Source organism: Pseudopodoces humilis, chromosome 5, assembly GCF_049639895.1.
Source record: "Pseudopodoces humilis isolate 2021_Gansu_Grassland_sample_001 chromosome 5, ASM4963989v1, whole genome shotgun sequence".
NCBI classification, from domain to species: domain Eukaryota; kingdom Metazoa; phylum Chordata; class Aves; order Passeriformes; family Paridae; genus Pseudopodoces; species Pseudopodoces humilis.
In genome coordinates this window covers 33,224,169-33,296,257 of record NC_142204.1, presented here as the reverse complement: position 1 = coordinate 33,296,257, position 72,089 = coordinate 33,224,169, and positions in this window count along the sequence as shown.

Below are 72,089 nucleotides of genomic sequence, written 5' to 3'. Positions count from 1 at the left end.
TGTTTTATAGCTAAAAGTGAATTAAAGAGCTAATTAAATGTCCTGGGATTAAGGAACACAAATATTTCCTTTTCAAGGAAATATTACTAGCATAAAGTAGCTCACGCCACCAAAGTCTCAGCAGTGGGACAGTTTAGGAGAGTGAATTTCTTTTAAAGATATAAGGTACCAGTTATTATATCAAATGCTTATTTTCACAAAAATTAAGAGAAAAAGCTGAGACATTTGAGATAAAGAAGTAAATCTATGCTGAGTCTGCACTAAAACATGTCCAATAATCATGTAAATTAGGGGAACTAGACTAATACAATAACGTTACTCAAAAAAAAGAGGATATTAATGTCCACGTGTTGTGAAATCCCACCTGCAGTACTGTGTATAGTTCTGGTGTCCCTAACTTCAGAAGGACATGGAACTGTGGGAACAAGTCTAGAGGAGGCCCACAGAGTTGAAAAGAGGGCTGATGAACCTTCTTTATGAAGACAGGCTGAGGAAGTTGGGGCTGTTCAGCCTAGATGAGAGAAGGTTTAATGGATACCTCATAGCAACATTCCAGAATCTGAAGGGAGCCTACAGGGATACCAGAGAGGGATTCTTTGTCAGGAAATAAAGGACAAGGAGTAATGGGTACAAATAGAAAGAGGGGAAATTTGGGTTAAATATTAGGAAAAAATTCTTTACTGCTTGGGTGGTGAGATGCTGGAACAGGTTGTCCAGGAAGGCTGTGGATACCCCAGTCCTGTCAGCATTCAAAGCCAGTTTGGATAAGGCCTGGTCTAGTGGGAGGTGTCACTGACCATGGCAGGGGTTTGGAACTACATGATCTTTAAGGTCCCTTCCAACCCCTAGCATTCTAGGATTCTATGACCCCACAGATCTGTGCTCAATTCTGTATGAAGGAAACACTATTGATAATTGTTTCAAACAATTGATAATTATTTTAAACACTAGTGGAAAATGACTGACACTCATTGTAAAGTCCCTTGAAGCTTTTAATCTTTCCTGTTTTGTCTGGTATGGACACTTGTTTGTTTGTTTTTAAACGAGACGCAGTCCTTCCCTATTAGAGCACTTTCCTCATATCTGTCTTTTTCTTGAAGTTTTTATTATCCACATAAACTAAAAAAAGGTAAAAGAATCAAAATCAAACCCCCTCCCAGACTCCATTTCTCCTCTGATCTCTAAGTAGGAAAGTAAGAATTTTTTTTTTTTAATCTCATTTACATGATGTGTGGTGTAAGTTTGCATCTTTACATAGATGATAAGACCCTTTTGGCATTTTTCTGCTAGTGACACTGATTAGGGTGAAATATCCAACTCTTTTTAATATCTCCTTAAGGATCCTAATCCATTTTGTATTAATAGGTTTTCAAACTTTATGGCTGATACTGGTTTTTTTTTTATATTTCCTAAGGAATTTTCAGGTAAATCCTACTAGCAGCGGATTGTTGCATAAACTGTAGACAAGCACTTTAAAAACACTGTACTCATAAACCATAGGTAGTGTTTAGGTCTTATGTCAACATACACTCCTTGGTCTGTTACATTTTAAGCTGAAACTCTGTAAGTAAAGCCCATTTTCAAAAAAATCCATTTCTGTCACCTACTTTGTTAACAGAGGTAGAGTAGGAAAATTTGCACTTTTACTACAATAAAAATATGGAAGATGAATGCTCTGACCCATTTAAAATTGCACAAATATTGTGAGGTCAACAAACTTGATTTTTACCATAACCATGAGGGAGAGTCTTCAATCATCTTGTTAGACACCAATGACAATTTAAGGGAGAACAGCCATTTTGCAGCTGTTAAAGACTAATTGTACTATTTTGACCCATGTGTCACTCTCAGTAATTAAATTCTTCCAGGCTGTGTCTCAAAGAGAATCAAATGTGTCCTGGATACCTTTGCAGTACCTCTACATTATGTAGCTTTACAGGAGAAGGAAGTGATCTGCAGAAAGATTGATTTGATCAGGATTTAGAAGAAATGGAGATGTAACTTTTAATTGCTAGACTTAATCATGTTTTCTGTGCCTTCTGTAATCAAAGAGTTTTTTCCACTTACTGTATAATACAGAACAAATCTCTTGTACAATCATCTCAGCTTTGATTTTCCACTGATTACTCTGTACTTCCATCTGTTGAAAGGATGTAAATATTACAATCCTATATTAGATTAAAAACTTATTTATATTCTTCCATAACCCACTGTAAGTTTAAAAAACTTTTTCTATTGGTTTAAAACCTGTATTTCTCCCAGTCCTTCATATACTCATATCTCTGGAGGTATGAATCAAATTAAGAGTGGAACAAGTTCTCTGCATGTTGTACATTTTCAGTATTTAGGACATTGACTGTAATGACATGTTTATGATTGGTTTGATTTGCTTCCTATTTAGTCACTTTCTGTTTAGATTTTTAAATACATGCTATTGAATTTGGGAAACTGAGATGAAATTGGGTCAGCTTTAACAATTTTACAATCTTTAAGAGAAGCTTGTCTCAAACACTTCTCTTTATCTGGGCTTTTAGGATATTCATAAAAGAGCTAGGGAAGGGAAAGAGGATAGGAGAGGGCCATGAAGACACAAGTCTGAAATACCATAAAGGTAAAAGTATGTGAATGAATAAAGTATTCCTGAATTCTCCTGTCTGCCATAAATTGCCTACTTCCCATTTGCTGATGTGCAATAGTTCACAAGTTTAAAAGTTCCCAATATTTGAAAGAGTAAGGTTAAGAGGCTATTTGTAATTCTTCGGAAGGATATGGTATTAAATAACTGTAAGTCCAAGTGGCACAATTCATGGGCAAATCTGATTGCCTGGCTTACGTTCTTTTTTATGATTTTCAACTGATTTACTTAATGATCAGTATTAAATTTAAAAAATCCATTATTTGAAGCATGAGTTTGGTGATTTTGAAATTGTAATCTGTTTTCTATTAAAGATAATTTAAAAAATAAAATCTTTAATCTGTTATCTTGGATTTCCTTTAGAACATAAAACACTGAATAGGTGTTTGGAGTTATTCCTAAAAAAAAATTGGAAAATCCCCTCACAAAGCAATAGCATGCTCATTAAAACACATTGATGACAGTGGTCAAGCATGTAGTATATAAACAATAATGTCTACTGAGCTGTTAATATGGAAACTGTTAAGTAGTGTCTGTCTCAAACTTTGCCTACAAAAAATACCATTGTACACAACTGTATAGACAATGACAGCCTCTGTGAAAGTAACAGATATTCTTCAAAAATAAGTAAACTCTGAAATAACTATTTCATAGTTATGAAATTATTGTCTTCACTTGGGCTGCACTGTAATAAAAGATTGTTTAAAAGGCCATTAGTAAGGAGAGGATGTTTATGCATAATCCTGTGTCCAGTATTTAGACTATTTTGGGTACTTGCCTGTATTGATGGAGGCAATTCCTCTGATTCTGATATCTGTCAGATTAATACTCAGCATTTTTTACATTTAATATTACATAAAACTTTTGAGTTCAATGAAACTGAGAACACCATTGCATATGCTCATGGGTTTATGAAACAGATGCCTTCCTATATGGAACCTCATGTACCTTCCTATGTACCTTGATTGTACATGATTTAAAGATAAGAACAGATCATATTGTTTGCTATGTTTGTGCTCAGTCATGCTGGGGTGAGGGACAAGAGACTTGACTGGTACAGACTTTTGCAAAATAGTATTTGCTAATGTTATACTCAGTTTGGCCAGTTTACAATGAACTGCTGCCTATGTATGGTGCATAGTTATACAGGGAGATTATTGATGGTGAAAAGGGTTTGTCAGCATATCTGTGCATAAAGCATGTGATCAGAATTTAAAATAACAATTCAGTTCTATTTCACTTAACAAATGAAAATTTCATTTCACCCTAATTCTGAGGTAATGTGTGATTAAAAAGTAAAATGAAAGCACAGCTTTAAAGGTAGACTACTATAAAGTACAGTTTCCAAACATGATAAATGCCATTGGTAATTAACAATTGTAAATCCAGTCCTGAATTTTCATTCTATCTGCCCTAAAATGGACAAACACAGGTCAAATGGGTGTGGACTGAGTAGGTTCAGATTAGCATTTTAAATAAATACTAAATACATATGTTACATATATTAAATAAATACATCAAACAACAAGTTTTGTGGGATGCCTTATTCAATTTTCTGCTTGGGAAGGGAAGGGTAGGAAAGCTGTGTTAAAATGGTACTGATCATTGTCTAAGCAGGGTTTCTTAATGCAGTCTTTGACTCTGCAAAATCTGCATAAAATCCCAGTGGGTCCTCTAAAGCAAGGCACATTCAGCCAGAGAAATTTATGCCAGAGAGTTCCTGAAAGAGGGGAGAAATTAATGTTCCCAGTGGTACGTGTAGTTACCTTTTGATATCTAGAGGGTTGGTTTCTATCCCTACAATTACGTCATTCTTATGAGAATGAAATTTTGCCTCCATTCTTGGATTTCCAGCATTACAGTCTAAAATAACTGTTGTAATTTCAGTTTATCTTTGTTTCACATGGAATATCACAAAGGAATCATCTGGCAGTCAGTGGAATATGGCTTGTCTTTTTGTTTGCTGAATTAAAAAAAAGCATTATTGTGTGCCTCAAATTCATCACCTTTTACTGATATAACATTTCCTGTACTCAGATAAGAACACTTTTCTTGCACAGAAGAAGAATTGACAAACTCATCATTCCCATTTCTGTTCTGCTGCTGGCATACAACAATTGGGGATAAATGATGAAAAAAATAAAAGGAACACCCAAGCAGATCTCAGCTGCTAAGGAGTTCTAAGGAGTTCATTCAGTTTTAATAGCAGCTTTGTAGAAGTGAGTGATGCACAGGTTAGCTGTGGTGTTCATGTTGATACAATTATGAGAGTCTGACATTGATTCCCCACTCCATAAAGAGCAGTGTCACAGTGTTTTGTCTGCATTTCCCATTATGAAAATCTATGTGTTTGAATGAGATTTTTTTTCCCACATCAAAAAGAGTTACAGAATGTTTCATGTGCTTTATTAATATAAGCCACAATCCATGAGGTTTTATTTTACAAATTTGTAGTAAAAAGACAATCAAGATACAAGTAATGAAATTGGCATCTGCTGTTTAGCAGACATTTATTTATACTTTCTCAATTAAGAACACAACTCACAATTTAAGGATTTTTCCTTGTTCTACATAGGTAAAAATAACATAATTTTACAGTATAATGAGACTCATGATCTTATAAGAGTAAACTCATTACTGTGAATGTGCTGGTTGACCCCACAAGCCTTGATCCACTACTAAACATTCCAAATATTCAGTTCATTATAATGTTTTTAAAAGAAGAAATCTTACTCTGCTAATTAGTGTACTTTTCACATATAATGACTTCTTTTAAAAACAAGAAGCAAACAAAACACCCTGTTAGTAAGATAAAAATGCAGTGAGGATTTTATTCTCTTGATACAAGCACACAGCTTTAAAGATATGTCCATGGGTTCTGGATGCCTGTTGCTTAGAATCTCTGTTGAACATTGTATGATGCTGATAGGTCCTCAAAGGTGGTCTTCTATAGTTCAATAAATTCTATGTGGTGATTTCTTCTATTTTTTTTTTTTTTATATATATTTCCTTACTCATGACACTTCCAGAAATTTATTTAGTTTACTTTATTTTCCTTCATGTGATAACATTTAATTAATTTAATTTCATTTCATTTCATTTCATTTCATTTCATTTCATTTCATATGAAAATAAAATCTTCATGTCATTTTTGGGGATATCAGAGCAGAGAATGTATTAACTATATATTTTTTTTAAAAGAAGGAATCATTACTAAACCCTCCCCTCCCTCCTCCCTCCACTCCTCCCCAGCCAACAATAAAAAAGAAAACAAAATTGAAAACACAGCCTCTTCTGAATTTTGCTCTTCAGCTATGTCCATAGTCACTAGCTGGCCATGATTGTGTTATTCTTACAGAGGTTCCTTGTTTCTGTAATTCTAGATTTGTTATTGCTTTACTTTTTCTATTGAAAGATCATTCCAAAAATTATACAGTGTTCATTCATTAGTCTTCGATCTCTCTTTGGGGAAGTTTTCTGTTGGTGTTGGCTCTACATGTGCCTTTATAAAATTTTCCTCAAGTGTTGTCAGTATCTTCACTGCTCACAGCCCAGCTGAGTGCCATTTCATTGCAGTGCCTTTTCCTACATGTAAAAAGTTATTCAGTCTTTCAACATCTGACAAACGGCACAAGCATCTAGGAAAGATCAAGTTTTAAATTGTGACATTCTGCTAATTATTCTAAAAAAAAGGCTTTCCAAAGTATAGAATTCTGTAAGCCTTTGTATTTTTCAAGAAACAATTCTTTTTCCTTGGCTTATTTAGAAACTGGTTAATGAGTTTGCTGCACTATTGAACACAGAGTTGCTTCTGGGACCATCTTGAGAACAGGTGGATGTGAGGCTGGTGACACATCCTTATAACATCCTGAATGACTTTATCTTTCAGCTAATATTGTTATCTGAGGAATTTTTACATGGTTTTATATGGGCAATTAAGGCCCTATACAAATTCCACTGTTGAGACAGCATCCAGTTTGAAGTGTAGATCTGACATGTTACAGATAAACTATTCCTTGATCTTTGTTTTGGTTTTTGTCCTCCCACTATGACACAAGAACTAAATCAATGTAGTCAGCAAATAAGATGATAGCAGCTAAAGTTCTCTTCCCTTGTAGTTTTAAATGGACTTGGAGAAAACCCACAAAAACATACCTACAAACAAAATATTGACCTCATGGGTGCTTAAATTATAGCTTGAGTAGAAAGCACATTTATGTTTCCTTTTTAGGTTTAGTTCTGACCTCCTTTTACAACACAGCAAGGTTAAGGTAATTGAATTGGCATCTGCTAAAGGGTTTACTCAGTTGTAAATAAACAGCAGTAAGATACTTAAACATATATCAACAAAAAACCCCAACTAACCAAAACAAACAACCCCCCCTACCCCCCTCCCCCCGCCCAAATCCTGCAAGAATTTCTTTATTTCGGATGGAAGAATTTTAAAAAAATATTATTTTCAACAGAAAAGGATGAAGCTGAGCTCTATGGATTATATATGATTAATATTTCAGTAGTGGCAACATTACTGATCATGACTGAAAGCTGAAAACAAACTATGACAAAATTAACTGCAAGCTTTTCCAACCCAAAGAAGAGCAATGAGACTAGATTTTATTTTCTTGCATACAGTAACTCACTCGAAAATGACATTGAGCTGGTACAGAGCAAAGAATAATTGATATAAAGAACAGAGAAAGAACTTCCCAGTTGAGAGAACCGTGTCTTGTGCAACTTGCATCCAGAGCATTTGGCATTATTTTTTGGTAATATTAACATGCAGTAATGTAACACATGTAGTATTTCTAGCAACAAATATATCCTTAAATGTGTCTTATGGTGGATATATTTATTACTGACACTATCAACAATGTTTTCCACTGAAAATATTAATAAAATAAAATCAACATTTATAAAACTGTTGTTCAGGAACAGTATTGTGGCAATACATTAGAAGATGCTTTAAAGGACAAAATTTCTGTACTTATCACATTAATTACTTCCTATTTGGGCTCTCTGTCATAGAGTTATCTCCCAAATTATGTAGTAGTGAAAGATCACTGTGTTAGCAAGTTAGTGTAGCAGCCTTTTTTTTTTTTTTCCCTTTTTAAAACCCTGTGATATCATGGGTCAGACAAAGTTTAAGGATTGCTTGAATTGATACTAGAAATGAAAATGTTCAAACTTTCCCAAGTATGGCTGGCTGTAAGTCCTATATACATTTTGCTCCCTGATGGAGAGTTTTCCTCTATGTGTACTTTCTAGATGCAAATAAGCAATATATTAAACTATTTTTTTTTTAATGGAAGCTATTATAATTTTGGAACTTAAGGGGAATTAAATATGTAGTTTCACTGTACAAATAACACTAGTAAATCATCTGCCTCCCTGAAAAAGCAGCTACAAATTATTACCAATTTAGGGCAGGTGAAGGAGCTACTTAATGTTGACTTCTGTTGTTTCTAAAATCTAACAAAATATTTCAAGTTTATAGGGAGTTATTATGAATTGCTGTTTGTAGTAAAAATTCAAGTCTTTAATTTTAAATTTCTGACACAATTGTTCCACAGGCTGCAACTCAGCTTTATCTACATTGGACCACTCCTAACAGCTGCTGACAACATCCTCAATATGATGTAAATTAAGCTAACCTCTCAAAGACATATTTCTGAAACTAGTCCTAGGGGAAAAAAAATCTTATTTCAGATATGCTCTAAATTCCAGAATGTGGAATTTGCTGATAATTTATCCATGGTGTATATATTTGGGTATATATATATTTGCCTATGTATACTGCCAGATTCCTTATTGCATCACACTAATTTTGTCCAGATTAAAAAAATAAAAAGTAAAAGAAAGAAGTTAAGAAAAAAAAACTATGCAAAAACAGTTTAATAAAGACATATCAGCCTAAGATATCTAGGCAAAAGTAGCTTATAAATGGGCCAGCTTGAATTCAGACCACAAGGGCAGTGTGCTCTCTGTTTCATTCAAAATCTGCATTAATATTTGTATTTTTACCTCTTTGACTCTCTGGTAACCCTACCTAGGAAAAACGTTCTCCAAACTGTTTAGGAGATACTAGCTAAGTGTACCAGCCTTACTACAGGAGGTTAGTAAAGAAAAGCAAGTATTCCAATTTAATGGAATTCTTTGAATAAAGGTGAAGCTTCTGCTTCACAGAACTTCACAGAACTGAATCTTTGAACAGGGTGATGTGTCACTGTTCATGTGTTGAAGTGCATTCATAAAGTTTTCTTGGGCTGAGTGGGATCAAACTCTCTGCAAATCTGTTCTGCTAAACTCATATAGGCAGCTGACCACTTAGAATCACAGAATCAACTAGGCTGGAAAAGAACTTACACATCATCGAGTCCCACCTATGACATTCCACCACCTTATCAACTGGACCATGGTACTGAGTGCTACAGCCAGTCTTTCCTTAAGTGCCTCCAGGGACAGTGACTCGATCACCTCCCTGGGCTGCCCATTCCAATGTCTCATCATCATTTCTCTGAAGAAATTCCTCCTAATATCCTACTTCATCATTCCCTGGCACTACTTAAGCCTATGTTCTCTGATACTATTACTTGTTACCTGGGAGAAGAGCCCAACCCCCATCTGGCCACAGCCTCCTTTCAGAGAGTTGTAGCAAGTGATTGTGTCTCCCCCAAACCTCCTTTTCTCTCCCAGACTAAACATCCCATCAGCTGCTTCTCATAAGACTTGTGCTCCAGACCCTTCCCTAGGCCCCTTGCCCTTCTCTGGACTCACTCCAGCACCTGAACGTCTTGCATGAGGTGAGTAGCCCAGAGCTGGACCCAACACTCAAGGTGTGACCTCACCAGTGCCAAATACAAGGGGACAATCCCTGCCCTGCTCCTGCTGGCCACACCATTGCTGACCCAGGCCAGGATGCCATTGGCCTTCTGGGCCACCTGGGCACTGCTGGCTCATGTTCAGCTGCTGTAGACCAGCACCCGTACACACATGTACAGTGCCTGCTGCTCTTGTCCTAAATAGCATGCTAAAGCACCTGAGCAATCATTCCAGAGCCCACAGGAATAGTTCCTACTATGTACTAGTACCTCATCTCTGCTTCGGACTACATCAACTGATTATATCACCTGAATGAAAAATTAATTTATTGTTCAACAATTAGGCAGATAATAATGTAAACAGAAACACAAATCTCTTTTTATTTTTTGTCTGTTTCCTTCTAAAGGCCTTATTTCTATCATTCATTAAATAACAATAACTGAAAATTAATTTCATATCGGCATGCATTTGGAGGGGAAAGTCTTTATTGTCTGATACTAAATAAGGTTATTAAGGCATCAAATGAAGCTGATTGTCTTCCTGCTTTTTTGGTGAACTGATGCACAGAACAAGGGAAATAAAGTACATAAATTAGCACCTCAGATGTATATGTATTTTTTGTAGCATAAAACTCCTTATGTAAGTGTTTTATGCAGGCTTTTGGGGGGAGGCAGAAAGGATATGGGGGTTTTTATAATTTAGGAAATTAAACTAACCCAAGAACTTATAATGCCTCTATGATCCTTGCAAAATTCTGAATTATGCATAGAGGAAATTAACAAATGTGATATCAAATTATTTTTGATATGTAAAGTAAAGAAAATTTCTTAAGTATTTCCTTGTTTTAGATAAAGTTAATTACACAAAAGGAAGCCTAGTCTCCATAGGGAAATATTTTCAGCACATTCCTATTGATATAAATGAGGCTAGAAGAAGTAGAAGTAGAATATAATTCAATAACACAAGGGCCAGGGTCATACACTTGGGGACTAAGAACAGTTTCTGCTAAAAACTGAGATCTTACAATTTGGAAAGAGAGAAAGACAAAAACCTCAGATTATTAGTTGACCATGTGCTACCAGTTCACTGTGTCTGGAAAAAATGCAAATTAGATATATTAAAGTGCATCAAACATGATTTTTTTTTTTTTGACCAATAATAAGATTTTAATGTTGAAAGACATTGATGAAACATCCACAGAACTGATCAGAGGGATAAAGATGAGGTAATAGAGAATGATTTTGTATCAGGTTGCTTAAATTTTTGCTCTCCTGTGAGAAACACAAAAGAGTGACAAGGAAGAATCTGAAAGTTTTTCCTGAGAGCTTATCTTTACATATCTAAATGGATCATGCAAGTGTGATCTTGGATGGAATGAGACTGCAAGGACACTGAATGTCTGCTACTGTGGTTGTCTTTGTTTCTACCCAAAACTAAGAAGCACAGAAATAGATTAAGATGAAGAGTATTCCTGCATAACTTAGATATCATATAAATTTCTTTATTCATGACAGAATTTTATGTGGTAGTTATGAAAGAAACAGATGTTCTGAAGATTAGCAAGGTCCACTGGAAACAATCACTTGATAATAATTCCTATGACAGAACATGTACACAGATTTATCACTAAAGAGCTCAGCAAACTATGCATACTGACTCTGAGACACTATTTTCTAGTTCATACATTATTAGGGGTACTAATTTTCCTGTGGAGAAAAAAATTCTGGAAGGTAGAAAAAGAAGTACAGAATACAAACAGGCATAAAGAATAGTACAGAAGAGAAAGAATAGAATAAGTAATATTTTTTCTTCAAACTAAGTAAAATTTTTGGGGGTAATGTATAGGGAACTTATCTGAAATAAGGGAATCAGTTAATTTTCTTTCAGTAAACAAAATTTAAAGCCAAGACTGCCCTGTTTCTAGAGGTTTCAAAAAACTTTTAAAAAGCTATTGTGTATCTGTGCCACATTCATATAACAAACTAGGGATATATGTGGTTAAGATGCTCTGGGATGTGCCTAAATGAAGAAAGAATTCCTTTCCCACTTCTCTTAAATACAAAACTTATGTGAAAACAGTAAAAAATTACTTTCTTATATGAGGGAAAAAATTACAGCTCACTACTTCTGCCCAGCATTGTGGGTGTCCCGTCCCTGGAAGTGTTCAAAGCCAAGTTAAATCTCTGAGTAATCTGATCTAGTGAAAGGTGTCTCTGCCCACAACAGGGGCGTTGATCTTTAAGGTCTCTGTCAACCCAAGACAATCTGTGATTTTATGATCACTTTGATTTTATTGTAAATTCTCTAAAAGTAGAAATTGATGTCAAAAAGTGGTTTGTTGTTGGGTTTTTTAATCCCATCTTGAAAATATTTCTTCCTCCCATTGGAAAAAGCCCCATAACAATGGAAATGTTTCTAGTTGTGCATATTCTAGACTGAAATGTATTTTTGACATCTTGGTTTCATTACTAATATATAAACTTAGAAACTAAAAATGTCAGAAGCTGAGGAGAGGACAGAGCAAATAAAAACAAACTGCAGAATCTATTGTCACAGACCGAATGTCCAATATGAAACATGCTCTGGAAAGAACTACAAAGAGAATACTTAGCTGTTTAGCTATGGGAAAAACTTGCAGCCTTATGTAATATAAATATTGTGCTGAAAAAGTATAATCTGGTTCACATCTAATACTGGAAGCTATAGAGACACAGTACATGACTATGAGTTCAAGGAATTGAGGCTACTGAGAAGCTTGTGGTGGGTTTACCCCAGATGGGATCCAAATTCCCACTGAAGCCACTCTATCCCTCCCCTCCTCAGCTGGACAGAGGACAGAAAATGCAAATCCTTGGTTAAGGACAGGGAGAGATCACTCCCTGTCTTGGTCAACACAGATTGAATGAGGGGAAGTTAACTGAATTTGTTAGCAACCAAATCACAGTAGGATTATGAAAAGTAAAACCAAAACAGAGGACTACAGGTCCTGCCAAGCAAACCAGCAGGCTCCTCCAGGGGTCACAGTCTCCTTTGGGCCTCCACCTGCTCTGGAATGGAGTCCTTCATGGGCTGCAGATGAATGCTTTCCTCCCCATGGAACTCCATGTGTTAGAGGGGGGCAGTGGCCTCACGATAGCCTGCACCACAGACCGCAGGGGAATCTCTGTCCTCAGGCCTGGACCACCTCATCCTTCTCCTTCACTGACCTTGCTGTCTGATGGGCTGCTGCTCTCACATACTCTCACTCTTCTCTGGCTACAGCTGTTTCAAAAGCATTTTTTCTCTTAAGTACATCTCATCACATCTTAAATAAATCCCATCCGTGCTACCCATGTCTCTGATGGGCTCGGCCTTGGCTGGCTGGTCCATCTTGGAGCCGGCCAGCACTGGCTCTGTGAGACATGGGGACTCTGTGAGACATTTCACACAGCTGTGTCACAGAAGGGACTCTGAAGCCCCACTCAAAGACTCTCCACTACCAAAACCTTGCCATGAGAAACCACATAAGACCAAACATGAAAAACAGGGTATGAAAAATGTACTGAGGACACGTTTTCAGATGATGTTTCTACGGAATACTTTTGTTCGCCACAAGTGCTGAACAGAAAAGGTTCAAGATTATTGGGGAATCTGAGAAAAGTATTTGGAAATATCTCTGGCAGCCCTTGGAGAGGTGAGAAGGCTGAGTTGTCTGTAGGGATGATCAAGGGACTGACTTTCTTCTGGCACTATCATAAAACTTTAGTCCTTTACAGATGGTGGTGTAGACATTGAGAGTGGCTTGCCAGGAAGGACGCAAGAATGCAGTGGAAAAAAGAAGGGCAGAATTGATGCAGAAATAAATAAAGGAAGTAATTATCTGGGAGAATAACATCTCTAAGATGGAGCCATGGATCTGCTGCTTACCAAATGATGGCAGAGCAGAAGAGGAGAGGCCACTTTCAACTCCTGGCATGCATAAACCTGCAGATCTTCTAGCAGAAAAGTACCCCTAGTGATAACACAAAGTGTAGGACTGTCTCTTCTCCTGTCTTTCATGTGTGTGAGCATCCCTCCTTTAGGTTCCGTGCAATGCAGTGAGAGTTGGTATAGCAACCAAAAAGGTTGTCCCTTCACTATACTCTGTTTTTTGTAGAATATTTTTTTCCCTCTGAAAGGAGGCATATATGGTTTCAAAATCCTTTAGCTGAGAAAGTGGTTTTCAGAATTTCAGAAATCCCCATCTAATTAAAAAGGTTATAATTTTTCCGTTTATTACAATACGTTACCTCTGAATAACAGGATATTCAATCAAGCTGCCAAAAAGATATCCCCTTTAAAAATAATTTATTCTAATTGGTAAGATTTGTGTTGCTCTATGGTAATTATTTTTTCCAGTCAGGTTATGAGCAATAGCTCTAGTCCTTCCATGTGCTGCAAGATTTGGCTGAGAGAAGGAAAATCTATTACAATTGAAAACAAGGGCTAATGGTAAGAAAATCTGTCCAGCTGCATGAATGCAATTATGTCATAGCATGTAGGAGTGCGTCTTTCAGTGACCAGTGCTAAAGCAATACTTCTTTCCTCTGATAAAGCCAACCCAGTTTATTATGTTAACCTCATGTGTGGAATGCTGCCATCTCTGCTACTGATAATGTTACTTTAAGATTCTTGAGTGAAAGGGTCTTTGTAGAGTGCTTTACAGATAGACTAAGAGTCAATTAAATCCACATTTCAGCTTAATAAATCAGTTTAAAATACTCTGTTATGCCCTGCCTCACTGGTGTAGTTCAGAAAAAAATTATAATCTCTAATTTATGAGTTGGTAGTTATTTCTAGCAGCTAAACTGCTTTGTTTTCATCTCGCACTCTGCTTATATTCATTGCTCAAAAGACAATGGGAAAAGCTGCCTGAGTGCCAGAAATTATCATTTATATAGAAGTCCTCCCTGGTCTGTTGCCAGACACTTGGAAAAGATAATAAAAATGTTAATACTATACTCTACTGGAAAAGTGGGTCTTGTATCTTGAATAATAAACTCACCTTAGTCATAAACTTAGGTTCTATTTTCTAAGTAAACAACAAAGTTTAACAGAGAGTTAAAAATAAAAATTTATAATCTGACAAGGGAAGAAGAATTTATTGGATTGAATTTGATAAAAACCAGCAGTTTTGTCTTCATAGATAGACTATAAAATAAGAATTCTGTTTATATAAAATAGAATAAAATGTAAACCAAGAGAAACTAAGATTCTTCATGGTATATACAAATGCTCTTCAATACTTAGTGATATTTTATATCTACTTGATAGCTGCAGGGAGTGTTTTATCACAGGGAGTGTTTTAATCATAGATGGAAGAGTTCCATTAAGGTATAATGCAGTTCATGTTACTACTAATGAAAAATTATTCCCTAAACACAATTTGAGATGCTTTGTCCTCTCCAGTTTAAAATTTCCAAAGACATTGGTGCTCCTGCAGTGTTCATCAAGAGTCTATACACAAGTGAATCTCACTGTCTGTAAATGTGTTCCACCATTCAACTTAATTATTTCCCTTGTTATTAGTTAAAATATATTTCCTAATCCTAAATATTTCTTCAGGTGTCTTGGTGGTTAAATATTAGTAAGAAATAATGCATGTAGGACTCCAATACACAGCTGATAGACTGTTTAGATTTATGCTTTGAAGAATGCATTTTATTTTTTATTAATAAATAAAATATTTATTAATGATATTTAATTATAATTAACTAAATATCATTGAAGATGTATTTAAATCTATCTCAACAGAACATTTCTGTGATTCTTCAGTAACCTGTGCAGTTCTTTTCACTAACACTGCTGACTTCTCCTGGGTGTGACTTTTATAGGGAAGAGACTGGTCAAAGGTTGCTTCATGTTGTCCTAAAATAAACCAATTACTTTGAATATTTTTTCTCAAGTAGTGAGAAACCATACAGCATGGCCTAGAGAACACTATATTGTGTAATGTGCACACATATAGCTCTTCATTCCACATAAAACTACACTTCATGGACTATAGACTTTGCTCTTTATTAAAGACTGTGACCTAGAATAATAATACCCCTTTTTGAGGCCACCCTATTTTCTACACAGCCTAACACAGGGGCTAAATATTTTTAAATTGCTGAAATTTAACACTGTTTAACTGAGTTTAGTTGTTTGAATCTGAGGAGAAAGAAGTGCTCAGATGAGCTAGCATGTACATGTATCACACATAAGTTAGGGCAGTAAATCTAAGAGGCATGCTCTTGAGCAGCTTTTCCCTCAGGTCGAACAGGGAAAGAGGGTAATCCAGGCAGAGTACAAGTGATATGAAAGGAACTTCTACATCACACTCCTCCCAGAGAGAGGAAGGAGCAAATATCTTAGCATAGATATTTCTCATCTTTCTCTTTGAGCAAAACTGTATTGACAGAATTAGGACCAGGAAATTTTTGGAAGTGACTTTGACACCAGAGAAAGGGGGCACATAACTGAAAGGTTTTATACAACCTTTATAGCTGTACAGTACTCCTACATATTATATCAGATAATTTGACATATTTATTAGGCCACAATTGGCCAAGTAATGATTCTTAGTTCCATGTCTTCTCTTTTACCCATAACAAGACTCTGAGTATAACATCTACAAATAATGGAAAATTCAAACATGCTTTAAGAACAACATAATCAAATAGCTATCTGTTACCAAATGAGAAAAATAAATTAGGAGGAGCCATGCTGAGTTTTTCAAAAAACAATCCAGGTCAAAGAAATTTAATTACAATCTATGAAGGGAAAGTATGCTTTGCAGGTTGAGGCTTCCGAGATAATGAACCAGTTTGAAAAGATGTGTAAAAGAAATTTGTAACAGTGAATATTGCACAACAGCACAGTATTTAGGCTGGGTTCCAAGTGAGCATTTTCCAGGTCTGTCCGAACATATTTCCTTTGAATGCCATGAGGAGTTTAAGTAGGCATTTGACTCTAAGGAGGTGAACAAGTAAGGACTCACAAATCACCTTTGTGTATATGACCTCATGGGGTGCTTTCTCACCACTGTGTGGATTGTGGGGCTGCACATAAAGTTAGAAGCCACCTTTCCATCTCTGACAAAACCTGTAGGTTAGTAAGGGAAGGTACTCCTGGAAGTGGTGGGGAGCATTTCTAACCCAGGTCTCCTGCAAGAGTAGGGAGAAGGCTACATAACCAAGAATATTTGGCGAGTGAAGGAGCAGATGAGGGTGAGGCTTTCTGGGGATTACTTATACAAGGGTGATGAAATTTGTAGATGTTTATAAACATTTTGTGATTTCCTAATTTGATTCTGTATGTATAGTTCAGAGGTTGCTGGTTAATTGCTTTTCATCAATGATTTCACTTAAATCACATGAGGCATACATCCCAGTGACTGAGGAGGAGGAGCAGAAGAAGAAGAAAGAAGAAAGAAGAAAAGAAAGAAGAAAGAAGAAGAAGAAGAAGAAGAAGAAGAAGAAGAAGAAGAAGAAGAAGAAGAAGAAGAAGAAGAAGAAGAAGAAGAAGAAGAAACAATAATTTCCTATGGCTCAGACAAAGAACTGTAGGTTTCAATGAAAAAGAAATTCAAGCTATTGGGAAAATCTGTCCAAAAGTAAAATAATGAAACACTGGTTTCAAATAATAATAAGGTTCAAATAATTGTAATGAATTGGAAGTTTCTGAGCATTCTGGAAGATTTCTAAAAAGAGATTGCATAAATATGTATCAACAAAGCATAAAGAAAGTGTCTTTAAAATGGGAAGAAAAATATCTAAGATTTGAGTTAAAAGAATTTATAAAATGTGTATTCATTTAGCTTACTGTACCTTATGCATTCACGTAAATATATTAAGTGAAAATAAACAGAAGAGTTGAGAAGTGGCTAATAAAATTCTGGTAATCCACAAAAGAAGGCATAATAAAAAGCCATTTAGAATATGTAAGAATTGAAAGTGTCCTTGAGCTCATATCGGGGCCATAAAAGTATAGTTTGGTATTTTATTTGTTTTGATGCAGTTAGCATTATTGTAGGGTCTATATCAGCTCATTAGCTCATATAATTCATATACTTTGAGAGAAGCAGATCCCATCATCAATCTGATGGGGTGAATAGGGAACTATCCGTGAACAATCATATTCATTAAAATGGTCTTATAACAGCATGGCTTGCATGGCTGCAAAGCTTCAGGTTGCTTCTGGTTTCTATATTGGTGCTGTATGTATGAATGAGACTGAGAGCAGCAGATATTACTAGCACAGCCATTCATTCCATACTGATAAGGTACTCGAACACAAGATCATGATCCATGGATCATGATCCACTTTTAATGGAAGAGATCTCACTCCTTTAAGCTGTTCTTAGAATCAATTTATATCCAGACAGAGTAGATACAAAGGAAGATAACTGTAGAACACAAGTTCAGTCTATCCCTTGGAGAATTACACACTCTCTGGCTGTGCTACTTCCAGTGTTGTTCACACATTCACAGAACTGAGTAAGGAATTTGAGCTCTTTTAATTTTTCAAGCATTGACCCTTTTACCTCTTTTCAGTACTATTCTTGATTTTCTTCCACTTGCCAAATCCTTCTCACTCCTCTAGGGAAGATAATCACAGGAGATTTTAATGAGACAATGTTTTTGTAGATTCTGTATCTGTAATGAAATTACTTGCATTTCATTATTGGGCCATTTTTAAAAGAATGTAGTTTTTTTCCTTTTCACTCAAAGAATACAGATAATTTCTGTGATTAATCTGGATTGTTTTTTCCAGCTTTTTGGTAAGAATATGATCTGTCCATGCTGAGTGCTTCTGTTGAGGGCTCTCAACTCATACACAGCATGAGGGGAATTTAGTATTCTATTTAAAGGATGACATTTTAAAGAATATTATTCCATTTACTGTTGCCTTCAAATTTTCTGTATTTTGTACTGCTAAGTCCCTATCATGTTTTTTTGTGCACCTCAAAAATCTTCTGGTCCAAGTTTTTCATAAACTTATTTCCATAGTATCACATGACAATCTCAACATACAAACTTATTATTTTCATCCTTCCTCATTTCTCATTAGGCAAAAGAGTCTGGAAGACATGATCACACTTAGTTAGCCTCAAGTCACCTCACCTTGTCTTCTTTAGTCCCTGTGCTTCACAATGAATATGTCCCTACTGCACAGTACAACATATATCTTTATTATGTAACAGTGTTATATATTTGAATTTATTTCCTTTATTATTTATTTAATTACGTGTTATTTCATCCACAATGCCTTCCCTGTTCACCCACTGTGTGGCTGGGGATCTTTGCAATTTGAATAGCAGGAAAATAGCAAATAGGGACAGCAACATTTGCAGCTGAGCTACAAATTTTAGTGAATAAAAATCTAAGTAAAGAAAGCAGTGGCAACAGGATAGCAGATTGTGGTGTGGTTAATCGTGTAAAGTGTGTATTAAATTATACTCAGATATGAAGATTTCTCTGAATAATTTAAAATATCTGTTTTTGGCAGATGCTCCAAACCATGATGTTGCCTGATCATTTGGATCATTGATAATTTGGATTCTATGTTGTCTATGAAAATTTTATACAATGTTTCTGTCCGAGGGAATGCATTTTGATATTTATTACAAGTTTCTTTATGCTGTGGTACTGTCCAAACAGATTATTTTGCACGAGATGACATGCACTGCTAGAGCTAGGTGTTGTATTTATTTTGTAATGAAACAGCTGTCACAACTATCAGTAGCATTATGGGAAATATTTCTGCCTAATCATTTGAATTTCTGGGTTTAGGGAATCTCTGGTCTTAGAGACAGCAAGAGTTCTATTTCTTAAGACATGTCTTCACTGTTCTAGTCATGTGCAAATAAGATTTATTTACGTTTTATCTAACAGAAATAATTATTGAAATACTTTCACATTAGGACTATTGAGCATACAAAATCAATATGTATTCTGCAAAAGTTATCCATGTTTTAGCCTATGTATGGTACAATGAAATAATTCTGTATTCCTGTTTTTCCAAACTAACAGAAGTTAGTGATTTGCCATAATACAGTTTCCTCTTCTTTTTGGTGAGAGTTAGCAACTGAATTAAACACACAAATTCTATTTAAATCCTAAAAAATAGGTGAAGACACTTTTATTGATTTCAGCTTAAAGGAATTGGGAAAATGGCTTAAGCTAAACACAAAAGAATAACTCTTAAATTCCTGATTCTTTAAGACACTTCACAAAACCTCCTTTAATTAAATGGATGTAACATAACAGTCCTAATCTTATTCGCTCCAAGAATTTACTTGCATGAGGAAAAATAATGTTTGGTTAACCCCATAATAATTTTAAAAAATGAAAGTTCTTGGGCCTCTTTCACTGCTTTGTAGTTCTGCTTCTAAACTGATATCTTAACCACAATACTTAAAATTCAATTGATCCAATGAGTTATTTTATGCATCCTGAACTGTTGTTTTATTATTATATGTTTGGATTTAGGCTTACCAAGCTTTGGGTTTTTTTAAAGCAAAGAAACGGGTTACTGGTAGACTTTTAAACTGTATCCTGGGGGGATTCTTGCAGATAGTGTGTTAGAGCTATTAGCACTGAAGCATATATTTGAGTAGATGAAATATTAGTGTGCTTGTCAAAAATGTGATGGTGAGCACCACCCTCTTCAGGTAGCTGTCAGTGAAGGAAAAAAAACCCAACTTTCTGTTGCTTCCAGACAATTTCCAAAGATGTCCTCAGTATGTGAAGGGCCATGTTTTCCTTCACAGAGTAGCAGCAGGAAAACTAAAAGCAGGAATTACATAAAATAGGCAGAAATTATGCCAGTTAATAAAGTTTTTATTTTTTATAACAAATATTATTAAAACTGAAGATAACCGAAAAACTAAATAGATTTTAAAATTACTAGTTCCACTTTGGAAAGAAAATATAACAATTCTGGTTTGTTTGCTGCCCAAAACAGATTGTTCTTCCTTAATTTAACATTTATTTCCTTTTAAATTTGAATCCCTTTTATTTCAATTAGTTTTGAAAATAAATATAGGAATATCTATAACTAAAATCTCTTACACTTCACTATAAACTATTTCTAAATAATGAGTTAAGATATTGGATAATAAGAGCAAATGAGTGCCTGGATTCTAAGATACATTAAACTGTCAAATGTTCTATATTTAGGTATATTACTTTTCAATCTTTGAATGTGTTTCCATTTTTTCAATACCAAATTTAACAATCACTCTTGAAGTGACCTCACATAAGGACTCTCTTGACAACACTTTTTTTATTTTTTCACTAGATAAGCTGATGCTTATTAAAGTCTTTGGCATTTTTTCAATTATTTGGTTTATTCTTTTGCAACCTACTTACCAGAAATCCAGTCTTCAAATTAAATATACTCTGTGAATAACCTGGTGTGGTCTTCTAACAAATCAAAGTTTAAACCCTCACAAAGTTTTCTGAGTCTTTATGTGGGAGACATCATCTACAGATAGGAAGGAATTTAGGAGCTGAATTTATAGTGGTGAAATACCATTATGTGAGCAGTACTATGTAAAGTTCCACAAGGTAATCCTCATCATAATAATATTAATCATTTTAGCATAATATTAAAGAGCATTCAATACTCTTTGGCATATCATCTTTCTCGCAAATATCAAACTAGTTTTTGTCAAATAATGCTGTTGATAATACCAGTTGATGCAATTTTGTATTGTTAAAGAGGTCTTTTTTAGTATTTAATTTTATTTTATTTTATTGTAAACTTTTTAATTTTTTTTCAAGTAATTTTCAAGTGATGATGCAAAGTTGGTTAACATGTAGTTTTAGGCACTAAGCATACTTTGAGGTTGTCTTAATGAAGTGGTTAATGAGGAACTTCTCTGGATGGCTTTAACCTTACCTGGTTTGCACATGATCCAGCTGGCACATTGGTTATTTGTGTTGGGAAGTTAAAATCAGCAGATTATGGTGCAAATTATCCTATATCCGTGTATACTATTGATTATGAGGAACTAATATCTCTTAAGCTTTACATGAGCCACTTCCACAGCCTTTTGGATACAAGCACTCCATCTTAAACTAGTTTTGCGGCTGAAAAAATTAAACTATTTTTAAATTGCACCATATTTATTTCATTATATGATAAGAATTCCATTTTATATTCTTGCACCTCTTGTAAGTATGGTAATAAGATATTTGTGTATAGTTGTGCTGTTCCCCAAAACAAAAGCCAGAGAAATGTAATGGTAAAGGAAGTAATAAATCTACCTGAGTTTATGGCTTGGCTACTGTTCAAGTAGCAAAGTTAACACAAAAGATTTCTTCAAGCATAAGATGGGTAAAATGTGATAAAACTAAAACAGCTAAGTGAACCTAGAGGAAAAATGTATCATTGCCTGTTAATTTTAGACAACATATTTTTCCATAGAACACCCTCACTGGGGGTTAATAATTACTGTTTTCTTGAAAGCAATTACTCTACTGTGCAGTACATTAAACTGCAGAAAAACCACACCAATAAACAGGAATAATAACAATTCTTTAAAGTGTCCCCAGTGTGCTGTGATGTATCTATTGCTAACTCACATATTAAATCTAAACTGTTCAGCAAACACTGTAGAATATATCTTCAGGGCTGAATCCAGCTTTTCTCATTTAGCATTCTTAACAGTAAAAAATTGGCTACAACACTGCAGTTTCAACAGCAGCTCTCACAAAGTTTATTTAAATTTTCAGGAAATAATTTTAGAAACTAAGCCCTTGTTGAAAAATCAGATACATGACTGAATAATAAAATATCATAAAATAGAATGGTTGGCCTTTGTCTTGCAAACTATTTTGCATTGCTACTACTAGGTCATTTGAACTAAGCAGTTTTCATATTTCAGACTTTTCATTCTAGACTGTGAAAAATATTGCACTATTTAAATCTGTTAATAAAGTAAGTGCATTATCTTTAATAATCACATACTATAAAAGAAATTTTCCGGAACTCATTACCTTATTTGACTATTATAAATTACTTTATTTCCATTCACTGTTAAAAGGAAAGTCCTCTTTTCTATGATATCTGAAGAAGAGTGAGACTATTTCATCATGGATGATTTTGGATTTCTAAATAATGGTTGGACCCGTTAACTCTTCAGTGGATAGATTAAAATAGCAAAACAAAACAAAACGCCTCCACAAATTCTGAGATCCCTCTAATGATTTCAGTATGGTGAAAGTACATATGAATGTTTGTTTACTGCGTTGAACTAGGCTTGACAAACAGCCAATAAATGACCAGTCTATGGTTGAAGAAATTTTTCCTAATATCCAATCTAAACCTTCCCTGGTGCGACTTGAGGCACTTTCCTCTTGTCCTATCCCTTGTTACTTGGGAGAAGAGACTGACCCTTACCTGCCTACAACCCCCTTTCAGATGGTTGTAGAGAACATTAAGGTCTCCCTTTAGGCAGGTTTTCTCCAGGTTAAACAACCCTAGCTCCCTCACCTGCACTTCATAAGATTTGTGCTCCAGACTCTTTGCCACCCTTCCCTGGATATGCTCTAGCACCTCAGTGACTTGAGGGGCCAGAACTGAATGTAGTATTTACACATAACCATATTTATAACCACATACAACTGGCATTGGCCCACTCATCCAGCCTGTCCGTATCACTCTGTAGCGCCTTCCTACCCTCCAGCAGATCAGCACTTCCACCCCATAATGGGCTCTACTTCTCATTGTCCCCAATATTCTCACCTCCTCCTGGGGGCAGGAGTTCCTTCACAAGGGCTCAGCCCCAGGCTGTGCTCACTGCTGCCAGCAGGTCCTGGCAGCACAGCCAGGCAAAACTTTCAGCTGTGCCTGTAGGGTGTCTGCAGAGCTTGGAGATGCCGTGATCCACTTCTCCTGCGTGGATAGCACTGCTCACTGGTCGGGCTGGCAGGGCGCAGCTCCTGCCCTGCCATGCTCCGTGCCATGCCATGCCATGCCCTGTTTGCCCACCCTGTGGGTGGCACTCCTGATAGCTAGATCCCTAAGGCCTTCTTCTATTTAAAGTATGTGATTGTAAAGTCAGAATTCTCAGAGTGTATGAATGTATAGAAAGAATCTGTTCCAAGTTCAAATCTACATATAGTGTAGGAGAAAACAAAATTTGATATATATTGTTATAAGTCTTCAACAACCCTAACCAAGACTGAGTAGCATTATATGATATATTGTCTCACTTTGCAACTACATTATAACAATAAATAATAAAAAAAATTCCAATTGATTTCTATTGGCATTTTCATCTCAAAATTATCCATGTCTAATTGTCATATAAAATACTCCAGTTTGTATAATTTCTTAGTTTTCTTATGCTTTTGCTTGCAGTTCCCTCTGCTATACTGTACATGGGTTTATGTCACATCAAATTAAAAGAACTGGAAAAATTCTCCTCTGTATGACTTTAATTTCTGTTCAGATCTCAAATTAGTTATATTTTATTTACATGAGGCCTAAAGCAAAGCCACATTCAGTTAGTAAGAGGTGACTTATTACTAAGAAACATGGTTTTAGATTAAGGTTTTAGTGTTCAGGTTAACCTGAGGTAGATCCAGGAATCAATTACCAAGTGTTATCATTGATATGAAGGGAAAAAATCCCACCTCTGAGCTATATTATAAAAATCACTTTTTCTCCCCCAAGTAATATTATTTGGAATTAATTTGAAATTTTTTGTAGCAGTAGGCTTGAGGATCTCACAGAATAACACAGGTTACTAAATATGGGTTATAGATTACTTCTAGATATATCAAGGAGTAATTCAGAAGTTCAGTTTGTATCACTCTTAAATAAACATAGCTGCTTCTATTTGGACAAAAGGCAAGATTTTTGTCAGAATTGCTGTATCCACCTCACCAGAATTCTCACAGGTTTTGAAAAACAGCTCTCTGTGATAAAGAATAAAGCAGTAATAGCACAATAACTCAATCTGTGAGGGCAAGATTGGTCTCTTATTCACAGAGTGATTTCGAATTGCCAGAAGGGACTGACTGCTGTAAAGTGTCTTTGTGGGAAACATCTTCAGCAAAATCGAATAATAATGTTTCTGTGGGCCTTAAGCATTTTGTGAAGGATGTGTGTTTTCCTGAAGTCATTTCATTTTCATAATCAAAAGGTGTCTCAATACAGCAAAACCGCTCTGTTTTGTACAAATGATCCTGGGCACCTCCTGGGAAACATTTCTTTATACAGAATGTATAAAGCCCCATTCAAGTAAGGAATCTAAGAAGAAAAGGTCTGACATTTTCATATTTTGTTCTCCTTTCTGTTCTGAAAAGCCTGAAAAGTATGAGAAAGAACAATCTGGGGACACGTGGATTTCTGTGATTAGGCATTCTATATACACTTTTCAACTTCTATTCCTTAATCTTGTTAAACATTATTTGCACTGCAGGTGCTTATTGAGAGTAGCTTTCATTTTAGCTGGAGATTTCTCCAGAGAAAGCTCTGAAAACCTGAAGCTCCATTATTACCATTTTTTATTTTGTACTTCTTAGCCTATGAAGTCGATTGAAAAAAGCATATTTTAATGCACACATTTTAAATGTGAAACTTTTCATCCCTGGTTCATTTGATAGACCTTTAAAATATTATTCTGAATTTCTGGAATTAGCAGGCAACAGTGTTCATAAAATCGAAGAACCTCTGGGTATCTCAATGGAATATGTTAAACTTTATTTAAAATTTCATGTGTGATACACTGCATTAAATAATCATTATGTTTGTCAGAGGCAAAGAGGAAAAACAAGATAATATCTTCTAAGAAAATCTCTTAACAGGTTTCTGAAGTATTCAGCCACAGTTAGGTTTTTGCTTCTCTGACTTTAGCTGTCTTCTTGTTTCTGCCTTCATGAGGTGGTGAGAGCACATAGGAGGGTTTTGTTTGCCTTGTGAAGATGTGCAAAATGATGTCTTCTAAGCTTATGGAAAGCTGACTTACAGAAAAAAAAAAGTAAAACAAAGGAATGTCCTGTTTCAGGGAGGAGAAGCTGTCCAGAAAGTGAGGTAGAGTCTCTTTAGCAATATTTCTGTGTTGCTGTTACAGAGATTGATCATACTGGTTTTGAGGATTGAACATCTTTTGTGTCTGATTTTCCTTGTAAACAACCTGAATTTGGCCTGATGGCAAAACTCATCTGCTGTTTTAGTTGATTAAGAGATCAACTAAACCCTTGCCATTTTAACTACTTAATGTGAGTCTTACAGCATCACAACATACTTGAATACAGAAAATAAAGCTTCAAGTGTGCTGGCTAAATCTAGGTGTAAATGTAGGTTTTGCCTTCCCAGAGGAACTGTATACTCTGATATTTACAGTGATCCCACATGAAAGCATCATTCATTGGATACCACTGTTAGCCTTCAGAAGAGTAATAATATTGTCCTAAATTAGAGTGGCTTTCACCCACCCAGCTGAGTTTAGGTTAGACATGTAGATTGTAGATGGATAAAGGACAAGTAATGATAGTATATAATAAGCATGAATTAATTTGCTTCTAACACATGAAGATCCTGAATATCCTATAACTCTGGCAGGTGCAAGACTACTCATTCAGTGATTGTGTCTTGCTAGAAGAATGCCTAAATGCTGTTAGTAATGGATTTTCAAAACCATCACTTTTAACTGTGCTTTGTTGCTGCTGTAGCATTTTCAAAACTTATAGGAGCAGAACAAGTACTAGCCATTGTGATGATATTCCTGGGGCTTCCTGAAAGTTTAAAAATTTCTCTTTAAACACAAGCTGTGTTTTGTTCTAAACCAGGAGTGTAAAAATAGAAATAGCAAAGTTGTAATGGTGGTTGATGATGCAGCTTCAAAATAAAATCTCTATCCAGTATGCCCACTGTGTTTAAACTACTGAGTTGGTGAAGCAAGCAGTATCACTCACAGAGGTAAGCATCCTTGCTGAGCTTTCAGCAGCATACAGGACCCAATTTTGTTTCATGCTACAACACACAGATGAAAGATATCTATCTCGAGAAAGAGGTCTATCAATCGTAAGGGATTTTTGAAAAATATGAAGATCACGCTCCTATGGCTTTTCAAATCACTGCAGCAGCTAAAAATCCCCTGCCTCAGGCATAATACATACAGTCTAGTGTGAGCTGTAAAAACTCTAAGCAAAAAAAACAAGAGCTGTCAACGTTGCCCAAATCCAACACATATACACAGTGATAACACCCAACAAGATGCTTCCCTGCTCTAATTTTGCAACTTTTTTTCCTTTCACTTTCTGCTCTGTTGCTGTGGAAAAGCATTACTGAAATGCCTTCAAAGCCAAACTGACACTTTTCACTTCAGAAAAAGGAAAAAATAAAAGAAAAAGTTGTTATTTTACGCTTGTCAATTTCTAATCAATTCTGCTGTCTGCAGGTCATCTGCAATGGTAATCCAGAGCACTAACCAGCCATGTGAGCAAAAAATGTCAAAAAGAAACAAAACCCATCAGGTTTTGTAGCAGGTAATTATTGTACCCATTGTAGCAGGTAATTATGGTCTTATTTTCCATATAAGCCAAACAACAAGCTAGTGTTCTGAGAAGGAGGAAGCAATTTGAAAGCCATATTTTTGGTCAGCTTTTTGACTAACTTTTCAGCTTCTAAACCCCTGCCTGCTCTTTTGTTGTCTTTCCTATCTCTTGCAGTTAAGAAAAATATATGCAGTTCTGTAAATTTCATTTTGCTTTGCCTTGGAAACAGAGTTCTACAGGGTAGTAAGTTAATATGAAATGAATTAAATCAAGAACCTAATGAATTTTGTGATCAAAATGAAATTGAAAGAAATTAAACATTCTGAGGCAATGTTAGATTTCAGTATTCACAGCTGCCAGTGCTCTCCCATCATTTCAATCTGTCTATAATAAACAACCAGTTTTCCAAAATGACAAACTATATTTAAAAACTAAATTATTGAAAGAAATAAATCTACAGAGATGTACATAATAATTGCCTGAGTAGGAGCATTATATAATTTAGATCAACTTATTAGCAATAAATGCGTTCAAGCCTAATAAAAAATAGATGTTGAATTGCAAGGAAAACACAGCTGGTCATAACATTAATTTATATATTGTATTGTTTTTACAGGATGGCACTAGTGTCACTCCCAGGTTGCTGTCAGATGCACCCTTCTATTACTTGTCCTACAAGAAACTTATAATGAACAATTTAAACCACGCCAAAACAAAGATTAACTACGTACTAGATAACATGGGAGACCAAAAATTATGATAGTTTAGCTTAAAAGATCATCTCCTGCAGAATTTGTCTGTGATCTTGCTGAGTTGAGCAACCCACATGAGTTTATTTCCCCATTTGTAAAAAGGAAATTATGTTTGTCTAGTAAACAGAAAATTACGGAGTTCAGTCTCACCATCTTTGCCAAGAATCTTTAAGTTCTTGTCTACCAGACACTGCATTATTTATTGTATTCTTTCATCTTTTATATAAAACAAAGTTTGAGGTGTGAGAGAATGCAATTTAGAGGCTATGATGTATATTATGCTATTTAAATTAATATTAAATCAAAAGTACTTGACTGATATTTATTATGCCAGGACTAAAACTACTTGGAAGATTTCTGTTGGAATACTTTTCATTGGGAAATGTCAACAAAATTGATGTTTTAAGTCTGCGATTTTGAAGCATTTGCTCTTTTTTTGGTCACAAAAATAAAAATTAATTGCAAAGAGGTAGTGAGCTAATAGAGACCAGGAGTACTCTTTTTCTGCCAGTGAGGCTTTCAACAATTTCACTTGCCACCAGTAAAACTGGCAGGAATTTTGGGTAGGAAGCAAGCCAAAATATTTCTCTTTATGTCATTCCAAACCCAAATTTTCCTGGGAATCCCTTCACTAATAAAAGCTGTATTTTTAGTTTTTATCCTGAAGTGGGACGACAAAGATTTCCATTATTTTAGAGGGATATTTTTAATTTTCAATTTCTGTTATACAAAAAACCCATAAGTAGTAAGTAGTAAGTAACAGACATTTCTGAACATCCTGCTAGTGCACTATACACGCATATGTCATGAAGACATTCATGAAGAGCTTTGATTTAACAGTAAACCAACTGATACCTCTACAGCAAAAGGCAGCAGCTCTGAGTAGTGACTTACCAGAAAATCCAAGCACTTTCTATGTGTCTGACATTTTCAGTGTATGAATTCTAGATCACAAATATAAAGTGTATTTTAATAATCCCAGTCACATTTCATGTCCCTAATATCTGCTCAATATCCTGTGACTTTCTGAAGGTAAGGGAAAATGTAGGTTAGAATGTGACAGGATATAACTCAGAGAACTTTCACTAATTCATCTTCTTCCAACTCACATTAAACTGATGCAATTTTTCTACGAACAGTTGCTGAGAAAGTTCTATGACATATTATATATTTGTTCTTTCATTATATTTCTATTTCCAAGACTGGAAGGACAAGAGGAAAGGCAGCATCTTCTAGTAGCTTCATCCTTGGATTTATGAGACAATTTTAAAATTATTTTAATAAGTCCTAAATCCATAAAAAAAACTTTGCACTGAAACCTTATGACAAGGAGTTGCATTTGTAGAAAATGCACAGTATTTTATAGAGAAACCAAAAGAATGTACACATGCAGAAGGTCATAAAACTTCATAAAGGTTCATTTTTTCAAATATTGTACCATCAAGGATATAGGTTTTCCCATAGTTGAACTTCTAACTAGTTATGTTGTTATACTAAAGAATTTCAATTCAATTTTTCAGCAGGCATGCATACACATTGTGTTTTTCAAACTGCAGCACTGAACTCTGTGCTTATTATGAAATCAGATCTAGTCTGGAAAATGTACCTTTGTCATTATAGCTGGGTACTTTGAGGTTTCTATTCTGTTGATCGGTACTCTGAGAAAGTAATTCCCCTCAATTAGGTATGACTTGTTGCCATGGGGTGGCTTTACCTTTAAGGTGGTTTTGGGAGCGAAGGAAGTTGAAGCTGCTGGTGGCTGATGGGAGTCTTTCCTCCTGACCAATTATCAGTCATTTCTAAGAATTGACAGCAGTTTTGACCATTAAAAAGTGAAGTCGACTTCTGAACACCCCCTTAAGATGTACAGCCAAAGCTCTCTTGTCCTCTTTGTGTTTCTGGCTTCTGGAAAAGTAACAAGGCTCTGTCTTGGCCTCCTCCCCCACCTCCAGGCCGGACAAGGCCGCAGGGGGTGGCGGGGGGGAGAAACGGAGCCGGCCAGCTTGGTTTAGTTTTCAGTTTCTGCTGCTGGACTGAAACCTGACACCATGAACTCTTGCAGCTTTTCGAAGGCTTTAATTCTTTTACTACCTGGATAAAACGCACAGATTACTCCTTTTTCCCAGAGAGACAGAGAGAGACAATCAACATGAAGAAGACAACATAAAACCACCAACAACAGTGAGAAAAAGAGTTAAGTTTTAGATGGGGAGAGAATAAGGAGATGTTTTATAAGCTGAAATATCTTTCTGTTAAAGCTATGGAGATGAACAAAAGTGTTTTGAAAAGACTCCTTTAATTCATGACAGTATATTAGGAGGAATGGAGTGTTCAAAGTGTGGATTTTGAGCAAAAGAGAGAGTAATTGTGATACAGTGAGGTGCTAGAACAGATTGAAGCGAAGATTTGAGGCCTTGAGGGCAATGAGAAAACTGTTTCCAGGGAAGCTCACAGAGACAGATGAAGAGGACTTTTGCCTTTGAATAACTCATCCTTAAAATGACATCCCTAGACTCATTGACCCATACACACCTCAGAGTGATGTGAAATGGGAGGAGTGAGCTGATGACAGGATTTCTGGGCAGCTGGCATCAGAAAAATAGAAAACTATAACAGAAATAGTTTTCTTGTGAGAAACTCCATAGATTAGCAGAAAGAGACATCTGTTTCTCTACAAAGACTGATGAAAAGACTCTAGCAGGAATTGGGACTGTTTTAAACACCAAAGTTCCAAAGTTTTTTTGTCTCTATGTTGTCATGTGAACAAGGGAATGGTGGGTAGTAGGGGATAAAAAGGGTTTTCTGGAAGTTTATTCTGGTGTTCTTATTCTTGTAGTTTTGTTAATAAACTTTCTTAATTCCTTTTTAAGTTTTAAGCCTGTTTTGCTCTTGCTGTAATCCATATCTCACAGCAATAAAGTAAGTAAGTCTTCTAGTAATTTTTTAGTTACTGCTTTAAAACTACAACACTTGTCAGTAAAAAAAAAAAAAAAAAGAGGTGAATTCTTGTGTTGATATGTAAAGGAATGGGAGATAATGGGAGATGAGAACAGGAAGATAACAGTATAAGGGTTTTGCCACATGGAAATATTTTGCACTTACATTCCTACACTTGCTTGCTGCTGCTGCTGCTCCAAGTGAACCTCTTTTGTCTTTCTTATTCCCAGTATTCATCCCGGATACTTTGAGAAGGTTTAACTGCAAACTAAACATTGAACATTACAGCTGCAAAATCCAGGTGCTCTGCTGTGATATACATTTTTCTAGCAAAAGCATCTGGATGCTTGGCTGACTGCACCATGGAAAGACCTGGCTCTAACACTGCTTGTATTGGCATCCAAGGAAATTGCCTAAGGATCAGTCTGCTGTGGGGCTGGCTGGGATATGCTGCCCAGCTGGAGGCCAGAGTCCTTTGATAGGCCTGTCATTGTCAAGAATTTGATCAAGTTTATATACTTAAGAAAAAAATCCCGTTCAAATTTCTCATGATCTCTTCCACATGTAAAGCCTTATTACAGTATAAAGGATCTTGTACAAAGTCACTGAGTAGAGATACAAGCAAATTTTAAGGACCTACTACTTTGGCTAGCTCTTTCACAATCCATGTACTATATAATATGCCATAGAAAACTGCATTTGTGTTTTGTGTCAATGTTTTATTCCAAAATAAAACCATTGTGAGATAACTGATTTACATTTATATATTTTAATCTGAAATGCAAATAACCTTCACAAAAAATCCACCAAAATGTCCTTGAATTGTTAAATGAAATAACTTGATGAACTAAGTTTGGCAAAGTCTTTCAAACATACCTCTTATGGCCATACAGACTAAAGACAAAATACTTCCTTTCACTTGGACACTTAAGAATATAGACAAGAAGTTCAGGCAACCTCTGGTAAAGACATGAAAATGAAGAAATTGAGAGGATTGATAATAATATTGGCTGTATTCATATAATAGGCCTAGAAAATAATTTTTTTCTTCAATCACTAATAATTTTTTAAAATTTGTTTTTGTCTGCTTTGTTTTTCAAATTAAAGACACATAATAACAAAAAAAGACCAAAAATAGTCCTTAATCCAGAGTGAGTGCACAATTCAGAGCTCTTCTTGTACAGTGGCAAAACAGCTGTGTGGCTAAAATGGATAAGCATGTATACGTTTTTTTCCTTCCTCCAATGATTGCTAATATTTCTTAGTTTCTCCATGTGTTTTCTTCTGCCTTCCACAGCTGGAAACTTCTTGTGCATTGCCCTAATTCCAACAACGAGATGCTTTAAATACTTGCAGTTCTACATCAGTGGTTTGGAAACTCTCCTCCATAAATCCTGAGGGCAGAGAAAAGGATGCAGAGATCATTTGAATACTCTACTGCAATTTGCCAGCATCCCAGTTTCATGTAGCCTGTAAGGCGACAATAGTGAGCCTTATTTTAAATTACAAAATGCATAAATATGCAAAAATAACTTGCTCTGCATATGTAGAGGCTAGTAAATGTATTTCATTTACAGTAGCACCTCTTTTTCTTTTCCTGGAAAAAATTTTATTAATATGACAGGGAATGAAAAAAAAAAAAAAAAATCACTAGCTAAAGGTGATTCCTTTGGCTTCCTTTGTTGAAAATCTCCATGCAGATCAGACAATCTTCCTGCTAGGGCCAATATTATTATGCTTTTGAGAGGAGAAACAACTTGTACAAGTTGCCAGACTAGATTTATAAACAATTGCAAATGATGTCTGACTACTTTAGCAGCAAATAACTAGGAACAGGTGCAGACAGTACCTAGCAAAATCGGCTAATGTTAGGGCATTCCTGGTCTGGAATTATTTATTTGTTGACAATGGACAATTTTTCATTTAGTTCACACATTTACATGGTCATTATTTCCCTTTGCATTTCTGTGATCAAATCACCATAAAAGAAAGGCAGGCACAATGTTTAGGACCTCTGAATACATACTCAGGGTTTATAGACTTCTCCATTAACTACATCCATCTCTTAAATTCCTAACAGAATTTATGCATTGTAATTCTCTAGTTAGAAAAGGTATACTCTTTCAGACATTTCAGCATCTAGGATATTTGCTGGGGATCTGAATGAGGTCATAACATCTATTAATTTAATTTCTTCTTAACACTGAAGAAATAAATTTAATTTGTTGCATCAATGGCATTCTAAGACACTTTGTGTCATGCCATTCTCTAATAAACTTACAAAATATTTAATTAATATTTTTCTGATAGGTTATCCTGTAGAAATTACAGTACTATGTATAAGTCATTATTTCTCCATCTCCTTCTGAATCTGCTTTGAATTTCTCAGGTGAAAATAAAATAAGTCCACTCACCACTGCTCATGGTCTCTTATTAAGTAACCATGTGATAATGAAAATATTGTCACATTTTCATCATGTTACTTAAAACTTTCTTAAGCTCAGGAAGCAGGGAAGCAAAGAGCAAGGGTTTCTTTCCATGTATTTATATATCTGAAACATTCAATTGGAAAACATATTCAATGGTTTAATGATACACTTGGTTGCCCAGAAAGAGCCCAGACCAGCCCCCAGCTTAATGGATGTTCAGAGCTGTGTGTGGGCAGCTCTACTGCTTCCAAAGGTGTGGATCTTCAGCAATAAAGTACAGCAAGGAACAAACTTCCATCACTTAAAGACTGTCCCTTTAATACCTTGAGGTACTGGATCTAAGCCTGCTGTGGCAGAGTGTTCCAACACAGGCTCATCCCAATTGGACTCTTGAGTTGTACAGCCTGGCCAGCTCCTAGGGAATCAGTCTTTCACACTGATCTTTTGTGCCCATTAGGGCAGGAGGGGTGTAATGGCACTTTCCAGATGGCCATTCTGGTCCAGTGCTACATATCAGCTGAAACCCCCACGCTGGCAAGGCCAGAGTCTTGCTTTAATGAGTCACTTCTTCCAAATGTGGGTATAGTAAAGCAGAAACCCAAGTGACTCTGCAGGAGCCAAACTAAGTCTGGCATGACTATTGCTGACATAAAGTTAGCAATCCTGCCTCACCAAAACAGGTTTTTTGCAGAGAACAGGAGCTCTGCACATAGCTCTTTCCAGCAGCCACATAAAATTTTCTACTGCTAATGGCCTCTGCCCCACAATAGCTGGCCAGCTCTTCCAGGGATTGCTTGACACACTGAAATTTAGGGGACAAAGGCATGCCAGAAGCCATTTGAACATTTTAATTCAGTGATGTAATTCCAGTGCATGGCAATGGTACCCATTGCTGCTGAATATACTACTGTAGATGCTGCATATTTTCTAGGTTTAGTCTTTAGCCCAGCTCCATGTTATTCAAGTTAGTGGAAGGTTGATGGCAGTCCACATTAGGCAATAAATACTACTTCCATACGTTAATATCTCATTGGTATCTTGATTTTGTGCAACTTTCAGCAAATTATTCCTTTAGTTCAAATATACTTTGCAGAATTTTGCAGGGATGATGGAATTAGAGAGCTCTAGTTGGAAAAAAAAAAGTGAATTATCTTCTCTACATCTCTTGTTGCTAGAAAGTGCCCTTTTTACTGAAGTAGCAGAGATATCATCAGCAGCTATATTAAAATATTTTATCCTTCCAATGTGCTTTACAGAAATACTTACAAATAGAATTTAGCAGCTTTGCTAACATATAAAGTTGCAGCTGTCTTTTTCCTCCCTCTGCAGAATGGAAGAAATAATGTGATAACACCTTACCTGATGTAATCTGTTGACACTTAGTCTCTAACTGTTTAGATACACATACATTTTTCTGTTATGCTCATTCAGTGTGATAGCAATGGAGAATGAATGTAAGATCTGAGTAGTGATGATGCTTCACTGCCTAGCTTCTCGTAATTAAAGAGAAAAACGAGTGCTTTTCCTATGCGATTTGACAGGTCTTATGGAAATTCTGCGCTCAGCATTCAGTCCATCAGACATGCAAGACTGCTGCAGAATTTCTAAAGGATTTTGTACAGTCCTTTGTGCCTTCTTTTTTTGATTAACATGGTATTTTAGTAAAGAATAATTTCTTGAATGTTTAACAATGAGAAGAGCTTTTAAAAAAAAACATACTGCGAAACTTATTTGAAATATACATTGGACTAAATTTGATATAATACACAATGCAAATGTTGTATCCAAGGCAGTAAAGGTTTAACGACTACAATAAGAACTTTTCTATTAATCCTTCTGTAGTTTATAGGATTAAAGAACATGAATTTGTATTAGGGTTATTTAATTACTGGTGTAAATTAAAAATGGCTTCTCTAAAATCCTACATTTGCAGATCAATGATGAAATAACAAGCCATCTGTTCTACCAGAAGTCCTTTTTTCTGTCTCTTGTGTTGATTTCTATGTTCGTAGTAAGTTAGAAACTTGGCAGTTGTCAACCCTTAAAAATTATCTGCAGGAAAATGCAATAATGCATCTATATTGATTTCCAATGAAAAAGCTGTATGAATTCCCTCTGAACTTTTTACAAGAAAGTTTTCTGGCTGAGGTTTGATTCACATCTTTTAATGTATTTTTGTTGATGTTGTTGTTTGATTTGAGTGTATTCGTCAGGGTTTATGATTTGTTTCAGAAATGAGATCCAATTTTAAAAAGTCTAGCCCATGGAAAAATTGTGCAAATGAGTACCAAAAAATTCCTTGGACCTTCTATAGAAAATTAAAGGGTTGTGTCAGCATTGTACTCCTAATTCCAGCAGCTTTCATCTGGACTTATTTTTAAAATCACCCTCCATATATGAGTGGGTGAATTGTTCTAAAAAATAGGTAGAAATTAACACAACAACAATGGTATTTACTATGTAGACAGGTACTGATACAGATTAAATGTTTATGGAACGTTGAAATTAAAAAAAAAAAATGGAAAGAAATTTCCAAAAAGCACAAATTTCACCATGCCTATGCATGATGCAGCTTGCATCTTGCTTAGTGTGACAATGCTTAGAAGCTTTGCTGGATTAGATTTTAATAAAATAATCTTTTTTTCCTTGGTTTATGCTGCAGCAAATCATGAGAAAATTATTAGCAGTCTGCAGAAACATGGGAAGGAAGATGAGGGATTGCTGTATAATAAACCATCTTCAGCAGGTGCTGCTCATCCCATACATCCTCAGTGTATGTACTAGGGGACATGATGGGAGACATTCTGCTATAAGGATGCAAATCTTAAAACTTTTCAAAGTATGACATTCCCAGGCTCAAATTAGATTCATCTGTGTAGAAACTGCCAGGACTGGTTCAGTTTTCTAAAACATATTAGGTCAAAATTAAAATTTTTACATGTCATATTTACATTGAAACAGAATAGTGATTTCTGTAAAGTTGAATAAGATACACATTCAGACTTACACTGGGTGGTTGTGGGTGTGAAGGTGGTGGAATTAAATAAAGAAATAAAATCTTCCCTAATAGAAGATACAGTTTGGAAAATGATCAGTCCTTTGTATTTAACTGTAAAAAGATGAAGGTGGAATAGTTTATCACTGTAAAAATTCTGTAGGAAAAATTATCAGTTTCTTTAAGCTGACAATCTGCTGCAGCAAGGAATTTCTCAGCCTCGAGGAATAACCTTGAGAGGCATCCCAATTCAAGGGGAGGTCATGGCATGCAGGGGAAAAGGGGAGGGGATTCACACCACCACACTGTTCTAAAAGCAAAGTTGTACTCTAGATTTTCACTTTTCTATATGTTACTAGATACTGACAGAAGAAGCTGTGCTGAATTGACAAAATCAGAGTAGGAGCTGACTCTTAAAATAGTGACATAATTTGAAAACCTGGATTTGATTTGTAGAAACTTCCATAAAATATGCAAGACTTACCTTATCTTTTGCACTAAAAATAATTTTGGTGACTTTATATCCAGCATGTAGAAATAAAATACCTTTTAAAGAATTTCTAAAGATTGAATTAAGCAGATTTTTTTTATCACTGCCTTGAAAAAACTGCAGGAGAGAAAGCTGAACTTGTCAAAATAAATGAGTATCTTAAGCCCCAAATATATAATATTCTTCTTACAAAAAGTAAATTTGTGACAAAGGATCATCACCCTCTGCTGCCTGTGAACAAGATGTGAATATTTGCTTTTGAAGTTAATCAGCTGCATTACATAAATCAGAGTTTATCTGACTGTCAGGAGATTTCTAACCTTGCTAGCAGTGATGCGATTCAATGCCTGGTTTTTAAGGTTTCAGCCACGAATGGATAGCAGTCACATGGGAAAAGAAGGTAAGGTCCCTGGTAGCCATGGAGGAAGGGAGACTTAAAGGTCTGGGGTTCTGACCTGCTGGTTTTGAGAACAGGTACATCTCTGAGATCCTGAAAGTTTAGATTAGAGGTTTGGCAAGATTTTGCACACTGTTGTTTGGCAAGGCCGTTTCCTCATGGTGCTGCCTTTTCATGCAATAAAGCAAGAAAAAAAAGAAAATGACAGTGTCCTCAGAGATTGATATATTTGGACAAAAATGTCTGGAAGACTTTGTATGTGCTTCTGGATGTAATCCAGTGAAGTCAAAAGGGTATAAAAGTCAGTGCCAGCTTTTATCTTTGTGGGTTTGCCAGTTTCAGTGGTTTTGGCCGGCTGTTGCTGTTCAACTTGTTCCTTACCCTGGTTAGCTAGAAGCAAGGACAGATCTTAAATAGTATTTCTGACCTCTTGTCATTCCAAGTCTACCAGTGCAATGTTCATATAAGGATCAAAATTATTTTCCTCTTTTTGATTTGTTTCTTGTTTTCTTAAAATTGAGGAATTTGTATTTGGCCTCAACTTATGGTCAAGGTGATAAGATGTGTGATGGGAGTCCTATGCTACATGAGAGGGACCCATTTAGGAAATGGAGAACAATCTTCAAGACTTATATCTTGAAAAAATAAATAGTAGTAGAATAATATCATAGTGAGGCATATTAAATACATAATAATAAAAAAAAAAGATACTTTTATCTCACTTTCTGAACAGGAATCTATTCCTGTTTTTGTTTTTTTTGGGTTTTTTTTCTGAAGAAAGAATGTCTATAACTTTGAAGAAAATGTCTGAAATTTTACAAACCTCCTTTCCTTTAAATTTTCCTGGCTGCACTGTGCTTTAAGTAGCTAATTTTCTTCCTTCCCAACAAAGCAAGCAGAACACTTTCAAAAACGCATTTTTTCCTTGCAAAACCAGAATAATTAGGTGTCTGTATGTCTATATTTATATGTAAATGTACGTTTATTCTTAAAACAAAAATGCTGGCTGCCTACTAATGTCCTAGGCTTCATCATAGCAGCCCAGTTGTTCATATCTGTAAACTGGTTTGAAGATTGGAGTTGGAGGGTTCTGAATCTCTGGCACCTTTTAAAAATTGACAGCATGTTGCTGGTAAAATAAAAGACCTCTCCTGTCATTCTACTTGTACATGTCTGATTATAATCTTAATTAAAGAAGGAAGATACTTTTGATTATTTTTCCTGGTATTAATATTATTATGATCATTTCCTGAATCCATATTCTCCATTTTGCTTTATAGTCTCAGCTCATTTGATCTATATAACAATGAACTGGTATAAAAATAATCAAAGTGTAGAGTTTAGGTTTAATCTCTTTTTTCGTTCAGAAGGTCCTACATTTTCCTTCTCATCTTTCAGAAAAGATCTTCACTCAATCTGTAGTAAGAAATTTTAATTAAAGTATTTACATTACAGTTTTTAAAGATAGTTTATTTTTATTCCATTTTAGAAAAGCATTACCTCCTACTTTTATCCCTGAGGGGGAAAAAAATATTACATCTTTAGTCAATTTATTTTTATTCCTAAGTGTTACTGTAGAAGTGTCAAAATAATTAGGTCAAGTGGTGATAATAAGACCAACAGAAATAAATAACTCATCTTGTGACTTGTCCTAAGATTATTCAACTGAAGTTTGCAGTTTAAATTTTGTTGCATTTATGACAGCTAGTTTAATGCATTGAAGACAAGGATACACTTAATTTTATGTAATACATTCATTAGAGATTTCTGTCTTTAAGAAGATATCAAATCACTGGCCCCATCCTCCCTCCTGCTTTTTCCTAAATCAGCTGAAGAGGAATTCTGTCTAACCTCAGCAGCCTCTGAAAATTAAACAGAAGAAAAGATGTTGGAAGGACTACAAATTTGAAATTACCCTGGACATAGGGAAATTTTTATTACTCACATAGGGTAATACTATCAGCTAGTATAGTATTTAGGTCATAAAGCTATTTTTGGCCTTTTTTTTACAAGATAATTCTTCATATTTGCACATTTGCTATTAACAATCTAATTCAAAATGCCTTATAGTACATGTAGACATAGAAACATAGATATCTGCAAACACACACGTGTTTGGCTCGTATTTTTACTTTAAATAGCATAAAACTCAGGGATCATAAATCACAGCAGTGAAGACTATACTAATACCACCACATTTTTGACAGGTACCAATATTAAAGATATTTCATTAGTTTCTAATTTCAAACTGTGTTCAAATGTTAAATAGATACCAGGAATTCTTCTCTGAAGAAGCAGTTCTGAAACTCCATCTCAAACTGGTTAAAGAAAAGAAAAACACAGGCAAGCTCTTGCTTTGAACAGGAAAGCTTGATTTTGGTATTTGAGAATCAGAAAGAAAGGGCAGGTAGAAAATTTTTATTCTTAGGGTCTCAGAACTACACTTTGCAGAGGTTTTGTCCATGCCTGGTTTGAGGTATATGCTAATGTAAGTCCTATGCCAAACCATTAGCATGAAGATGAATTTCTTTCTGTTAGGCTTTGGATCAAAATGCACCAGAGTCAGCACTGCAGATCCTCCACTGTTGGAGTCTGAGACACAGAGTGTGTTCCCTTGTTTCTGATACTCAGTTCTAAGATCCAGAAAAACACTGAATTTCATATAACATGAAATTCATGAGCATGTTTTCATGGTGATACATGAAAACAACTGTTAAAGTTAGATAGAAAAGGTAAAAGTGTGAGTGTGTAGATTACAAAGTTTTCTTAAGTCACTGGGTAAAAAAGTTAGTTTAGAGTTTAAGTTAGTTTAGAAAGCAGAAGGCAAGATGGAAGATTTAGAATGTTGTTTCTTTTCCTTCTTTCTTCTTCATGTTCTTCTTCTAGAGGTTTTTGAGTAATAGTGGTTGGACAGAAAATGCTGCAGTGCAGCACACAGGTGATGGGTCATTGGGTCATTAAAAAAAATAATATACTTGTCTATTGTTAATTAGGCAAGAATAAGTATAAAGATAAAATAACTGCATAGTTCAGGGCCATTTTGTGCTTTCAAAGCCAAAGTGAGCCACAAGGCCTTGTTGTACCATCAGAAAGAAATGTACCAGATTGCAGTGATTTAAACTTGTGCAACTAGTCTGGAGAGACCTGCCAAGTTTTGTGATGACCTTCTAATAAACACGAGAAACAAGATTCTAACGAGCTCGGGAGTTTTCTTCAAACCTAGAGAACTGAGATAAGCGGAGCTCCCCACGAGGGAGGATCCCAAAGGAACTCAGCTCAGAGGAGACTGAGAAATCCAGGAAGAGAAAGAAAAATATAGGAAGAGAAAGTGCAACAGAATCAGAGAAAAAGAAAAAAGAAATGAAAAAGAATTTTTTAAGAGAAAAAGTTACACTCCACAACATTTTTCTTGTTGGAAGCCACTGCAGGTATCCTAAGACATTGTTACTGTGATCTACACTCAGAAAACTCTATAGGAGACTATTTTCCCCAAGTCCATCTTTGCAGAAGTACAGAATATTCAGAGTTGTAAGTGACTGACCCACAAGGATCATCAAGTCCAACTCCCATGCACAGCACTATCCCTAAGCATCACACCATATGCCTGAGAGCACAGTCCAAATCCTTCTTGAATTCTGTCAGGTTTGGTGCTGTGACCACTTCCCTGGGGAGGCTGTTCCAGTGCCCAGTCATCCTCTGAGTGAAAAATCTTTTTCTACTATCCAACCTAAACCTGTCCTGACATGACTTCAGGCCATTCCCTTGGTTTCTGTCACTGGTCACCACAGAGAAGTGTTCAGTGACTCCCTTCTATTTCCCCTGACAAGGAAGTTGTAGACTGCAATGAGGGCTCTCTTCAGCCTCATTTTCACCAGGCTGAACAGACCAAGTGACCTCAGCTGCTCCTCATACAGCTCCCCCTCAAGGTCTTTCACCATCTTTATTGCTATCCTCTTGAAACTCTCCAATAGTTTAAGATCTTTCTTATATTGTGGTGCCCAAAACTTCCCCCAGCAGTGGAGGTGAGGCCACACCACTGCAGAGCAGAGCAGGACAATCCCCTCCCTTGCCCAGCTGGCCGTGCTGTGCCTGATGCTGCCCAGGACAGGGTTGTTCCTCTTGGCTGCCAGGGCACTGCTGGCTCATGTTCAACTTTCCATCCACCAGGACCCCCAGGTCCCTCTCCACAGCTCTGCTTCCCAGCATCTCATTCCCGGTCTGTCCATGCATCCAGGATTGCCCCAGCTCAGGTGAAACAAGCAGCACTTTCCCTTGTTGAGCTTCATATAGCTGGTCATTGTCCATCTCCCCGATTTGTCAAGGCCTCTCTGCAGGGCCTCCCTGCCTTCCAGGGTGCCAACAGCCCCTCCCAGTTTTGTATCATCTGCAAACTCAGCATCCCTCTCAATCCCGCACTTCAAGTAATTTCTGAAAATGTTGAAGAACACAAGGTCGAGAATGGAGCCCTGTGGAACCCCAGTCATGACAGGACCCCAGTCCAACGTCACCCCCTTCACTATGACTCTTTGTGCCTAACCCATCACATGATGTGTTTATCCAGCTGTGTGCTGGCCGTTTTTTCCAAAAGGATCTTGTGAGAGACACTACCAAAAGTTTTACTGAAATACAAAAAGATTACATGACCTGGCTTCCCTTGATCAACTAGGTGGGTTACCTTGTCATAGAAGGAATTGAGAAAATCAGTTCTTGTATCCTTGCATACTTTCTCAGCATTTGTATATGCTTCCTAGATATTTTATTCTGGATGATGCATGCATATGAAAATTTTTTTTTTAGTAAAACTACTACATTTATTTTGGTAAATACCGTGCATAATGAGCCTCTCTGTCAGCAAGTTCCATCATCATTCTTTGCCATGAACTTTTTGCTGTTCACCAGAATTTTGGGTGATGAAAGGGTCTAAAAGGAGGAAAGGAAGAAATGAAACAGAAATAGAAAATTTAAATTAGAAGTGACATCTTAAACACCAAAACCTGTCTGAAATTTATGACTATCTTTGCATAACACCTTGACCTTGCAATAATTAAGCAAATATCTAGTATTATACGTGCATGCTCTGCCCATGATACATTAGGATTGCTCACATGAGTAAACATTGATATGGGATTAAGTGTTTTTAAGATTGTGGCATAAATCCAGCCTGTTACTGTAATTGATCTTCATCCACAGTCTTCTTGCTGATGGTGGCAGTGGTGTCTGACTGATGGTAGGGTGGGAGCAAATGTGCATGTGGCACTGGACATAGAAGATGTAGAAAGATGAAATATTTAAATGGTCATTAAGCCAACTAGAAGACTAGACTTGATTTGTTTTCTATCATCCTTCTCTGCAAAGGGATTATCAAAATCTATATAATTTTTTAGACAGAAATCAACAAGTAAGAAAGCAAAAAATAAATAATATTAAGTAACAGGATGAGATTGTTAGAAGCTTTGGAAATGTCCCATCAGCCCCCTATTTCAATTCTAACAGTAAATAAATATTGAGGTTTGGGAATAGTTTCCTTTACATTAAAAAAAAAAATAAATTATTACTCTTCTAAGAAAATATAAACTGATTTGCAAATCATAACCCAGTTACTATGACATGAAATAAAACTGTATGAAAGATTTCTTTTTCTGGTTATTTCTCAGAGGTTTCATAGAAGTGAACCTCTTCTAGGGTTTTTTCTCCCTACAACAGGCATTTTAGTTTTTCTTGCAATCTCTCCTTGGCTGTTATTTCATGAAATGATTAATTTAAATTGTAAAAATATATCAAAGTAATAAGACTTTCACTGTTGGAGCTTATATCCTCTGCTCTTGAGACCTACAAGTTCCTGATCTGACAGTCTAAACTGAAGAAAAAGTCACTTTCCCCACTTTCTTTGCAGTCTGTTCCCTACTCACATATAAATTGAAATCCTTTTTTTCTCTTCATAAAAGTAGAAAAAATAAAAAAAATAAAGAGGATGAAAGCAAATATTCCTCCAGACCTCTGGGGCCTGTTCTGTATTTCTTTCAGTACGGGAATATTTAGGTATGTTCTCTAACTGGAATTAATCAATCAACCAACCATTTTGGGTTTTTTTTTGTAAATGGCAATTTACCTGGAGCACCTCAGGCACTTGAATCCTTGACTAAATAATAAATAAAAATAATTATAGCACCAAGAAAAAATAATACTTATTCACAGGACAAATTAAAATTTAAATACTTTTCTCACAGCTTTATTTTTAATTGTTTTCACTAGAAGTGAAAAACCTGATTAAAAATCTTAATAGGTTTCAGAGGACTTAAAGTACTCAGCAGCCTGCATTTTCTTCAATATTCTCATTATTCTCAGAAGACTTTCTGAATCCAGAGTATTTTGGAAAATGCAGCCTCCTCTTTCTGGAGTGAGGGTAAACATTCAGAAGCACCTATGTGTATGCCTGAATGAGGAGTGACTCTTAAACAGCACATAGCAGACATACAATTGCAAATTTATTAATGCCTGAGAATCCTGAAAGCTATTCTTGCAGACATCTCAAGATTTATTCTCTTTTTGGAGCGCTATGCTTGACAAGGACTGGTGGTATAACAGAAATAGGGGAAAACTATGCCTTCAAGAAATTACTTGTGTTCCTGGAACAAAACAGAAAACTTCTTCAAGTGTTGTGAGGTGTCCACTACTTTCAAGGATGTGGTTGGTTCGTTGCATTTCAGGTGTACACTTGGTAAGGGATGGTTACTCTGAGTCAGACTGGCTCAGAGAGAGAGTGAGGCACAAGATGCGATCTAAGATCTAATGGTCAAAAGAATTTATAAGAGCAATTAAAATAGAAAGGCAGATTATTAGTAAACAGAAAGCTCAGAGTTTAATTTTGGCATTGTTTTTCTTTCTTTAAAATGAGTAGGCACAAATATAGTGTCATAGATTCGGACCTGAATCAGATTGCCTCGGAATCAGAATACCTTGGGGATGTTTTCTGTCTCTTAGATGAAAATAAAGACTTTTCAGTGTTTTATTTTGATACAGGCAATCTGGAAGAAGGACAGAAGTGGCATATGAGTCACTCCAAATTAATGCAAACATAATTTTTGTCTCATTTGAGGAATGGAATAAAAATGGCAGAATTGTCCTTATTTCAACTGAAACAGTTGCTTCTGAACCATAAAACAAGTGTGTTTTCTCTAACTCCAAATTGCACAGCACTAAAGCAATTCCTTCAGAAGAGGATAATAGTTTTTGTTAAGTTGGCAGTTCTAGTCAGAGTCATAACAAATTATAGTAGAATTTCGTGACATGTTGAGACTAGTGAATTTAGTGACTGTGGTTTAACTAGTTTCAGAACTTTAAATTGCTGCTTTGTGTTCATTTTTAGCTTTATAATATGAATGTATGTTATGAAAAACATATTATTTCTACTGAAATGTTTTAAAAGGGTTGTCAAGTTTGCCCATTTCTGTTTGAGAATTGTCAACCTGACCATGAAGTATTTTCTTACAATATTTTCACCTAAATTCTTGTAAAATTTGCCATATTTCAACTAGATTAGAAGCTTGCACTTTAGAGGAAAAAGCAGTCATTGTCCTTCTTTTTCTTTATCAGTGATTCCCAGCAGCAATGATGTGCCATAGTGTTGCACATTATGCAAATATACACATTTGTTTTCATAGTCCCTTTGCACTTTACAAATTGTAATGAATCCTCTCCTTCAGTATCAAGTAAAGGTTACTTTACACATTAAGTTCCTTGTTAACACATATATTTTTAGTTGTATCTATTTAGATTTTTTTTTGTCATTTTAATAATCTTCAGATGAATTTTATATTTGTATCTTTGAATGTGCAACAGAATGTACATTTAATTTTATTGCTATTAATATTATATTTCTGTGGATATCTACCAGGAATTCAAGCCCTTGTTTTTAAATTTCATCTGAGAAATTCAAATCACACTTGATATATGAATATTTATTCTAGTACTCATAAGCTCACCCAAAAAAAATCATTTGCTAGAATATAGCTATTCAAAGTGGAGCTTTTAGCATGACACAAACTTCCATCAGCATGCTAAACCTCAAGAGGAGTGAGGTTGAAGCATTCTGTTTATATATCATGCCAGAAAAATACCACAAATCATCAGTAAAGTTTTTTCACATTTCATTTGTAGAAAAAAAATCTACTTTTTGACTTCTTTCTGTATAATGAGACTCAAGTGGTGAGTAGGTTTAGTAGGATAGGGTTTTATTTTGCTAATTGATGAAAAACTCATAAGCTAGAGAAGAGAGATTTGGTTCATTACTTTTACATGTTCCCTGGCAGCTGGTTATAGCCAGGGGTGGCTCTGAGCAGTTCTGAAGCTGCTCTGTTGCCTCAGACAAAAATCTCAGGCTGACCCAAGAAACAGGAGACAGAAAACCAGATTTGTTCCATGCAGATGCTCTGAGGTAACTCCATACAGCTGAAGAGTTATCATGTATCTTAGATACATGAGGCATATCAGTGAAAAGAAACAGACAAGTACCTAATTTCTCTGCAAATCAAAAGACGGTTGCAAAATGTTGCTGAGCTTTTAAGACTATTGAACTCAGGTTTCAATGATGGCAACAATTTCAAAAGACTTGTTCTGCACTCACTAGGTAAAGAAATTTTAACTCACGTGTCCATGGGACTATGTTCCACTGAAAAGTCAATCTCCTTATGTGGTGCACATAAACTCCCATTTTTTATCTAAAAGTATCCAAAAAGTTCAATACACATGACTCTCTGCTGGGTCTTGATTAAGAGCTTATGCTGGTGATCTACCTTTTTGGGATGATATCTGGACCCAGACTGCTGTGTTGAGATTCCAGCTACTGAAGAATACCTGAGTGTGACATTTTCTCAGTGGATATCTGCTGTAGAAACCTGCTGTAGTAGAAATAGAAATGCATCAATATAAATCATAAGAACTGCAGGATGGTTTCTGTGCTTATTTTTCATTGTGACACTGGAGTGAATGGTGACCTTACGAGAATATAGACAGATATATATGAATTCCTTACCTTGGCTGCCAATAAATAATGACAGGGAACAGCAATCTAAAAACACATCCACAAAAAAAATGAAATGCTGAATGCTACTTAAATGACTGAAAAATAAATCAGTATGAAATTTTATCTTTCCTGATTTATTTTTTTAAGACATATATTTCTTTTTCCAGTAAGCAAAGTCAAAAGACTTTATTTTCTGTAGTTACATGAAAACAATAGATCTCACTACTTTTGTTTTCTGCATTTGTAAGAAATTATTCATATGAGCACCAGTAAGCTCTGTTCTAAACCCTAGATAAATTGAATAGTTCACATACTCCTCCACTTCTACCCTCTCTTCCAGGTATTAAGGTGATGATCATATATGTCATTAATGTAATTTACTTACGGAATTATATACAGAAGATAAAAAAGAAAAAATCAGTTAGTTTAGGCCAAAACACCTCAGTGAAAATAGCAGAATTGTAGGAAAGTGATCAAGCCAATGGTTTCCAACACATTTGTAATATAGACATTATATGCAGTATATAGTATAAAGACAGTATATAGTTTCATTTTGTTGTTTAAAATAACAGACTTTAAATAATTAAAGCATGGAGAAAAGATGATTGATGGATTCTGTGCATGGCCATTTATTTTGATTTGTGGTAGCTACTAGACAGAATAAATAAAATTCAGACTCTCAGGTTGTGGAAACTGGCATGAGGTTGAACTCACTCCACCTCCAAAGCCCATAACACTGAATTTGACATGAGCTTCCACAATGAAGAAATCAGATGGAGATTATGGCCTGGAGATATTTGCTATACTTGATTTTTAGCAATCATGATATTATCATATAGATTCTGTAGCTAAAAATAGAAGTCTAATTTTTTTGCAGTTTCTTATTATATTGAAAGCTTACACTCCAGAGCAATGATTTATACTCATTCAGACCCAGAACTGAACTCTTTTTGAACCTTTTTAATAGACTTTCTGTTTAATTTTTTTTTCTATTTTTCAATTACTTATGTATCCTGCTTATTGGCTGTATAATACCAATCTTTCTATGCAGTATTTTTTTTTAAGTAAATAGTTAAAATCTAATTTTTCCTTAAAGAGAAAATTAACATAGGAATCTAACTTGCAAGTCCCTGTCCAATAAAATATACATGTGAATTACATCATAATGAGGCTAAAAATTATTAAAGTACCAGAGAGAATTCAGAAAAGAAAGCAGAATGAATGTCTTTGACTACATGTCTTCATGGAATACAAACTACAGGTCAAAATTAAATAAAAATGAGTTCTGAGACAAATGAATCACAAACGTGCCAGGAAATTTTCTGTAAGCATTATCACTGGGAATTAAGGGTTAGAATCACATAGTTGTAGAAAAAAGATACCTTGGGTTTCATTTCCTAAAATACACCTCTGAAAGGGCAAAAGCAATTTCTGCTTCTATTATTATAATGCACTAAAAAACTCTAACATGATTAGGCAATAACAATTGTGAATGGAAGACAGCATGGGATTATTTGGTTTTTATAAACAGAGAGAAATGGAGGGGAAAAAATAAAGCCATTCTAACACACAGTAACCTCAAAGGGCATGTCTGCCTCTGCTGAAACACCTCATGGACTACTTTTCAGTCAGAGTCTGTCCAATAGGAAGGATGTTACTACACACTGTCAAAGAAATGCCTCTAAAGAAATCTTTAAAATTTTCTTCAAATGGAGAAATCCCATTTAGCAAAAACAGGGGGGTGCTCTATTTCTGTTCCTAATCTTCCAAGCCACTGATTGCCATGGACTGTGGCATTCACTTTCAGATTAAGACATCTAGACCCATTTCTTCTCATGTGAACATGAGCTATATGTGAACTAAGTATCTTTCTCGTGTCTTCAAGAAAGATTTAGTTAGCAAAGTTGACAGACTGCGGAACGACTCCACTGATAAAATAAACTTCCTGCAGGCTTACACCAGTGATCCACTTAATGCCAGTGCCCTGGCCTTAGTGGCAGTACTAATGCAGGCTAGTAGGGGAGTGTGACATGTTCTGTGGCACAGAATTCTGGCTGCTTTTTGTTTGAAGTCTGTTGCTCTCCAATGCCCCTGTAATTCTCTAGATTAGTGTTACAGGTTTTAGAAAGTTCATCCCTGCCTAATCTGTTGCTATCCTCTCTTGGACATATTGCCTTGAATTTACCCTGTGAGTTTACCTGTGTGGAAAGTGTAGGAGACACTCTATTATGAACAGTGCAATTCTGATGCCACCATTCAGGCTCTAGGGCCACTTGAGATGCCCTGAAATGCCTCATTTTCTTCTGCTGCTGCTGCTCCAGCCTGCTCTGGTCTTATATGGGTCCTCTGCCATGTATAATCCCATTTGGAGAATTAATTGAGCCTGTGAGCATATGAAATGACATCAAACCATCTCTGAGATCAGTGAACACTGAGAGCTTAAGAACCTGGCTCAGTCACAGATACATCTGTGCCGACATTCACATTTAGCTGTCATTATTTCCGATTCACTGACACCTCACCATCTGACATTTATCATCTTCCTTCAAATATAGTGGTTCAGTAACAAGTCTGTAAAAGAGCAGATTATTTTTGATTTTCTTCTCAGTTGTCAGAGATAACCAGAAGGTGTGAATTTTCAAGTTTGTGGGACATTGAGTACATCAGAAGGTACTGAAATAGTCCTGAAATGGAATGGAAGTTCATACTGCAGCAATATTATTTCGTTGGTTTTAGTTTCCAATGGAAATTATTCTGATGACAGAATATAAATATATAGAAAGAATATTATATTACAACTGGACTGGCTTTTAAGTCACTCCCATCAAACTTGGTCTCTTTGCTAGGATAGATTTCTTCATGGGAATTGCAGCTTTTGTTATTAAGTGCTTTCTTCATCATTTATAAAACTGCTCTCCTTATTGGATAGTGTTTCCCTCCTCACAGCCATGTTATACCCAAAATACCATAGGCCATTCTGCCAAAAAAAAAGGACTTCTGTGTCACACAGTATATAGGCTAACCAAGGAACCTATTCTTCACAAGCAAAGAAGAGTTTGGTCTACAATTACTATGTAGTAACAGATAGAAGAGGGAAATGAGATTAGTTTTTAAACCAATGTTTTTGAGGCCATAGAATTCTAAAAATATTTTTATTTAAGGTTCACCCAATTCAGAACTAAAGCTAGAAAGGCAAAAAAACTAACAAAAACCAATGTGGAAGCTCTCTCATCCTCCTTAAAAATTGTTATTTTTCTGAAAATTATATTTCTGCTGCATAATCATTAATCCTAGTAATCATTATTCTGTTTGTCTGAAGGGTGTGGGAGTTGAAACTTTCTGCTAAAGGATTATGGGTCCAAGTATATTAACTATATGCTTCAGTAACTATGCAAATGTGATTATATCTACTGAAATTATGTGAATAAATATTGGGCTTTAAGGATAAAGATTTCAATTTCTTTTGCAGAACCCAGCATATGTTCACTAAAGGAATAAAGCCTCCACTCTATATATAATATTTTAGATTAAACAAAATAATTTACTTTTTACTTGTTTACTTTGTTCACATGCCCAGGCATTTCATTTATAGTTCAGCATTTAATAGAATTATGAGGATCTAATAATGGTGTATAAGAAGAGCAAGTGTTCAATTTTCCTTCTTAGTTAAACTATGTTTTTATCATTAATATATCCAGAGTTCCTACTTGCATGTCGTAAGATGCAGCTCAGGATCCAAGGTGGGATGAAGACTGGATCTGCCTGTCTCTGCTGAGCACTCGGCAGTAAGTAAACTTGTATTCTGACCACCAGATCTGGAGTTCCCTATAGGCCAAGTATTTAACACACAGAAACACTGGGAAATGAAGTAAACTTGTGCTGAAAGGGGGAATAATATGCACTCTTTAAAATGTAGCTGTCAGTTACATTTTTATGAAGTAAGAAATAAACATGAGTGTACAAGTTGTTTTGAAAAAGCTGTAAGTAAATTATGGAGTGAAGGACAGAAACAGAAGATGACTATTTAATTTTCTGAGTAAGATACCTATAAAAAGTGACCCACCTCTCAACTCCTTGTAATTTCTGAATGCTTGTATGTAATGATGTGTTACTATTCCAGGAAAGAATATAAAATAGCTTAAGCTGTCTGCATAAGAGAAAAAGATTTTAAAAAAATCTTCATTTAAAAGACACAGTAATGCTTATGAAAGTACTTCTAAATGTGAACCATCTGGTTACTTTGAGAATTTGGAGGTAATTTTTATTTTAGCACAGTAAGCTCAGAATTAACTGTTTTGATCATTATTGGTAACAGCAGATCTTGCAGTACAGATCTTACTGTACATAATTTGCAAAATAAGCTACATTCCTAAAGTAATCATTACTTTTTAACTAAAAGAGCTATAATTCAGTGGTGTTAACCAGTTCAACAGGCAGAATTGAGTATTATAAACAGTCATTTATATTACATTTATCTAAATGTAGTCACGTATCCACCCAAACCCACCAAGTAGTCACATCTCACAAATGAAGAACTATATGTCTCCTTCAAGAAATATAAAGGAAACTGAAATTTCTAGAGAAGAATTTTAAATCTCCTTTTCTTTACTGTCCTTGATACCCATCCAAATTCCTTGGTTATTCAGGATCTAATCTTGCACAGGGAATTTTATGCACATGGATTCTCATTATTTTCAAAAGGATTTTGCAAAGACACAAGATAATTGTTTTCTGGGACAGTCAACCTGAAGGTCATTGGAGCCAAAGTGTCAGAAAGAATCATTGGAAATGATCCAGATTTACACCAGAGAAAATATTTATAGAATCAGACTTCTGCTGGTATCTAAATCTCATCTCTGCACATTTCAACAAGTAGGGTTTAAAAAGAATTGTAGTACAGTTCATCTTTTCTTAATAAAATTGATTCATGTAGTTGAAGTCCTAGCCAGCACTCTTAGAGGAGCTAATTTGAAGATAAATCTCACTTTTAAGGAAAGATTTGACCCTTGGATGCACACATGCAATTTTCATTACATTAATGGAAGCCACATTCGTGCATCCAAGGGCAAAATTTGCTCCTTAGAAAAAATGATATAAAATAAACAGATAATAAACTGCATCAGTGCAGTCAGGGAAGCTAATTGCATGGAAGGGATTTCCATTGGGATGTGTTTTTAAGTGCTGGGAAAGGAAACTTTTGAAATAATACTTATAAAACTCACTGGCTTATAAAATCTAGAATCTTCTAAATATAAAGTGAATTTTACTCTCATCTAAATAGATAATTTTGTAAATACAACAGAATAAAGCAAGAAAAAAAAATTCAACTACGCAACCAGATTTTCTAAATTCTTTTCCATGCAGAAGAAGAAATATAAAAACTTGGGAAGGGAACAATCTTTTCTTTTTGGAGACATGCCCAAGAATAAAAAACATTATGAAAAGACTCAATATCTTTTTTTAAATAATGTTAATGTTACATTTACTCATACTACTTATGTCTTTCTGTAAGGAGTGGGGAATAATCACACAAAGATCTAGCATGCTTTCTGTTCTGCACAGAAAAATATAGTTTATTTGCTATAATCAGAACAACCTGACATAGGTTGACCCTACTACAAAATAAGTATTTTCACCCATACAGTACAAAAGTGCAGGGAAATTATTGTGACTGATTGTCACAAAATGCCAAGGGTTTGCTCTGATTTTTCAGATCACTTTTCTTGTTTTCCAGCACATAGTATTGCAAGCAAGGAAGTTTTCCTTTTTTTTCCAGGATACTCTTTCAAAGTCTTTTAATGTTGTTTTAACTAGTCTCCTGTAATGCCGCTGATCTACATCTCTTCAGCTGGGCATCCATTATTAAGTGAAGTAATTATTATCACATCTTTCTTCTGGGATTTTTTGTCAAGATAAACAAGCTGACTTTGCTCAGCTGAAACCAAAAGAAAATGAGAAAGAAAAGACAGTCAACAGATTGTTTTAAAAAAAGAAAAAAAAAAGGGAAAAAATTAAAAAAAAAAAAAAAGAAAAAAAGGGCAAGAGATGGGATTAGAAAACCACACAGTATTTTTATTATTTTCATTGACTGAGTTTTAGCCAGTAGACTACCTTGTCATAAGAGGTTGGGCACTTTGTTTCCTAAAATTAAGTTTTGTCTTGGAAGACAAAAACAAGAGGAGAAGGCACTGTCCCATATCTATTGGGATTAAATGTAGTCATTTAAATTCATTAAATGTAGTCCAAAAGGAATAAACTATATACTTGTTAGATAATTATATATTTTGTTTCTCCAGGGAACAGCTGTAATCTTTCTTTGTCTTGCCAAAGTAGGTAACCCATTATCATCTTAAGACAATAGAAACTAGTATATAGTCCATTGTATGCTAGTGGAAATGGATGTGTTTCTTCCCCATGAGTTTTTTCCTAAGTTACTTCTAATGTAAGCTCCAATATGACCTTCCCCACATGGCACAGGGTTTATTAGTCACACCCCTGAACTGCTGTCTTGTGACATCCAAAGCACAATGAGAACAACCAACATCAGGAGCTTGACCACTAGGTTTTCAAAGTTTCCAATCAATATCAAAACCATAGCATTACATCCACTTTCAAACGATCCCCAGATTCTAGTAATTTTTATTTTAATTAGATTTAGTCATAAGTGTGATTTTGGTGGTGCATTTAAATTAATTAATTGCTCACTACCAGCCTGCATACTGTTATATACCTTTCACCCTTTCAGAAAGCTATTTTTATAGTGAGATGTTCTGAGGTATCCTCCTGAATGATCTAAAACTGCAAATAATTAGCTGGAAAGTGCTCTCAGAAAGAGCAGCTTTATTCATTGCTGTGTTCCCCTTCCCAGATTCCACAAGCCCTGTATCTTATAAGAGAAACTCTTAAGTTTAAAATAAGAAAATCTTTTCACTTCAGGAAAAAACTCGGTTACAGTTAGCAGGTTTGATTGAGACCCTGGAGGTTCTACTTTCTGTTTTTCCCCACATTATGTCTTTTACAGACAGCTAAAAATACTCTCTAGGTGGCTTGAAGGAGGTCATCCAAGTGGTCAGACAAAGTAAATATACCAGATCTAGCTTTCTGAAATCTAGTCTGACGGGAATCAAATATTTTTTTCCATTTTTGCCTCATCCTGTTATACAGTTAGTAAAACAGATGCCTTAAAACCAAACAGCATTCCTAGCAAGACCTTTTTTAGTGCTTCATATTCTCTAGGGGACTCTAACCCAAAATCTTGGTCTCGGAAAGTTTTGAGCATTGAGAAATTTGGGGAAACCATACCTTTTAAAAAGCCAGATCATTTCTAATTTAGCAAAACAGTTCTAAAGTTATTGAGAAGATTTTTAGTATGTTTGGTTTTGGTTTGGTTGGGGTTTTCTGTTTGTTTGCATGATTAGTTTGGTTTTCTTCTTTACAAATTGTATTAAATTGTTTATTTAATTTCTCTATTCTTGTTGATCTATTGCAAAATTTTATAAAACATGTATGGAAAAAAATAGGGGCAGTGGGTAGAAAATAACTATGTGATGGAACAGAAATGAAATATATAATAATTCAATAAATGAAATGTTTAACCTATATAGTAGTCTTGAAATATTCTTCCATGAAGTCTGTGTGGTGAACTTGATCTTCACGTGTAAGTTACTAAAAGGATGTATGGACCTCAGTGTGTGCATCATTAGCTACAAGGAAGTCCTACATTGTAAGTTATCATTATTTATGTATTACTGCCCTTAACATTTGAAGTGAGATTATAAACATCTTGGCTAAGCTAGCCATTAAGACTTCTGCAAAGAGTTTCAAAATGTTTAGCAGTATTAAAAAGTTATATCCCTTGACATGCTATAAAATACTTGATATACTATAAAATAAAACTATTTGCTTATAAATATATGCATATACATATTAGCAAACATTTGTTTTATACGTATGAAAAAAAATTTGTTTTATTTAACTTGTGTTTTTTGTAATCAAGAAGCTTCAAAACCTTAAAGCAGAATTTAGCTAGACACATAAACATCTGGTCTCTTGACTTAAACAATGTAGAGATGGGGTCAATGGCAGATTTTGGCCTAGGCTTTTCCTGAAAACATGAATGCCAAAAAATTAGAAAGTTGATTTTTTTCCTTTGCAGGTGTGAAAAATTTAATGCATGTAACTATGGCGATTGAATAAATAATAGATAAACATGGAAAAAGTATAGTACTGGGAGTTTGACTGGCAACCTGCCAAAAGACTTCCTCATATTTAGACAGAGAATTTTTATTATTGTCCAAAATTATAATGGAAATCGGTTCTTATAGATATATGAATATAATTAATTCTCATAGAACAAAAAAAAAAGTAAGAGCCAACACAAACACATTTAAAGAGATAAGTCTACAGACTTCCTGCGTGTTTTTACATATGTAGTTGTTTTAGGAAAGAACACAAGTGAGATCAGTCCCGCCTTTGAAATGTCACTCTCACACATCCTTCAAAATATGCCCTTTAGGGCTAATGAGCTCAAAAGACATTTTGATCTCACATACACCTTGAGACACTTTCAAAACCAAAGGGGTAGCATTTCAAAGTCATACCAAATAGTCAAATAGTCAATATTTCTTTTTGTCCTGAGCTAGTCTGCAATCACCAAGCAATGATTAAAATGTAACACCTCTCCTTTGTTAGAGGAAAGGTTGTCAGTTTGTCTATGGTGCAAGCTGTGTGTTTTCAGTCCCAGGGAAAGGCCATCTCCTGAGCTACTTGATTGTTTCCGATTCTGAGCTTAAAGCATCTCCCTGATAATTGAAGATGGAGCCCTTTAAGTGGTACAATGAAAAGCCCACTGCGGATGGAAATATCTTCACATAATTCTGTTGTTTTGCGCTGGAATAAATTAAGCGGACAGAGATTGGCAACACACTGGGTTATAATTTGAGTTTCCTGTTTTTTAAAATCTTTTTCTTTAGAAGATGCAAATTTAAATGCCTGCTGTTTATTATAATTTGAAAATGATGTACGTGAATAAGTTCACTCCAATAGAAGCCCTGCAAGTTGAAGTAAATTGTACTGTAACTGGTGCTGGCTGAATTCAAAGAGGAAATGATAAAGGACATGCTTTTTTCAGGTCGATTTTTTAATATGGGAATCATAATATTAGCATGCATGAAGATACTAAAGATGTGATATTAACTATAGTGCTTTATTTCACTGGAAAAGTTATCCATTGATAACAAACTTGCCAGAAACTTCTTATATGTGAATTTTAAACAGAATTTAACTGCTATTTCAATTACAATTACAGAAGCTTTTCTTAAATATGAATGACTGCTACGTATCACAGTCCCACACATGGTTTTCTGAATCCAGCTCATTTACAAAAATTTTCGAGTGTTTATTCAGAGAAAAATTTGGAGAAGAATTTCTACTAACAGCTGTTTGGAACAGATACACTCATTCAGTAGAATCATACATCTACCTATAATTGACAAAACTGTATGATATTAACATAAGGAACTGTATTCACAGGGGGTTTTTTTCGGTTTTGTTTGGGTTTTTTGTTTGTTTGTGGTTTTGTAGGTTTTTTATTTTTTATTTTTTATTTTTTTTAATTTCTCTTATCATACAAAACAAAGCTTTTCATTGGAATCTTTCTGGAACCAAATTTTTTTCCCTGATTTTTTTTTTTTTTTAAATTTTGCATTATATTTCACTACAATATCAAACCAAAAATCTGAAACTGAAAAAATGTATTTTGATTACCCTGTAATATATATTTGTAAATTGCTTCCACCAAATTGGTTCTTTTTGGGTTTTAATAAGGAGCTATTTTTCAGAAACTTTTTTTTTATTGGAATTTTCCCTAAATTTATGAACTCTGAGAACTTTTACAAATGAACTTTTGACTTAATAACAGTTTAAATGTAGTAGTTTTAACCATATTATACCATGAATATTATGGTTTGTCAAAACGAAAAGGTCATTTATTAGTGGCATAATAAAAAGGAGCTTTCAAAAATGAAAACAAATATGTTAAGAAACGGGAAGCACAGCACCCCATTTTTGTTGTACACATGCTCATGTTTCTTTTGAACTAGTTGTTTTGCTTGGAGACAGTTTGATAAAGTTAGGAGAATCTCTTTTTATTTTGAGCAGAACAAGTTAGGCCACCATCTCATTATTAACTGTTAAACACAAAGTACCTTATCTATTTCTTAGTTATATATAGCCCACCTGTATTAATTCAGGCAAAATTCCCACTTAAATTAGAAATTTTCATACATTAAGGACTTTGTGATTTGGCCTTTGTTGCCAGCCCAAATTAATAACTCTTGGAGCTTCAGATTGCTCAGACTTCTCCTTCTGCACAAGAGGGTGGGGCAGGTTTAGTTTACCCAAGGGGTTGATTATATACAAAAGCTGTTCTCAGATATGAACAATGGCTTAGATTTCATAACACAATCACACCCTAACTCCTAATGCAACCCCGTTAATACCCTGCCCACCCTATTTTACCACCACTTCCACAGTTATGCTGCTGAGAGAAACAGGAGAGATCTGTAAAATACAGATATTTCTAGATGGAACCTGTTTCCTGTTAGTGTGGCTACGCTGAACATGTCTCTGGAGATACACGTTACAGCCATCCAATATGCCATGATGTCAGAGTATAAAATCTAGTAAACCAAAACACAGGAATATGTAAGTTACCACATAGGAGCTGAAGAGCTAGTCCCTAAGAAATCTCATATAATTCCTCTTTCAAAAGACAGGAGGTGAGAAGAGGATCTGGAGCAGATGTGTGAAGAGTGTCAGAACTCAACAAGCACCATCACAGTTACAACAAAAGATCAATGTACAAAGAATCAAAGCTAGCTGAGAGACAATGCATCTGCCGAACAGCTGGATTTACAGGGCTGAGACGTGTCATTTAACGTGGAAATGGGAAGAAGCTGGGCAACTTCATCCCTCCCAAAGCTAGGGAGTCTTTCCTAGAGAAGAATTGTTTATTTTGCAATTAAAATTTGTTGACGTATGTTAACATTAACTTTATATTCATATTTACTTTAACCAGTAAACTGAGAGAAGTATCTGTAAACAATATAAATTTACTTTAAGATTTGACTTAAAGGAAATTGCATGCAAGTCTGCAAACTATTAGAACAAATTTGTCAAATAGCATAGCTTCCCTTCTTGTTGGCAAAAAGAGCAGATCACTGCTAATAAGCCTGCATTTGTCATTAAAAAAAGCCCAAAGAGCTTTGTGGTTTATTAGTCAAAAATGTGCAAATAATTTATATTTTATTTGTCCACTTTAATTGTCCGGCATTGAAACTTTTGAATAAATTAAACTATACCTCTATTTCTCTGTTACTACTGTCATTTTATAATACATCTCTTTCACGGAAAATGTCAGACTGCTTATAAAAAAAAACAATGGAAAAAGAAAACAATGGAAACAAAATCTGCTGGGAAAATATATGCAGGAGAAAGGAGAACAAGGAAATTATGCACACTGTAAAATATATATTAAACCAAAAGAGAGATTTCAAATACAATTTCAGAGACATTATCTTCAAAACAAAAGCAAAAAAACTAAACCCACAATATGATTAAATTTATATAAACCAAAATAAAGGGAAATGACACTTTATTTTTGTGACAAATCTCAGTGCAAATCAATGAACCTATGATGTGACTTCATAAACCTTAGTTGTTTCTTGAGTTTTTCAAGTAAAATTGGAACTTTCTGTGAGTGGAAAAACTTAATTTAGGGGCAGAAATAAAAGTAAAATATCTCATTCATTGACTGATTAAGCAACAATAGTCATAAAGAGGAAAAAAAATAAAATAAATATTCAGAGTAGCAGGGTAGGAGACTTGCTGGCCTTTTCTTCATCTCTGGCTAACTTATATAGAGGGGACAAGTGCCTGGCTTAATTTTCTTCAGGTATGGGCTTGCAGGAGGTGGTTCAGGTCACATGCTACAAAACAGAACAGCCCTAATGAACTTATAAAGTCTTTTAAATTTAAAAAACTGAGAGAAAAATGCTCATATAGTCCTCCATCGAGTCCATCAAAGAACTTAGTAGCCTCTGATGTTTAAAAAATTACATTTCTAAATTATTGTTTTTTTAATATTTCTTTTCAGTACCAGGCATGATTTTCTTCCCATGGAAAGCAGGAAACTCAGGACTATAGTTATATAATTTTGAGTCCAAACAGCATAGTCTTCCTCTGACATCTTTATGGTTGAAGGCAGGTTTTGCAGTCTATGTTTCAGCATTCATCACCTGTGCAGTCCTGGAAGAACCATGGAACAACCAAACATAGCAGTAAACACAGAGCAGTCAGTAATCAGCAGAACAGGTAGAAGAAAAGTACCAGAAAGTTTGAGAGAGAGAATGCACGTGCAAGAAGATGCTGCTACTTTGACACACAGCAAATGTCTCTGCAAAAGGGAAGGGCTGGGCAGTCATTTGAATGATTCTTTCAGCCTTGGCTTCATACTCTTTTTATCTGTTGAATCCATACCTCCTGCCTTTGTGTCAGCAAAACCTTGTATTGAAAGGCATTCAGAGCACCAACTTCAGGGGTCAGCAAATTCAAGTATATACATTAATCAGTCTTCTATACCTTATAATCACTCAGCAGTACATATAATTCCTATTCCTCTCTCTAGTGACCTGATGACACATGAAATAAGAACAACTGGTGGCCAGTATAGAAGTAAGAAGTATAGAACCTTAGTAACAGTCTGTGGTGAGAGAAAGACTTGGACTTCCACATAATGAGAATGAAAACCACAACTGGAGATTGTAAAAGCTGCCAAATCTCTACCTCCCTGCTGTCAGGAATCAGCTGATGTTGCCTTTTTAAGTTTCCAGGCCATCTGCTTGCTTCCTTTGCATTTTCTCCCAGGCGTCAGCGTACCAGCTTTTATAGCTATATTTAAAATGACACCTGAGATTATTCTTAATTTTCTTTTATTGAAGATTCAAGACAAGGCTATCATGATCAGTGTACTATTTTCTGGCATATCAGTCTAACTCATTGCTATGGGGTTACCTAATCACATCAATCACATTCACCTTTCATTTAAAATGGCACTTCATCAGTGTGACTGTAAATCTATGGTCAACAACGATTTCATCCATACTGGAGAAGACAGTAGCTTAGACAGACACTTGCTCATTGTCCTGTGCTTCCTGTAAAATGAAAATTAACCTATTCTTTTTCAGATTTGGAAAGTACAAGGTATTTTGATTTGTTGTGTGGAAGATAAGGATAAGTATGTGATGGAGACCAAAGGCATTATAAATCATTAACACAGTTGATCACATCTTATCAATTTGACATATTACTAATACGACCTATGTTGTTCTACCAGGTATCTTTGCATTTGGGGTGCATGACAGATAGAATATTATTATTTATTTTATTCTTTTTTTCTGTCTTGATGCTATCAAATATTTTTGTCAAGCATACTGAAGCTTTTAAAATCTGAAAACCTGGAAAAATGCTTAAGGTTTCAAATATATAGAAAAGTTATACAGACGTGAATTATGTCAGTTAAATTATTCTGATGACATATGATTTTAAACTATTATTCCTCTTATGAATATTCTTATTCTAGGCTGAAGAGGCTGATGTCACTTATGTTTAAGCTTAGGCAAAAAGCTATGCACCATTTAGTATAAATGTGAATCCACCCAGGAAGTCTTACTGAATCTGACTGGCATGAAAGGTCTTTTTATCATCACGGACATGCTTTACTCTCCTTCTGGAGGCTTTGACACTAATGGATTTTATCAAAACCGTACTTTTCCATTAATGCAGCCTTTCTGGTTTGGTGGCAAGATAGACTCTGTCACTCTGTTCTAGTCACCCATCAGCTTTTTTTTTAATCACCATTGTCTCTTCAATAATAAAAGTGACAGTTGGCAAATTTATCTACTGAAACATTTGATGACCATTGGCATGACTGTGTAAGAGAGCAGTGTATAATTAATCAGTCAGTAACAATAAAGACGGTTTTTATAGCTACCAGATGGGTAGTTTATATATATGTTTAAATGTGTCCAGAATCTTTTGTAACAAATTGAACTTTGAATTCATGTTATCCTTTAATATCATCAAGCAGTTTGAAAATTGCACCAAAATACAAAGGACAGTAATAGTCTTCTGAGATAAGAGTGATTACGATGTGACTTACAATGTGTTTGAAATATGCATCTAAGTTTTGGCAGTGACATGGCACCTATATTGAAAAAACTAGAAACACCTCATAAAAATTGCAATTTCAGTGCCTTTACCAAACCAAAACTCGTACAGATTGAAGTTCTGCAATAATGTTTTATTTATCTAATTTTTCAGAATATTAACCATTAATCTAATACAGACAAATCTGCTAAATATTAAGCCTGAGAAATCATACTTCCTTCATGAGAAATAATGCTGATTTTACATTTTACCCTGCAAAGAAGGGAAGTTAATTTTACTTTTCTGCTTTTGCAGCATGTACAACTAGGAAATCAAAAGGTGTAGCCCCTGCTCCAGGATATACTGAGGTTTAAACTTACAAAAGATTCTTTAAACTCATCTAATTTTTCTTCATTTTAGACCATTCTGTCAGTGCTTTAGTATGATGAGTATTATATTGTGGAACGTCTGCAAAAATAATCTTATAAGGAATCCTCTTTCCATTAGCTTTTTAAATTCCCAAAAAGAACACTATTCTGATTTTCATTATGAGGCTGTTTGCTTTCAAAACTGAGCATTTATTAGCATGTAAAAATGAAAATGAATTTTTTATACAGCTTGAGGTATATATATATATGCATATTTTTTTAAATGAGCATGAAAACACTGGGAGTGGCACTTGCTGCTTGTAATATAACCTAAATTATTTTCCCCACATGAATGCCTGTGTTGGAAGAAGATCTAAAAAAAATGTGTTGATATCTGTCTATCAAAACCAGATGTGGAAGATCTGCCCCTGGTGCAGTTCCTAGTGCCATTTCTACAATGGATGATATCAATTACAAGCCCACTCTTTGAATGTCAGTTGTCACTACAATACATCCCCTGTTTAGATATTGAGCATTATATAGACAGATGAGCAACTGAGATCTTCTAAATTTGTTTGCCTAATATGCTGGTCTGAGTTGGAACTGCTTTGCTTTAACAAAATATAAATGCAACATGGAAGGTCAGTGGTTTAGAGTATGGGTTTCTGTCTTATTCTTTTCTTCATAATAAATCTCCATAAAGGTTACAACTCACTAAATACCAAATACAGGCCAGAAAATCCTACAAAATAAATTAATTGCAATCATCTAATTTTTACTATGCTTTACTAAATCGTAATCAACTTCAATCATAACATATTAATAAAGTAGTAATGACAAAAGAAGGTATCAAAATCAGAAAATTCCTCATGAAAATTCAGAAAATTAGCATGAAAGAAGGACAACATAGCTCTCAGTGAGGACAAGTAATATCCCTCTGAATATTAGCAAAAAGTGAATAAAAATGAAACAGATATTGTAGCAATAGCACATATGTGTATGCGGGTGCATGTGTGTATGTATATTTATGGACATATTGGTTTAAATACACATATATTTGTATTTATTGTAGGAAAACATTACTGCATGGTGTTTGCTTGTAGATTAATGATTGCCTGGTATAATTAATGACACTGACTATACATACTTCAGTAATGATGTTGTTTATGGGAAGCATATGGGATCAATGGTGCTTGATTGATGAAATATTTGCAGGTTCAAGTATTCTTTTTTTTATATTTTATTTTAATTTACTTTGAAAACAATTTACAAATATGTGTGTTAGTTATATTTCTATTCTATTTATTCTGTGCATTCTATTTGCATGAATACATTTCTACAGAACTATAATCAAATTCACATTCAATGTCTGGAATATCATTTCCTTTGGATGATAGAAATGAGAAAAGTGGAGGAAGTTAATCCTCTAGAAACATGTCAGATGATTACATTATATACAGGTCTTAATAACATTCAAACACATTTAAAATTATTTATTTTCCATGAGAAAATAGGGAGATATCAAACCAAAAGGAAAATGTCACATAAAATGCATTTAAATTTTCCCTTAATATGTGACTTGAGATGGTAAGTTTAAAGTGAGAAAAAAGCCAATTCAGTATTGGATAGAAGGCTAGATCTTCAATTAGTGCATGTAATTTAGGCAAACTTTTTTAATCCAAGGGGGAAAAAAGACTCCAATCTTCACTTCTTGTTGGCATTTTCCTGAACATATGTGAACCAGTTTTCAGAATGCATTACATCCTGACATATATAATATTTTTAGTACCATTTTTAAAAGGATGTGGAGAGTTTCTGTCATGAAATCACTGAAAATAAATTAGAAATAGAATCAAAGAATGCAATGCAGAGTCATGAATTTCCCTGAAGAACGGCAGCTAGGAGAGATGTCTCTTCCCTGACTAGGATGTATGCCTATACCACTGCCATAAACCTCTGGCTCCTTCATGAAATAAAACTCTGTGAACTTCCTGATCAATAGACCTAAGAGGTCTAGACCTAAGAGGACACACTGAATGCTTCTCCTTAACTTAGGAACCCAAATATCTCTATGCTTTTTGTTTTAATGAAACACTTAAATTTTGCTTAGCAAAGCAAGTTTTTTGGAAGGAGGAAAATATTAATACAACTGAACTGATCTATTTTTTATATCTTCTCTAAGTGATGTAAAATGTTTAAAATTGAAACATTAAAAAAAACACATATATAAAATTTCCATATGATATCATGTCTGATATTGTATCTGATATCCAGTGATACTAAACATATCAAATAGTTCTGTCTTAATTTTTTCTCAGGAAGTTTTGATTTCTAATGCCAATGAGCTGTTTTAGGTTTTCTATTTGTTCATTTAGCATTTAGCATTTAATTTCTAGTAGTTTACCACTATGATCTGTGTGTCTCACGGAATGTTTCAAACACCTGTGTGCACTAATTTTGTTCTTTTATCTGATTTTAGGAACTGTAAGAATCAGAAACTGATCAAAGAATGAAAGGCTTGTCTCCCTTAAATGCAGTCTGCCTGTAACACTGATTAAGAAAAGGACTCAGTACATATTGAAATTCTCTGAAAGTAAATGAGACTGATTCAAAATTCTGTATAAATCACGGTTTCAGCCTCATAATTCTAAGCACTTTTGATTTCTTTTTCAGGAAGCACTGCTGGTGGAAGCATAAATGAAAGGTTTTTGCTTTTTGATTTCTCCAGAACACACTGGCCTACCCAACAGCAAAGTACCTGCATGGGGATGAGTTCATCTATATGTTCTGGTATCAAATTCAATTATCTAATTATAATATGTAGTTTCTGTTGTAAAATACAAAAATTATTCTTCAGTTTTGCAGTGTTCTTAATTACTTTAAAAGACCATTATTTTGCTGCAGAGCTGCACTGCTCCTTCTCTGCTATCACTGTGTAAACAGGTACTAGAAGATGCCCCACAGAGACTGTATTTTAATGAATTAGGAGAATAGCACATTTTAAATTCCTGGTCTTTTTGCTACATATTTTAAATGCTGTCTGTCATCTAGGGGATTTAGTTTTGTCTTCAAGAAAACAATGGCTTTAGCTGTAATAAATCACTCATTGTACACATTATAGTGTATAGTATACCTACATATACATATTAGAGTGCTTTGTGATGAAACCGGTATATCACCTAGTGTTGAAGTAACTGTTGGCCTGAATTTGCACCTGATAAAAAGTAGCCATCTGTACGGTGGATGTCATCAAGACTTCTAAATATTTTGCAGAAGATGAACAGCTTATACATAATTTACCAAGTGGTATTTAAAAAAATACAGAACAGCCATTCTCCAGAAAGGAAACCCATACATTCATGATAACAGAGTGGAAATGTTCATTTTGATAACTCTATAGCTCACTCAGTTTAAAAATCAGTTTATCTTTCCAGTCTCCACAGTGGATAGACATAGCAAGCATGAAAATCTTCCAGGTATGCTAGAGGGGAATCTGACAATGCAAGGTTCCTGAATCATTTGATCAACTAGAAATAAACATGCAAGGACCACAAAAGATTGATAGGTTGACTGCAAAATCCATTGAATCAAAATCCTTGTTGCTATTTGAACAGCAAGCAGTCATACTGTTTGTATTCTAACCCCCTTGAATGTCACTCTGTGGAGAAGATTCCAAAAATAATTATAGGTGTTTTGAGGTGGGGTTACTGCATTCTTTTTTGTTTATTTGTTTGTTTGAATTTATTTTTTATTTCTTAATTAATTCTCTGTCCATGAGTATTTGCACAACACTGTCTCCTCCTGGTGTTTGCAGCTACTTCTCATTACTAAAGATTCCTTTCCTGAAAGATCTTTGTCAGTCATACACCTTTGTTGTTGATGTCAATGATGAGGTGGATACCTGGGGTACTTACAAATATCCATCGACCACAGATGGCCAAAGAATCACAGTGAATCAGGAACAGGAATTAAGAATTTTTTTTTCTCTTTTGCCTGCAGATTCTTTTCTCATCATGTCATTTTACCCAACCTTTTTTCTTAAGAATTGACACTGGATGGATTCTGTGGGTCACCTCCTCCCTCTACTGCATGTACCCCCGGGAACAAGGTGACAGATTGAATGGGGTTGACAGTTATGGTACTGCTGCTCTGATCCAAGGTTTCAAGGAGTGAGTTGGGGAGGTGGATGTCCTCCTTTAGAGCCAACCACACGGAGCTTTAGGATGCAACAAAAGGCTCTCATTCTTCTCTTGCAATACTCAGACTAGATTTGGGATGAAAAATCTGCACCTTGCTAAAAATTCTGTGTCTCAAACTCTGTACTTTATCTCACTGTGTTAATGAGTTAACACTATGTTATCATGTTAGCAATGTTAGCATTATATTATCATGATGTATAATCAGTGAACTATTTAATTTGCCAAGATTACCTCTGAAATAATTATTGTATGTCTAGTTGTGCTAAACTACATTTTAGTGAGGGAATGAACATGGTGGAAAGCTAATGAAGGAGCCTGAGAGAGATCATAATCTTTCTTTTTAGTATGATTGATGACTTAACAATAATGCCATGTAATTTAACCAGAACAGATGCCAGATTCTACACCCAAGATAGAATAACATCAGACCCAAGCATAAATGGGAACAGGAGTGGTTGGAGAGCAGCTCTGCAAGAAGGGGTGTGGGGAGGCTGGTTGGCAGCAGGCTGGACAGGAGTCAGCAGTGAGTCCTGGCAGCCCAGATGATGCTGGAGTGCATCAAACACTGCATGATCACTGGGGAAAATATGTGATTATTACACTGTACTCGCTGTTGATGCAGCCTCACCACAGGCAGTGGATCAGGGCCCCACAATCTAAGAAGGATGTAATGGTCTTTTACTGTGTCCAAAGGAAGTGATAAACAAAGGTGGTGAAGGGGCTGGAGGAAATGTCCAGTGAGGAGCAGAGGGGAATTTTGAGCTTGTCTAGTTTGCAGAAAAGGAGGCTGAGAGACCTCACTTCTCTCTACAGTTTTCTGAGGCAGGGACATCACTTCTCCCAGGTATCCAGTGGTAGGACTCATGTAGGTAGTTCAAAGCCACATGAGGGGGAGGTTTAGACATTTCATTAGGAAACATTTCTTTACCAAGAGGGTCAAAGACTGGAACAGGTTGCTTAGAGAGGTGATCAATGCTCCAGGCCTGTCAGTGTTTAAGAGGCATTTGGACAATGCTCTTAATAATATGTTTTAACTTTCAGTCAGTCCTGAAGTTCAGGCAGTTGGACCAGACACCTTGTGGGTCCCCTCCAACAAAAACTACTATATTTATTTTATTTATTTAATTAAATATGATTCCATTCAATTAGATTCCAGATTAGTTATGCATTTACCAACATAGCCAAGGTAAAGATGGGATCCTCTTGACTGAGTTTTATTAAAGGAATATTTTTAGCTGGAAGGTTGTTTTTTTTTAAAGTAGAGATATAATTCAGATGAAATATTGAAAGACTATTATATAGAGAGAACTAGATGTAACCAAACTTTATGAAAAAGGCTATTTTTCCCTCAGAAGATACATTGAATATAACAGAAAACTGAATGCATTGTCAACTGAAGTTGACAATCCTATGAATAGGTGAAGAGAGACTATAGAAAATGGAATGAAAAAAGTAAGTAATTTGGAGTATTTCAATGGGGAATATAGAGATTTCATCTTCTAAATGATTTCTAAACAGCTTCTATAAAAGGCAGCAGAACAAGAAATATCTGCTCTTGTATTCCAAGAAATATTTTTGACTTTTAAATGGAACATAGCAACAGAATCTGAAAATCTATTTACATGTATTTGTGGATTTCAAAAGACAAAGAATATTATCATTATAAGCCTTAATACAAAGGGCTTTGGAATAAATTCAAGAAATAAAGAAAAGGAAGAAGTAAAAACAAAATGTAAATCCAGGGATAGGGCATGTAATTACTCTGGTTAAAAAATTAGAAGTCTTTGTGGTAAACCATTAATACTATGAACTTATGTTCGGTTAGAAGAATGTTTTTACTCTTGATTAAAATCCTGTCAGGGCTTTCAGTGTTGTAATTTTCCTGGATGCCTAGATCCAGCTTGTCAAGTTTCATTTGCTTGCAAGGAGAAACTAAATTTGTCATCCATCTGAAACAGCTAACTGGCAAGAAGCAGATGAATTTGATGGAAGCATAGAGAGCAGAAAATCTGAAACACAAAGGAAAAAAATTCCCCTTCCTTTAGCAAGACTGCTTCCTCTTCAACAGACCTGACCTGTCATAGGGCTTTTATAGCATAATCTTTGGCAATACACAGGACATGAAACTCATAAAAGCCTCCCATATAAACAAATAGAAAACTGGAAAAATACATCTTGATTATGTTCTTTCCAGAAAAGAACATCATGTGAAATAAAATTTTGGGATTTTGGTTTTATTGCTGTCTAATTTTCCATGTACTTTTTTGTTCTCTTTCAGGACAAAAAACAAACAAACAAACAAAAAAATAAAAAAAATAAAAATAAATGAAACCCCCAGCAAAACCACCAGGGATCATGTCCTACACATTCTGTTTTCTGAGAAAAGACTAATATTTTTCATGCATTTCTTTTTTTGTTAAAATCAGTAGTGGTTACAAAAGTGTATCAGGGAGAAGATAGCACTTACTGATACTTAGAAAAAAACTAGACACTTAGTATGAAAAGGATTCTCACTGCCATAACAGCTTTGTAATTGTACTCTCCTTGCCTCAGATTAGACCCTTTCTACTCATCTTAAAGTAAAATAGTCTTTTCCACAGCTCTTGTGTTTCTTTTTGTGTTCAAAAGCTATGTTAACTTAAGCTATATCTTAGTGCACCATACTATATCTGCCATCCATAATGTCTTGCACAGATTTGTCTCCATTTCCCAAGACTTTAAGAAGAATCTTAGTGTATCCAGTTTCTCTTCATATCAGAGCCATTTTATGTTTCGAATCATCTGTGTCTTACAGATTTTCATTTCTCTCAGCAATACCTGTTTTGAAGATATGGCCCCAGTGAATTTTGTCAGTGCTATAGACCTGAGCTTTCAGATATGTCATTTGCTCAGCTGAGGCTCCTTGACATACACAGACTTGATTACACCTCTGCAGTATTATCTTCATCTGATACAGAATATAAAAATAATCCAGAAATAGTGAAGTACAATGTGTTAAAAATTAGGCATAAGAGTAATTAGAAATATTCTAACATGGGGAAATTTTCTACACAAAATATTTAACAAAAACATTTAATAATACAACAGAAGGCATGCACTGGGTATTTGCATCATGCTTATATTGATCAAAAGGGTTTATTCTCAAAATCAGGTAATACAGAATGTATAAATTCCTGAGATGCTACATACATGGTTGTGATTTAATAAAATTACTTGAGTACTGTGCTAATAATTCCAAGGTTGATGATCCCCATTTGGGCCATTCACTTAAGAGACAGACTTGATGATCCTTGTTGGGTCCCTCCAACTCAGAATATTCTGTGATTCTGTGACTTTTCAGAGATGTGGCTGTGACACGTCAGCCAGGCCTCATTTATGAAATTGCTTAGGAATGGTAAATGTAAAACTACCTGGAGACAGTTCCATAATGGATATTTCTTGTTCCATTCACAAAGTTACATGCGAAAAGACAGTAAGAAATGATCAGACTGTTGGTGAATATTTGACATAATGTGCAGTTCCTTCATATGTTGCTTCAATACCAGATCTCTTCTTGGCTCCTTATTGAGGTGTGAATATTTCAGTTCTGATGAATAGACACTTTCATCTGATGTTTTTGGTTGCTTCATTCTGAAGCGAAATGCGTGACTGAACATTTGCAAGATTTGGCATCAAGAATATTAAGGTCTCCCATTGCAATAGACTAAGATACATGAAACACAGATGACATCACTCTTGAGCTTCCAGCCAGTTTCCAGACAAATCTTGTGGAACATATCCAGGAAGTGAGTGACTATGATCAGCTAAATATTCTTTCTTGCCAGTGTTTTCTCTCTGACTAGAAAACTGGCAAAGAATCAGGAAGTCTTAATGTGGTTTTCATGTCAGGTGAAGAGAAATAAATAGACTGTTTGAATGTTTGAGTCAAAGGGCATACTAATGATATTTAAGCAGACTATCTGAACTATACCATTTTGCTCCAACTAGCGGAATGTTATCTTGTATCTTGAAAAGTTACAAAATGTCATTCAGGGAGCTAGAGACACTGATGTGAAGCTAAAACCTGCTAGGATTCTGACCTCTGAAGATGATAACCACAGGTTTGAAGGAGTCTCACAAAAGCCACAACAACACTTTTTCACCAGCACCATATGAGAAGTCATTAAAATAAATGTCTTCTCTTTCTTCTCTAAACTGAAATTGATGCCTTTATTCCAACATTTTTTTACTAAGCTATGCCATTTAAAATCTTTGTCTCTTCTCTCAAAAATCTCCCATTTTTAAAAATATATGTGAACAATAAGGGTCAAAACTAGACACCGTGGACGACCCCACCTGAGAAAACTTCTCTCTGTATGTGCATGTTCTCTTGTAATATTATGGGGTTGATTTCGTGTATCACACTACTGGTTTTTGTCTTACTTACACATAGGTAGATATTTTCTCTTCTTTGTACTACTTAATTCAAGTTCATAATCTAAAATATAATTCTTTAAATTCTCCTTTCTGTTGTATTTGGTTTTTTTTTATTTGAAGTCTAAATTTTAAAAGATCATATTATGATCCTGTCTTCAATAACTTACAGTCCTTTTAAAACCAGCCTAGTCTGGTGCACAAAGGTATAATTTTTCTGTCTGTTACAACAACAATGGCATTTTCAAAAATGTTGACCTGAGTATGACCTAAAATACATCTGCACTTTGCCTGTCCTTCTCCTGTGCTTGTGAGTGAGCGACAGACTAAACTGTCCTTTTAGATTTCAGATTTAGTACAAAGCTTGACTATCCTTTACATCATGCCACTGGTTGGGTTGAAGTAGGGAGGTTCATATAGAACATGCTTGAAAAGTCTGTATTGACTGTGTCCTGCCATTACTACTTCTTTATGGTTTTGTTTATTGCAAATTGTTTAATAACTGGCTCCAAAATATTGAAGGAGACAAAGTTATGCCAATTGGCCTGTTACTTCCAGTGTTCTTCCTTGTTCCTCTCTTTGTCGCTTTCTCTTTCCTGTGAAGGTGGAAGCATGAAGATTTTGAATATTTCAAACATCTTGATTAATTTGTTACTATTTAACAGTCATAATAATTAATGAATATTTATATTCCTTTGCTTTTATCTTCCTTTTAAATATAAGTAGAATTTTTTCCTGTTTTTCTTTGTATTCTCTACTAATTGACACTTATATTACATTTCAGGGTTTCTGGTTTTGTCTCTGTGCACTTACTGTATTTCCTGGTCAATTTTCCTAATTTCTACTTTTGTATACTACCTTTTGACTTTTCAGTCATGTTTTACATCTGATGCACGTCTTGTTTTGCTGGAGGGAAACTACAGGCTGAGGAGAGCTTTGTCCCAAGTAGGAATTATGATGTAGCAAAAAATACAGGCCTTAATGTGTAATGTAAGTGTAAATGGAGTGTCTCCCTGGTTCACATAAAACAGATTGGCTTTCTATTATGACCCATGCTATTCCTCATGAGAGAATATATGTGGTTTCCACATAGGTTTTTCTTAAGTTCAGGTTCTGACTTACCAAAAAACCCAAAAGAATCCCAAATTATCAAATCAAATAAAAATAAAAACATCAGTCCTTTGTTACCGATGTTTAATTTATCATCATCATCACCATCCTCATCAATCATCATTTATTTAATTTATTTCACATTTTAAAGACTGGAAAATTTGGAAATTCTAAGAAAAAAATATTTTCCCCAAAATAGGGATGAGGATAAATGTAACTAATACTGATATACATGCTTCATTATGAAATATATGTCCTAAGTTACACTTTTGAACAAAAATTTGACATTTATTTAATTATAACCAAAAATCATATTGATTTAATTTTTATTAGTCTAGTGGGAAACATTCTGTGATTCAAGCAGTTAAATTTGACTGGTCTTTTGGAGGACCAAATCCCCTAAAATCAGATCATATATGAGGACAAAGAGAACATGGATGTAATTTTGGGCACTACTTTTCTTTTTCTTTTTTCCTTCTAGGAAAATGATATTTTTTTCCAAGATAATGGACCAATAATTTTAAAGGGCTGATTTAGTAAATTGCTTCTTACTCTAAGCTTAAAATGGAAATGTCTGGAAGACTTTAGGAAAAAAGCCTTCTACTCCATTACCTCTGCTCCTCAAGTCCTTTGTAGCTTTCCATAATGTCACAACAGTTCATAGGTATTTAAAGTGATGAGAATGTTCCAGATACATTTTGTATTCTGATTAACTTGCAGACTCTTTGAACATGTAGGTAAAGAATGAGACCATTTCTACTAAATAATAGACTCTGCTTTCATGGAAACAAATCTATTAAAAACACTGCTATTGAAGTAACAGAATTTAAAACCCCACATAGTCAGGGATTTTTAAGAATTCACCTTTATATTTTTAATTGCAATATATTAATGGATTTGAATTTGTTTTTTACATCTGTTAAGGTTATTTTTAGATTGTATTGGCTTGTAGAACAGACGAGATATATCCCAAGGTTTCCTGTACACTGACATAAACAGCACTCTGAGTATCTAACCTTTCTCAGAAAAGCCTGTGTCCCATGGCAGTTCCCAAGTTAATGGAGATGATGATAGCAGCTTTTTTCCTCCATGACTGCTACAGGTGGTGAGTCTCATCTCCTTACTGCAGCCTAGGCTGCCAGTGAAAGTACCCCACCAGAAAACAGCTGGGTAAATATGTAGACATTGGGGTTCCTGGACACTTCAGACTCGTGTAATGGAACATAAGTTGTAAGTGGGAGGCTCTTTCTGCCAAAGATGTATTTCTTTCTTTCCCCAGCTTTGAATAAATTTTTTAAATTGCCACAGTGAAAGAGTGCACACTTCCCATTACTAGACTTTCAATTCCTTGTTTAGTTGCTTCATATACACATTTGGAAAAGGACTGGACAAGAATAATTCCATTACAGTGATGCAAATTAAATGTAACTTTACTAAAGTAAATGGAACCATGGCATGGCAAGGCTTGTGTAACTATGGAAATCAGGTCTCAGACAGTACTATTTTATTACCAATTAAAGTACAGAGGGAAAAAGTGAAGGGATACTTAAATAAATTTAACTTCTATTTATTCTGAAATCAAACTCTTCAGAAAAGAATTGAAATGTGTGAAAAAGAACTTACATGCAAGATTCAACAGAACAATTCAAAAGATTTTGAATGAAGCCCATTTCAAAAGAAAAACTTTTTTTCTATCATTTTTATTACACACATGAAAATGTAGTATTTCTCTGAAAAAGTAGACATGAAAACAAAAAGAGGTTTATGTGTTTGCATCTATAACTTGGAGGAAATGATGAAAG